This window comes from Pseudophryne corroboree, chromosome 11 (assembly GCF_028390025.1).
Source record: "Pseudophryne corroboree isolate aPseCor3 chromosome 11, aPseCor3.hap2, whole genome shotgun sequence".
In the NCBI taxonomy this organism is placed as follows: domain Eukaryota; kingdom Metazoa; phylum Chordata; class Amphibia; order Anura; family Myobatrachidae; genus Pseudophryne; species Pseudophryne corroboree.
In genome coordinates, this window is record NC_086454.1 from 97,550,989 (window position 1) to 97,623,077 (window position 72,089).

The following is a 72,089-nucleotide window of genomic DNA, read 5'->3' on the forward strand; positions in this document are numbered from 1 at the left end:
TTCCAAAGAGCCCCTAACTTGAAAAGCAAAATAGCCCCAAGTAGAATTGTTGGCCCTGACACACCACAATCTCAAGTTAACTCTCTCATCCCCACCAAGGGCTGTTTCCCATGCTCAAGGTGCATATGTTGTAAACATATGGAACGTAAACCTTTTGAACATAAGTTAGACACAGGAAGAACATATAAATTACAACATTTGGTTAATTGCAACACGGAATTTGTAATATACAGGATCACCTGCAGTTGCAATATGTCATATGTAGGGAAGACTAAAAGAGCAGCCAAGATCAGGGTACAAGAGCATATGAGGAATATAAAAAACAAGATGACCACTCACAGTCTGGCTAGACATTATGGAGAAAAACATAATTCTTGAGTCAACAGGGAGAATTTTTCATTTACTGTTTTGGAGTTTATACCAGTTGATGCAAGAGGTAGTAGCCGAGAACTTACTCTGTCCAAACGCGAAACGTTTTGGATCTATACCCTAAACACCCAGTCCCCCACTGGCCATAATGAGGGCATAGATATTGTTTCTTTCTTATAGTTCTTAGCAGACCATTAATCATCATCAAAGTCTATGCCCATTGTATGCCTCTCTTTTTCTTTCTCTTCTCACTTCTCTTGATATTGAAGGAGTATGTTTTGGTAAAGTATGTTTTGGTAAAGTATTTGGGGTGTACCTTATAAACATGGGACCATTACGAATCCTCAGTAAATTGTTATGATTGGCTAATGCTTGCACTATAAACCTATGTATGTGAAAGGCATGGTATTGTAAATGAAGGACCATGAGATTATGTGCCAGGTACTTTATATGTATTTGATTGTACTATCAATCTATATAAGTGAAATGCATGGTGTTGTAAATGAAGGACCATGAGATTATATGCCAGGTACTCTATATGAATTTGTTTGTGCTCATATGTATACATATACACATAAGTGTTCCAAAATATTAGTGCCTTAGTCCTATGGGTTCTGATAATGATATTTGGATAAAATAGATAAATTTAGGTTGGGTTAAGATGGTCATCACAGGTTTATGATTAATAGTTATGGTAGCACATTATATAGATTAGGGTCAATAATGACCATCACTAATAATTAGATTTACACTTAGGAGTATAACGGATGCAAAATGGATTCAAACACTCATTGGCCACACCTAATTGTTATATAATAATATAGGTGGTTAAGTATAGTGGCATATGAGTCATCACTAACACATTTAACCATGAATTTCACTTATTTCACATTTGAGATAATTAATAAGGATATATTCACCTAATTGACCACACTTAATTATTATCAAATAAGATATAATAATATAAGTGGTTAATATAGTAGCACTTAAACACTTAATATTATGAATTTTGTATATCTACTTTTTGATAATTTGTAAGGATACATTCACATAATGGTTTAATTAACCAATAAAATTAAAATTAAAAAGTAATATTTATTTTATTCTATAAATTATTTAATGAAAGAAATCACACTTAGGATTATCACGGACTCATAATTGATTTTGGCTTAATAAATTAATTTATTATAAACAAAATGCAAATTAAGTACAAAGGTATTTCTATTGCATTTTAACTAAATAATAATCCTATAGTAACTTCAGTTCGCCCCGTTCTAAGTGATAGGGGTTTGCGAATGCAAATAGTGGAACGCTAATACCATTGGCTAGATACCTTATAACACTTGCTCGCCGGATATAGGAAGTCCGCGAGCGTTGAAACGCATGATGTGACGGATGCAGGAAGTCCCTGAGCGTTGAAGCGCATGACGCGCTGGAAGGCGGAAGCGCGTCATGACAATACATGGTTGCTATGGCGCGCCGAGTAATGGAGCTGCGCCATCCGGCGCGGTCTCCTAGGAGATCTTGTAATAACAGGAAGCCCCAATGTGGCGGTGGAATGGAACGCACGCCATAATGGGGCTATGGAACGCAATCTTTCTATTGATTCCCCCACCTCCCTAAACGTCCAGTGTTTCGTAGGTTTAGTCCTGCAGAAACGAGTGCCTAATTGAGCTCAAGACACACATACATTTTTTATAGAAAATATAAGGATAAATAATTATTTCAAATCCAAAATTTAGTTAATTAAATTACAGGAAGTGATGTCACTCACAGTGGGGTTTAAAAACCCAGTGGTTTCAGTTCCCATTTCACACAGCAGCTAGGAGTATTGCTAAATGTGGAGAGGTAAGCATATTGATCTCATGGTCTTTTATGTCTTCTTGGTGTGTAATTACAAATGACGTTAACAACTGAAGTTGATTATTGATGGTAAAAATGTTTGGGGTTTAATTCCAGCTCCAAAAGAATCCTTTTTTATGGGCAATATGGATATATATATAAAAAATCTCAAATCAATTTTTCAGATAATCTAAGTCATAATATTTTCTCATATAACAGATAGTCTTTAAATATCAATATAATAAATATATCTTATTATTCGGGCATAGCTAATGTCCATCAGGATTGCTAGTACTGATATATTTCATGGTCCTTTATATTATTTCGTTATATCACTTACAGTAAAAATGTTTGAGGTCTACCACTAATTTCAGTGAGCCAGGCAGTACAGATACAAAAAATATCTTGTCACAATATACATATGCATGACACTACATCTGTGAAATCAGTCCATGATGCTTAAACAGCTAATGTCCATCAGGATTGTTAGTTTATTTATACTAACATAGTATCCCGGTATATTATTACTTATAGTAAAAGTGTTTGGTTGATATCTCCAGCCGCATTGAGCTAGGCAGTATTGATACGAATAAATTTCTGGTAAACCCTTAGTTCATTTTAGTTACTGATATCATAATGATGGATACCATCTGAAAACAGATAGTTCTCTATATCTGATTATAATTCTGACATAGCTAATGCTGACCAGAATTATCAGTGTACTTGCACTAGCATCTTTTTATATATTTATATATTCTGTTCCATCATAGGTACTATTACGGTTATCTGCCTTGTGCTAATCCACGCTTGGATGTGATTTAGTGAAAAGCTGCTCTATGAGCTAGTTTCAATATAATTGGTATGTATGAAAAATAAAATATGGGCCAGTATTTACAATATGTACTGTACCCATATAGTATTAGGAATCTGTTTTCCATTATAGGTTTGAATACAATTGCTTTTTGAAATCTCCAAACCAAGTTTGGTTCAGTGGAAAAACACAGAATCCAATAAATGTCTAATTGGTATGTATAATTGTATTATACAAATATCATTATAGAATTATACGAAATTACCAAAATGAGTAAAATTATGTCCCCTATACCATCCAGATGATACGTTGTGAATATGGTTTATGTTTTGACGATATGACCATCTTGGTTATATGTTAATAACAATGTTAATGGTAGTATAAATCAAATAGGTCAGTTTTGGTCCATCAAAGAAAACCCCATTGTTCCTCATCCAGCCTTCTATTCCTCCATTCCTCCTCATACATTATATCCTGCCATAATATATGTGTAACACATGTTATAATTTTACAGATATCCCATGTGGTGAAATCTGGTTCGATATCACTTTTAAGTGTTTTTATTTGCCTTTTGAAGACACGCTAAGTTGCTTGTCCATATTGTGATCCTTTGGTATGTATACATTATAGCTGCAATTGACATGAGCACATTGTAGATAGACGAAATAAAATGTTTTCTACATTGTTTAGATTATAATAAACCCCTGATGAAGTCTGTAAGACGAAACGTGTTGGGTTAAGACAGCGATTTTGTCATTCCTTCAAGAAGGATTAATCATCATGTCGATATGTGACTGAAATGAATTGCTACCAACACAAATATCTGTACGAAACATCGTTTATTGTCACTTTGGACACATTGTGATACAGCTTATTTTACTGTATTTTATAAAATAAATAAGTCTATTTCTCATGACTGTTTTATTGTATAATTGAAAACTTTGGACATACCAAAGAATATCACTAGCTCCCTGGGGAAATCTTTTCTTTACTATATATATATATATATATATATATATAAATATCCAGGTAGTGGCCGGCACTCAGAACACCTCCATGGGCTATCTGGCTCAGGTGCCATCCTATGAGGTTGCACCTCCATCCATATTCCAAAAGAAGGCGGCACTCAGAGACTTGTTAAATCACACAAAATTCTTTAGTGAACAAACTGCATGGATTACATCATCAACGTTTCGGGGCGTATAGCCCCTTCATCAGGATAACCCCACACTGCAAATAACACAACATTTATAGGTGCACTCACCCCTCCTCACCGTCCCCACTGGCTGCCGCCGCCGCCGTGTCCCAGGCCCGGCGTCCGTCTCCACGAGCAGAGCACTTCCGCCGGAAGTGACGTCGCGGGTCCCGGTCACGTTGCCGCGGCAACCTAACATCAACATAAACAAAACATACAAGTGAGAACAGCGATCTGTCAGTACCCACGTCAGTCATACAGAGACTGTGCTACATTATATAACCCTTCTCACATAACCCTAAAGTGCAAAGTGCATGTGATGCCTCTTGGTAAAACATACCCCCAACATGGGAGTTAATCCCACCGTCGGCAGGTGTCTAATCATGTGTATTTAAATTCTTTTATGTATAAATGCTCAAATGACCACATCTATCATAGATAAAACCAATGTGCAAAATATCCATAATTGTGCATCAAGCCGATGCACAGACTGTGCTGCAAAGCTTACGCTAAAATGTGCATAAAATTTATAAAAAACTTGAATATAAAAACATATATAGATGTATTGTAAATAACTAGATGGTGTCATAATGCCACCACATCAAACGCAGTCTCAATGAGTCACTGCGTGGATATTAAAACAGATCGTGCCCTCTATTAATTATACAACATAACACCTTTAAAGTGCATCTAGTGTATATATAACACAACATGTGCCAAAGATTGTACAACAAAGCACATGTAAACTCCACACAATTCAGCGTAGCATCTCTTATCGGACCTACCCAACAACGTTCATTATTAATTAACATCACCATAATCATTGACGGGCCAAGTCCCTCTATCACTTCAGGGAACAAAAAGAAAAAAAGAAAAAAACAGAAAATTTTTTTTATATTTATTATTTAAACCTTGACCCGAGTCTCCGACCTATCCAAGAACCAACCATGTATTCTTATATTTATAGAAAATTACTCAATCCCAACGACTCATTTAACCCTCTAGGTCTAATGGTGTCCAGTCTAAAAATCCACCGGGACTCCAACTGGAGCAGTTTCAATGCTCTGTTGCCCCCTCTGATTGATTCTGGTACCTGATCAATGATCCGGTACTTCAGGGTAGCCATACCATGTTTAAATTTAGCAAAGTGACGTGCCACCGGCTGGTCACTATTGCCAGAGGCCAACGCCGCCCTAATCGCCTGTCTATGCTGGGCCATCCTTATTTTGAACAAACATTCCGTTTTGCCCACATAATATAGGCCACAGGGGCACATGATGACATATACTACAAATTTGGAATTGCAAGACAAGGGCCAGTTGATGGTATATTTTTTTGCAGAATGTGGGTGTGAGATATTAGACCCTGCGGACATATAGCTGCAGGTAGTGCACCCAATACATCTGTAACAGCCATTAGGTCTACTTAGAAAATGTGAAGGAGCTGGTTTCTTAAATTTACTGAGATCAGTTTTTACTAGAAGGTCTTTAATATTCCGACCCCTTCTGTAGCTGGGCATGATTTGTGTATTCTTAAATATTATAAGATCAGGGTCTGTGGCGGCAGCCAGTGGGGACGGTGAGGAGGGGTGAGTGCACCTATAAATGTTGTGTTATTTGCAGTGTGGGGTTATCCTGATGAAGGGGCTATACGCCCCGAAACGTTGATGATGTAATCCATGCAGTTTGTTCACTAAAGAATTTTGTGTGATTTAACAAGTCTCTGAGTGCCGCCTTCTTTTGGAATATATATATATATATATATATATATAAAGACCAAAGATGCCGGCACTCCGTCACAATGTTAGATATTGCCTAGGTGCCTTTCTATCCATGCAGGGAAGGCAGGTGAGGTGGAACTCACAGGACTTTCCAAGCAACAAATATATTTAGGCGACTTGCACCAAATGCTTAATCAAACGAAGCGTTTGATGCAAACAAAGACTGAGCATTTGGCGCAAGTCGCCTAAATATATTTGTTACTTGGAAAGCCCTGTGAGTGCCACCTCACCTGACTTCGCTATATACAGTGAGCATTGAACTGCTGAGTATCATTCATTTACTGCCTATGCTTGCACATTGCACTTTTGGAAAAACCATTTTGGATTAAAATTAATTGAATATGCAGCTACTTATGGTGTGCTGGTTTATGTGGAAGTTCCACTAATCTCTCTACTCAGTTGTTTCACCGTGCACCCATCTAAGATTGGAAAGTGTGTGCGATTCACTTCGCTTTGTCTTTGTATGTATGTGTATGTATATGTGTGTGTGTATATATATATATATATATATATATATATATTATAATATAATGGAAACCCCCCTCCAAAAATCCTGCCACCATCCTGTAAGCGTACAGTATATAAACTTACTTTTGCTTTACTGCAGGCAGATGCAGCACAAGAGCTGATGAGAACTGGGACCAGGCACACTGTCTTGTTTGGCTCCGCCCACTCACGATCCCGTGATTTGTGGATATTTGAGGGGCGGGGCCAAAAATGACGCGATTTTTAAAGATTCATTTAATCTCAGCCCTCATCACCGTAGACCCACTACTCACGGCATTATGCCGCAAGGGGCGGGGCTTCGATCGGGACATGCGGGCAGTAAAATCGGCTTGTCAGGGGTGTTTCTGGGTACTCTGAAACCCACCTGCGTGCGCTAGTGCGACCTAATGACCGTGTCGACATACTGCCGACCAATAGTGGTTGACCTAATTACTGTCGACCATATGAGCCACACCCGGTTTTCCCACCCCCAAAGTATGCAATCCTAGTTAAAGGAGGGATTAAAAAGGGCAAGTATGCATTTTGGGTTTGCCTGTGGCTCCTGGAATATTCTCCTGGGCTAGACTTGTTTAAGACCTGCAGTATAGGGAAATTAAGTAATGGATGGTTTTTCAAAACCCCACACTACACACCGCACTCTTGACTTTTCACAAGTAAAGGATCGAGATCACCATATTTATCAAGCTATGGTTTGGCAAACTGCTGGATAAGCCACCAGGAAAAAAAATTAGGTGCTTGCGACTGAAACGAGCTCAACAAGATTGTTCTATGAGCTGTCTGGCCAGTCATTCTGTGTTACCATAAGAAGAACCCTAATTATCTTACATGGGTAGTAGGGAAGCCAATCCCGGGCCATTTTTTCAATCCCGGGGATCGGGTTTGAAAAATGGAATCCCGGGATTGGCTTTTAACTATGTGGGCGCCCCCTCGCCTCAGCCACATAACTGGATACCGCAGGCAGGAAACTCCACAGCCTCTCTCCCCCAGCGGTGGCGCAGCGTGACCTCATGCTGCGCTGGGGAGCCGGAAGAAGGAAGCTGGGCAGCGTTTTAGCGTCCTGTGGATGTTCAACGCTAATCCCTCATTCCCCAGGATTGGGCACCCTAATGGGTAGTATTTAATAAATACCAAATTAATCAACAATAAGATTAGTCTTAAATGTATAAATTCTATCACATTGTCAAAAATGTTTTATGACTGGGCAAATATTATAATTTACAATGGGTGTCCAGCAAATACTGTTTGGCCCATCATAAAGACCTTTGTATAATACTTCTGTTCAATCATTTTAATACTGCATCTTATAGTGGTTGAGCCACCTTATTTAAATGGTGGAATATCTTGTTGGCATAACAATGTCGGCACTAATGAAGTGTCAACAAAACATCTGTGGTGATGTACCAGGTCTGGTGGCTCCAGCAAAGTGTTCAGGATACGGTGGTCAGCTGATGAGGATTTCCCCTTGTGCATAACCTCCTGCAGCCGAACCCTCTGCCGCCAGTCCCTGAGGAAAGTCTACACAGTAAACGGCAAAAATCGCTTGAGAGTAGAATTTTTTTTTCCCCTCTATTTTTGTTATAACTCTGCTCTTACACATGATAGCTGTATTTTCTTACCACTGGAGTTTCTTTTCATGAGGAAGCCAAAAATAAACCGTTTGCTTCAATGTGGGAATTAGGTACTGGATACAACAACGTATGACCTCAATTAGGGTGCAACTTCGCTCGCCACACTTTGGGCAAGGTGCCTTGCTCCACTACCACTCCGCTCGGCACAGGTTACTTCCCAGTCGTAGTCCATGTGGATGGTAAAGGATGAAAAAGTTGGGGGAAAACACAACTTGTAGACCATTTTCATGTCGACCTTTTGAACCTGCTGACCTTAAGCACGGTCTACCTTTTAGCTGTTGACATTCTGACCATGTTGACCTTTTGGATTTTGATCATATAGGGTGGACCTGTTGACTGTCGAATTACTTATGGTCGTGCCACAGTCTGGAACTCTGCATGATGGAGTGGATACGGATATCCCACAATGCCCATGCCATATCAATTGAAATTATTATGGCCAGGTCCTGTTCGATTTAATGCTAGACCTTTAGCCACAAATTCCGACCCTTGATGCACGACCATATTCATGTAACAGGTCGGCATCAGGCTGAGTGCACTTATTCAAGCCAGCGGTGGCACACATCAAACAGCTTGGATTGGAAGTATAATACGCTTTGTGTAGCAATCTATAGTGCATCTCAGCATATAATGAGGACCCCAGTTTATTCAATTTCACACATAAATGAAGAATAGTTTGCAAACCTACCCCAGGAAAAGTGTCTTTGACAACCCCACTTTTCTAAGTAGTGAAGTCTACCATTCATCTAGTATGGAGGTAAAGTAGGGTGGGATCTAAGGAGCTTACACCACTGGTGCCATCTAGTAGACAGGCCAGTGCAGGTGGTGGTAAGTGGGATAGTAGTTACGTTGCATAACTTTGTATCTTAAAATAGGCAAATAAGGGGAAGTTCACGCAGGGGTACTTGTCTTTTAAATTGGGGAGAGCAAAGACTAAGGAACAATCACCATCCATAAACTGGAAAACTAAACACAAGCCCTGGAGATTCCATGCACCATACAGCTAGTATCCCCATCTTGAAAAATCAGGATTGGAGTTGATCGGTAGGAACAGAGGGGTAGATGTATTTGTTAGGATTGGGGGCTAATTCAAACCTGATGATCGCTGCTGTGCGTTTTTGCACAGCACGCGATCAGGTCTGAACTGCACATGCGCCGCAGTGCGCATGTGCATGCTAGAGATGCTATCGGCATCTCAGCCCAGCTATCGACTGTGCCTGATTGACAGGCAGAGGGTTCGCTGGGAGGGCTGGCGGTGCCTGGCTGCCGTTTAGGGGCTGCGGTCCGGGCAACGTAGGCGTGCCCGGACCGTGCGGAGGACGGGCCACGGTGGTTGCGTAACGTCAAATGCTTCCGCTGTGACCCGGGATGCGACAGGTAGCTCCCTGCCAGCACACAAGAGCTACGCAGGTAGGGAGCTACTTGTCAAGTACAAAAGCATCGCCGCTGTGCAATGCTTTTGTACTTGGGGGGGGGGGGGGGGGGGGTCTGACATGCGAGCGGGCTAGCCGCATGCTGGGCGTTTCCCCACATGTTAGAGTAAATGATCGTAGATGTGCTAAATTTAGAACATCTATGATCAAGTCTGAATTAGCCCCATGGTGCGCTCTGTGCTTGTCTCCTTTGTCAAAGTCGAAAAATATAGCGACCTATGATGCCTTGTACTAACCCCAATGCACGTGCCCGCTGCTCGCACACCGACCCCCCCGTGCGTACGCATCCCCTCAGGTCGCGTAGGGGACGCTCTGACGTCGCCTGCGCAGGGAGATGGGTATTTACGGCAGTGTTTGTGTGCGACTAGCGAGCGACTCGATCGCTACATATTTAACCAATATAATGCGTTTTATAGTTATTATTCCCCTTAATAATGTCAGCAAGTATGGTAAGTTTAAAACGGCTCTTGGACCTGAGAAATTCTCCTTTACATGCTGGGAGGGTTCATACAAAGGTTGGAGGGTAGTGTTTGGTGTCCAGCTGTGGGGTATTGAATAGGTGTTGTGCCTATGACAGTTGGGAGGGATTCGCATAGTTCCTGCTCATGGTTATGCACAGAAGTAGAACATAAGATTAATTGCATTCAGAATAAATTATACATAAATGCAGGATGGGTGACTGGAATTCAGTCACCTTTTTTCCCACAGACTGAAAACAAATAGCCTTATTTACACTAAGCTTTGAGATTCTATGAAGAGGGCTTACACCTTTGTTTATGAATAGGTCCAGGTTTCTCTCCAGAATAATGAGTGCTGAAATGTCATTGTCTCAACTGAAAGAGGTGACCAGGGGGTAAACAAAGCACAGAGACAGAGTTTGTTTGGAAGATCCAAACAATAGGTTTCCCCAATACAACCAAGAGAGGAATTTAGAATACTGACAAGTCCTAGCCATCGCCCATTTCTTGAACTAACCAATGATCCCAGGTGCAGTACATGTCCCACCCCCTAACCAATGGAAAGAGGACACATAGTATCTATTGAAGTATGTCTTGAGCTAGTACATAAATATAGTTTGAAATAGGCTTGGGGACACAAGAGTCTTCTCTCCACAACGGTTTTCATCATTGACTAACCCAGAGCTGGTAACCAGGACATGCGCAGCGAATCACTCCCCAGTGTGTAAGTACTCTCTCTGTGACCATTCTTAATCTCTGATTGTAATTGTGCCACGATCTCTCTCTCTCTCTCTCTCTCTCTCTCTCATTGTATGTTATTGTTTGCTATTGTGCTGCTATTGTGTATTTATGTGTAGTTATTTTGTTAGATATTGATGTTAGCTTGTAGTGTATGAATTGTCAACTGTATTTCCCCTTTTAATATAACTTAATCCTGTTAGTAAAGGTTTTGGAGCCTTAGCAAGGTATTGTGTGTTTATTACATTACAGAGGGTATTCAGAGCGACCTAATCGCTCAAACAGCATTTGCACTAGCAAGGTTAAGCAGCGTTATATCGCTGCAGTATTTCAGTTGTAAGGGTTACAATACAAACTCAATCATAGTGTGTTGCATACAAGGTTTACTGAGTGTCATCCCGTGAGCGTCTGCGCCGCTCATGTTCCCCTCGCGGTCACAGCGTCCGCTACGCTAGTAGCGTATCATTACGGTAGTCGGCCGCCTATAGCGTGTTCGACACCAAGCGTAAAGCTGTGAGCGTGTCGCTCGTGCGTCTCGATCACGGCTGAGCGTCTGCTACGCTAAGTGCGTAACCTTACGGTACCCCATACGCCAATTGCGTACTGAGTCTCCTACCTACATATAGTGAGTTATAAGGTAATCAAATCAACATTATCAATTGGGGTCTCGTCCTCCCTCCACATATCCACACTAGTGCAAACAGACTTTATCTGTCAGCAAAGGGCGGGAAAGCAGTGTCCTTTCGTATCCGTATTGGTGGTGAGGGATACAGTGGTGCTGACTAGATAAGCGTCTGTTACGCTACACTGTAGGAGTGCTGGGGTGGAATCCGGAACCGGAAGGTAAGAACAATACGCTATTATCTTTTAAAACTGTTTATTTCTGTTTTGCGTACGCACACACGCACGCACGCACACACGGGTATTTCTTTTCAATTGTGTAGTTTCACGTCTCACTCTCCTGTTTGCCATTTATAATTGATAACGTGCTGAGAAAGAGTGGTTGCTATTGGTAAGTTAAAAGTAAAAATAATACGTTAAGGAGTAAATTGTAAAACACGCACACGGCTTGCCTAAGATACAAGGAAGTTCTGTGTGGTGTTCAGTAGATGATTACAGTTAAAGATCATTTACATTGATATAAACGTGTTAATTGTATTTCTGTGGACATATCTGGCCTGCGAACACGTGTCTCTAACAAGGGACAGGGCGAACGTACGCGATGCAAGGGTCGACGCACGGAGCGTATATTACGCAACAGAATCGTACGGATACGCCCACGTAATACAAATCACACAATAGTATTGTTTTAGTAGGCGATAAGGAGGAAACGCGATAATAGCGCAAATCAGTCTGTGTCCAAAATTTTAAGCTAATAGATCCTTCTCTAGTTGCAACTCCTCTGGACTAAACTGCGATACTGAATGAAAGGGATTTCGCGCAGAAACGAAAGTAAAGAGTACATGAGGTGAAAGTGTGTGTATACATATATAAGTATTTTCTCATTTTTGGGTGGAACCACAGGAAATCATCGAGTTCTCGTGAGGAACATACGTGTCAGTGACGACACGGTGGCTTGGGAGGCATCCCTTGTTAAACATATATAGGAGCATTAGAGTATAGCAGACCAGGAGGTCTACTGTAGCACAGACCAGGAGGTCACGGACCAGGAGGTCCAGGTACAGCAGACTAGGAAGTCCGCTATAGATAGAGTCAAGAAGCACAACACCAGGAAGGGTTGGTGCGGTACCCATATAGGCCATTAAGCTCTGGCTGAAGGAATTCGCAGCCACAATTTTCGATTCCACTGGTCGTTCCGCACATAAGATTAGTTGCTTGTGTGCAGTACGATTAACCGCACGTAATTGTGTGCATTAGTTAGTAACTTGACCCAGTACCGTTTGCGTACGCTAGAGGGGTCATAAACGCTATTTGTACATTCTAACGTGATTTGTGTAATTTTTTTATTTTAAGGGAGGTTCACTGGTCACTCGGGAACTATCCAACAACCAATAGTTACTGGAAAGGGTTAAGTGCTCTTCGGATCACACCCACATGTTCCAGTAAATAGAGGTTCAGGTCGCAGGGGCCCTAGGTTGAGTACGCCAGCGCTAGGGCAGTGTGTGGGCGTATCAGTCAACGTGGGCGAGTGAGTGGAGTACTCGGTAAACTTCCGCCGCCGGCCTGCCCCGGACATCTTGGTTTTTGTAAGGGTTCACTGAAAACCCTGATTAAGGTCAGAGGTAGTGCAACGCCTGCAAAGATGGGGGCCAGTTGTTCAGGTAGGGGGCGATCAACCTCGGTTCGGGTTGACTTAGTAAACCGGCCAACAGGGTCGGCAAGGTATATTATGTGTGAGAAATACGGTTCACACACAGAGGTTTTGTGCGATGAATGGGAAAGAATGACTGTACATGATGGGGAAAAGGTCCCACGGGTAGGCAGTTTTAGCCCAGAGGTGTTACAAAATCTAAGGAGAAGGATATGTCTCATTAAACCTGCAAAGAGACGGATCAAATATTATGATTGTTTACAGTTATGGCAACGGGAAAGTGAAATACAAGGAGGATTAGCTTGCAGAGCTGACTCTCACTGTGGTAAGAAAAATATGGCAATGAGAGAAAAGATGGTTACAGAGAGTGGCACACTGGTGTATGATAAAAATGCACTTAGCAACTGTATTAATAATTATGGTAGTAGTAAATGTAACAATGATAAAAGTAAAACTGTTAAATGTACAACTGTTAACCTGTGCAAGTCGCACCCCATGTTAAACTTCCCTCAGGATTACAAGCAAGAAAGTGAGCCCAGCACGATGTCGGCACCTCTTCCAGCAGCCATCACACAAGACATCCAGGTGGACGCGACAAAATCGGTAAAGGCAGTAATCAAACCCCCTATAACGGAGGGTCAGGTGAGGTCGTGTCCACAGGTACGTACGGTGTTATATATCACGCACAAACAAATGTACCTCATATTGTAGAACCAACACAAGATGATGTAATTGAATTTAGTCCTGTCAGGGTGATCACAGTCCCCAATGGGAAGACTGACGCTCAGGGAATCATTCCCGCCAGGGACAGTGCAATGCGCCGTCCCTGGTCCCGGATGGAATTGAGAGCAATCATGTCTGAATTCCCTGATCCTAGGAAAGATCTAGTTGCATGTCAGAGGTTTATTAAAGAACTAGGAAACTCCACAGAACCCACCAACAAAGGTTGGTGGACAGTGCTGAGGGCATGTTTGCCCTCCAGTGTTGACCCTGCAAAATTTATTACTGATTGTCAATTAAACACAGAAGTACCTCAAACGGAGGAACACATTCAGGAATGTATTAAGCAGATCAACCGACAATTAGGAGTATATTTCCCAGCCGTTGTCGAGTGGAACATCAAAAGACACTTGGAGTCATAGGGCAGTAAGCAAATGACAATCAGTAGACAAGCCCTGACAACGAAGCCACACCAGCTTAAAACCCAAACCCCTGTGAGAAATTCAAATGTGGTAGTTTGTTACCATTGTCACAAAGAGGGACATTTTGCAAGAGATTGTAGATCAAGAAGTAGACAAAAGTCATATCAACCCCCTAGACAACAACATAACCAAGGCATCCAAGCACAAGGAAGCACAGGGAGGTAAGAAGCCTCAGATCCCAGTGGGTAAGTCAAAGGTGATAAGGTGTTATGATGGCCAGAAGGGAAGGGCATTATGCCAGCAACTGTAACAGCCCACATAAAGTCAGACCCCCTAGACAAGAACGTGAGCAGAGTCATGATACACACAAAATTGTAATCAGGGATCATATAGGAAGAAGTTTGGGCCACACCCATAAGATGCAGTCAGGAAAGGGGATCATTAGCACTGATAGTAAATCTGAGGTTACAGTTAATGAAATTGGGAGGTCAGTTCCTTGAAGACACAGGAACGGCCCGGTAAACGTTGTAATTTATCTGTAAATGTTTCTTTTTCCCCATCTCTGACGTTCATCGGCAGAACTCAAACATCACATAGCTACTTGGTCTTTGCAGAAGTCTACCTAACCCCAGTGTGACCTACCGACATCGGTGTGTTCTGGCCAGGCACAAAAGGGTGGAGTGTGGAAATACTGGTGGGGGAGACTGAGCAAAGATACCAATGGATGTGTTGGTGTGACAGCCTGATGGTGAACAGAAGATCTGACAATGTTTTTTGTTTGTTGTTTAATGTAAAATGTGATGAATTGTTCTCTCTCTCGTTTGTTTTTTTTCTCTCTTCTCTCTCATGTTCTCATGTTTTAAAGATGGTATGTCACACATCAGTTAGACAAATGGTAATGCAAGATTTTTGCTCCTTACAGAGAGATCGCTGATTTGGAAGGAATATTGTATCACCGGAGTGTTCGTTCGGAAGACTGAGAGACAGCACCTTTGAGATGACAGCAGAGCAAGAAGAACAACAAGACTAGAGGACATAAGACATCGTAACATTTTTCTTTCCCCTCAAAGTATTTTTTTTGTACCCCCATTTCAAATTTCTCTTTCTCCTCCTGTAAGATGGACTCGCCCCAAGAGACTGCAGTCCGTGTTTTCCTGTTGACCATGATGTTGACCAGAACAGTCTGTTTAGGTGAGAGTACCAGTGAGGTCGAGAAAGGATCCGGAATGGGTTTCCGATGACAGAGACGGAGGCGTAAATTTCCAATAGAAACACAATCACCGAGCAAAGGCGAGTACCGGAAAACGATCTAGCAGCCATGTTATTTATAGACATTGTGAAGGATTGTTAGCTGAAGAGAACTGCATCTGTAGGCATTGCGACAACATAGTTGAGGATGGGTGCATCAAGAAATGTCAGTCCAGTTTTAATATCCACATGGACCGGCATCCATTGGGTGACTATCACTCATTAGTGGGTAAAGTGTTAAATCAGACAGACTGTTGGGTATGCTCTCAAGTACCTCAAGGCCATAGCAAATCAGGGCTAGTACCATTCCCTTTAACTATAGGAGAGGTACTTGAGCTAAGTGGTGGGAGGCCGGTGGACAAGAGGTTCAATATCTCTAGTCCTCCTAGTTTGAAGCTCCACCAATACCATGTGGATAGATCCTTAGTGTGCTTTAACATTTCCAATCCCCGTAAGCCGGGAAATTGGGAAGTGTCATGGAGTAATCAAACATGACCTTTTCACACAGAGCCGACAGAATGCCCATAGACACAGAACATATACGCCAGATAGTCGAGAATGGAAAATATTTCCGGTATAGGTACACTCTAGGAAGTAGGACCATGCGAGTTAGAGAAGTATCACCAGGATACTGTGCACATATCATACAACCAGATATGTGTACTAGACAGATGGGAGAATTAGGGTTAGGAGATTTCACATGGAAAGTTTGTAACATGGTTATGACATACTCCGTCCCATATGTTCTCCCCGATGATGCATATTTCATATGCGGGAGGAAGGCGTATAAGTGGCTTGCCCCAAACTCAGAAGGATTATGTTATATTGGAAAAGTACTGCCTGAAGTAATGACTGTATCCCATACCAAAATGAAAGATATTCACCGCGGTGCCCAAGCTCCTTATACTCACACTCACTACGAGCACGTCGTTAAAAGGCACCTGATAGAGAAGACAGAGCATCATGCCTCTGATCTGACCCATGAATCCACCGGGATTCAATTTCTCCTCGCGATGGATATTACTCGTACCGCCAGGGGAGTGATAAACTTTAGGTATATAAACGCGCTTGCGAACCTGATAGACAATATCACTGAAATGTATGACGACACGTTCAGGTATACTGGGAGAGAGTTACAAGCCTACAAAACAGAACTGGTTCAGCATAGGATGATTCTCAATTATCTCACAGCTGTGACAGGCGGGTATTGTGTCACCCTAGCAACTCAGTATGGAATAAAGTGCTGCACGTACATTACAAACAGCACTGAGGACCCGGTCGAGGTCATAGACCAAAAGATGGATGACATTTTGCAATTGAAGTGAGAGTTCCGAAGGAAACATAATCTCACTCTCGCTGCTGTGGGTAATGAGCTGACCAGTTGGGTGTCATGGTTGAACCCACGAAATTGGTTCTCTGGTTTAGGAGAATGGGCCCAAGGTATTATTATGGATGTAGGGAAATTTCTCTTGTGTATTCTGGGTGCCGTCATATTGATTGGTCTGATATTTAGATGCGTTCGGATTTTAACGAAGTGTAAAGGTAATACCAGAGTGATGAGTTTGAGGAGCGAAGACATTGTAATAACAACAACTAATTTGATTTATGACCCAACGATAGAGACAATGTTGTGATGAAAATGTGATTCCACGGTCCGTTTCTTTCACCCTTTCAGACCATCGATTGACCATACCACAGACCCCCAATATCCCTAGTGACTTTAAATTTTACGATAGCCCCAAATATTTTAGAGACTGTAATTTTCTGGACAATGGAAAAACTTTTGCCGCCATTTATAGCAAAAGCATCAGGAGACTACAGTCAACATGTACATCAAGACAGGACACAAGACAAGACCTCAATCATCAAATGCATACTAAACTCACATAGTTTATGACTGCATTTATAATAACTGCTTCTTATCTTCATTTCTGTAACCTTCAGGTAATGACACACGTAGTCGATAGGGAATATAGACACAGATATCAGCACTCACATATCCCCCCATTCATGTATCATCAACTAAATGTGCTCCCCATTTGTTGCAACCAAAAGCCGAAAAGAGCTCGGTAGAGTTTGACAGCCCATCCACAGACCCTTAATACGGGATAAGAAGGATTCAAATGTATACTTCGCAATACCTCGAAGCTTGATTTAAAACACGTACGGCACGATGATACATGACCCCTCAAACATGGATTCATACACACATGCTTCTACTATCTCACTAGGTCATACCTTTCCCACCTTCTCCTCTCCTCCCTCTACCCAATCATAAAAAGGTATTCCATGATGACATATATTTTTCTGTTTGAATTGTTTTAGGAAGCGGCAGTTATTGATGACTGCCAAAGGGTGGACTGTCAAAGTCGAAAAATATAGCGACCTATGATGCCTTATACTAACCCCAATGCACGTGCCCGCTGCTCGCGCACTGACCCCCCCGTGCGTACGCATCCCCTCAGGTCGCGTAGGGGACGCTCTGATGTCGCCTGCGCAGGGAGATGGGTATTTACGGCGGTGTTTGTGTGCGACTAGCGAGCGACTCGATCGCTACATATTTAACCAATATAATGCGTTTTATAGTTAATATCCCTTTTAATAATGTGGTAAAGTGTGGGATTAAGGATGCCGCACAGGACTAAGTGAGATTGTATAGGTGTGTAATTAATGTGTGTTGCCAAGAAAACCGACGAACCAGAAAAGCTTCTGGAATTAATCACCATCTACCATTGAACAGAAAAAGGTTCTTGTTTAGGCAGAAAAAAAGGGTGATTGTCGATGGTGCTCCCATGGGTCTATTACATGGGTAATAAGGACAGGAGAGAAAGGAAAAAAGTGACCCTTGTTGGGAGCACTCCCTCTTGGAAACAACTGTGATTGGAATTATGTATAATGTATTTTTATTTAAAACGTAACCTTTAATTCTTAATGAGTAATATAGGAGTACACACAAAGTATGTTTAAAAATTGATTAAATAGTTTGAATCGTAAATTCGGGATTGCAACTGTGAACATAAGGATGAAAAAAACATAATATAATATAAAAGGCAAATGTGCGGTACAAGTTACGGCAAAACCAGAAGATTTGCCCGCCTGGTGTTGATTAATGCAATAGGTGCAATAGCCAAGGTATTGCCTTCAAACTTGACCTACAACACCTGGTATTCCTTAGTGGTCAACCACCTAAGTACTGACCAGGCCCAACACCGTATTGCTTCCAAGATCGGACGAGATTGGGCATGTACGGTGTGGTATGGTAGTAGATTGAAGTTGATGAAGCAAAGACCTATAATGGGTATGCAATTGTTAGATCCACCCAAGGCCTGGTAGAATGGGCAAAAAAATCTCTTAAGAAAGAGACTGATGTTTAACCATCATTGCACCAAAGTGTATTCCAAATGTATAGGTATACATAGGTTTTAAATCATATGGTCAACCGGTTTTGCCAAAAATAGCCGCCAATATGTTGCTTTATACTGTGCTATGCAACATTGATCCCAGAGGATTTTTCACATGTAGTAGGGCAATAATGAACCCTAGTTATTCTGATGACATGCCAGCAAAGTTTGAGAGATATCAAAACATAAATGTGTTGCAAGTATAGGTACTACTGAATATGCAAAAGATCCTGAGCAATACACCATACTTCCCCTCCCCCTTCACACAGTGTATAGGGCAGGGAATGGAAATGTGCCAGAAATCATGTATTCCCTTTTAATAATGTCAGCAAGTATGGTAAGTTTAAAACGGCTCTTGGACCTGAGAAATTCTCCTTTACATGCTGGGAGGGTTCATACAAAGGTTGGAGGGTAGTGTTTGGTGTCCAGCTGTGGGGTATTGAATAGGTGTTGTGCCTATGACAGTTGGGAGGGATTCGCATAGTTCCTGCTCATGGTTATGCACAGAAGTAGAACATAAGATTAATTGCATTCAGAATAAATTATACATAAATGCAGGGTGGGTGACTGGAATTCAGTCACCTTTTTTCCCACAGACTGAAAACAAATAGCCTTATTTACACTAAGCTTTGAGATTCTATGAAGAGGGCTTACACCTTTGTTTATGAATAGGTCCAGGTTTCTCTCCAGAATAATGAGTGCTGAAATGTCATTGTCTCAACTGAAAGAGGTGACCAGGGGGTAAACAAAGCACAGAGACAGAGTTTGTTTGGAAGATCCAAACAATAGGTTTCCCCAATACAACCAAGAGAGGAATTTAGAATACTGACAAGTCCTAGCCATCGCCCATTTCTTGAACTAACCAATGATCCCAGGTGCAGTACATGTCCCACCTCCTAACCAATGGAAAGAGGACACATAGTATCTATTGAAGTATGTCTTGAGCTAGTACATAAATATAGTTTGAAATAGGCTTGGGGACACGAGTCTTTTCTCCACAACGGTTTTCATCATTGACTAACCCAGAGCTGGTAACCAGGACATGCGCAGCGAATCACTCCCCAGTGTGTAAGTACTCTCTCTGTGACCATTCTTAATCTCTGATTGTAATTGTGCCACGATCTCTCTCTCTCTCTCTCTCTCTCATTGTATGTTATTGTTTGCTATTGTGCTGCTATTGTGTATTTATGTGTAGTTATTTTGTTAGCTATTGATGTTAGCTTGTAGTGTATGAATTGTCAACTGTATTTCCCCTTTTAATATAACTTAATCCTGTTAGTAAAGGTTTTGGAGCCTTAGCAAGGTATTGTGTGTTTATTACATTGCAGAGGGTATTCAGAGCAACTTAATCGCTCAAACAGCATTTACACTAGCAAGGTTAAGTAGCGTTATATCGCTGCAGTATTTCAGTTTTAAGGTTTACAATACAAACTCAATCATAGTGTGTTGCATACAAGGTTTACTGAGTGTCATCCCGTGAGCGTCTGCGCCGCTCGTGTTCCCCTTGCGGTCACAGCGTCCGCTACGCTAGTAGCGTATCATTACGGTAGTCGGCCGCCTATAGCGTGTTCGACACCAAGCGTAAAGCTGTGAGCGAGCGTGTCGCTTGTGCGTCTCGATCACGGCTGAGCGTCTGCTACGCTAAGTGCGTACCCTTACGGTACCCCATACGCCAATTGCGTACTGAGTCTCCTACCTACATATAGTGAAAGTTATAAGGTAATCAAATCAACATTATCACCTTCTACACAGCAGTTTGTGGGCGCATCTCCTGGTGTTAATTTCCTAGTGCCAAGAGTCACTCGGAGGCGGAGCTATGTGATGTAATTCTTGCATCCATCTTAGAGTGAGATAGTAAGAGAGACTGAGTCCTGGTGTGTGCAAGTGTGCAGAGCTGAGACCGGGAGCGGATCTCAACTACAGAGACTCGCAGCGTTCCATTGCATGTATCGCGGCTCTGGAGCGGACGCTCAGCCGGGCGCCGGATCTTCTCTACAGCAGGAGTCAGACTGCACGTCTATGCAGTCCACCGTCCCTCACCACCGGAGACAACTCCTGATAAGTACCGCTACCACTGCTGTTGGGATGCGGTCAAGATGCCGCCGGTCGGAATCCCGGCGGTCGAAATACCGACGCCGGAATCCCGACATATTCTCCCTCCGTAGGTGTCCACGATACCCATAGAGGGAGAATATAATAGTGTGCCGAGCGTAGCGAGGCACCGTGCCCGCAGCGTGGCGAGCGAAGCGAGCCTGCAAGGGGCTGCGTTCCGCTCGCCACCCCTGTCGGGATTGTGTGGTCGGGATTCCGGCGTCGGTATTTCGACCGCGGGGATTCCGGCCGGCGGCATTTAGTACTGATCCCCTGCTGTTACCTTGTATGATATAAGGGCCCCTAATTTCCTATACCAGTATTACATCAGAGTCACCTGTGTTCACTGAATAAACCTGCATTACTGTTTAAGTCATAAAGTGTGTGACCTGACGTCACTGCACCAGGCAATTCCAATACACTCTGCCAACAGTATTAAGCCTGGAGAAGGGATTACGCACCAGCCAGTCAGCTCCTGTCATTTTTCAAATCTGGAATGATTGGTTGTTGCGTTTATCACTTTATCCCTTCTCCAGGTTCAATACATTTGCCTCAGAGAGTGGGAGGCAGGTAAGTGGAGCCACTTGCGGAGAGTGTGTCAAGCATAGCAGGTAGTGACTAGGATAACCATGACGCAAACATTATTTTAACACTGGGGCTTAACTCCTGCATAATGGCCTGGTTCACATAGGTACCGCTTCCTCCAATCCAAGGCATAACGATAATTATTATGCTACCTAGGGCATAATCCTGGATAGATAGAAGGGTAATTCCTCTGCGGTATAGAAGTTGTAACTGATATATGAGGGCATTTGTTGGCCCAGATGAATTTAGTCGGAGCTGTGCAAATCAAATGTTGGACACTCTGTAGGTACGAAAATAAGATTTTACTTACCGATAAATCTATTTCTCGTAGTCCGTAGTGGATGCTGGGGACTCCGTCAGGACCATGGGGATTAGCGGCTCCGCAGGAGACAGGGCACAAAAATAAAGCTTTAGGATCAGGTGGTGTGCACTGGCTCCTCCCCCTATGACCCTCCTCCAAGCCTCAGTTAGGATACTGTGCCCGGACGAGCGTACACAATAAGGAAGGATTTTGAATCCCGGGTAAGACTCATACCAGCCACACCAATCACACCGTACAACTTGTGATCTGAACCCAGTTAACAGTATGACAAACGTAGGAGCCTCTGAACAGACGGCTCACAACAATAACAACCCGATTTTTTTGTAACAATAACTATGTACAAGTATTGCAGACAATCCGCACTTGGGATGGGCGCCCAGCATCCACTACGGACTACGAGAAATAGATTTATCGGTAAGTAAAATCTTATTTTCTCTGACGTCCTAGTGGATGCTGGGGACTCCGTCAGGACCATGGGGATTATACCAAAGCTCCCAAACGGGCGGGAGAGTGCGGATGACTCTGCAGCACCGAATGAGAGAACTCCAGGTCCTCTTTAGCCAGGGTATCAAATTTGTAGAATTTTACAAACGTGTTCTCCCCCGACCACGTAGCTGCTCGGCAGAGTTGTAATGCCGAGACCCCTCGGGCAGCCGCCCAGGATGAGCCCACCTTCCTTGTGGAATGGGCCTTGACAGATTTAGGCTGTGGCAGGCCTGCCACAGAATGTGCAAGTTGAATTGTGCTACAAATCCAACGAGCAATCGTCTGCTTAGAAGCAGGAGCACCCAGCTTGTTGGGTGCATACAGTATAAACAGCGAGTCAGATTTTCTGACTCCAGCCGTCCTTGAAATATATATTTTCAATGCCCTGACAACGTCCAGCAACTTGGAATCCTCCAAATCGCTAGTAGCCGCAGGCACCACAATAGGCTGGTTCAGGTGAAACGCTGACACCACCTTAGGCAGAAACTGAGGACGCTTCCGCAGTTCTGCCCTGTCCGAATGGAAAATCAGATATGGGCTTTTATACGATAAAGCCGCCAATTCTGACACTCTCCTGGCTGAAGCCAGGGCCAGTAGCATGGTTACTTTCCATGTAAGATATTTCAAATCCACCGATTTGAGTGGCTCAAACCAATGGGATTTGAGAAAATCCAAAACTACATTAAGGTCCCACGGAGCCACTGGGGGCACAACCGGGGCTGTATATGTAGTACTCCTTTTACAAAAGTCTGGACTTCAGGAACTGAAGCCAATTCTTTCTGGAAGAAAATCGACAGGGCCGAAATTTGAACCTTAATGGACCCCAATTTGAGGCCCATAGACAATCCTGTTTGCAGGAAATGTAGGAATCGACCCAATTGAAATTCCTCCGTGGGGGCCTTCCTGGCCTCACACCACGCAACATATTTTCTCCAAATGCGGTGATAATGTTGTGCAGTCACCTCCTTCCTGGCTTTTACCAGTGTAGGAATGACCTCTTCCGGAATGCCTTTTTCCCTTAGAATTCGGCGTTCAACCGCCATGCCGTCAAACGCAGCCGCGGTAAGTCTTGGAATAGACACGGTCCCTGCTGAAGCAGGTCCCGTCTTAGAGGTAGAGGCCACGGATCTTCCGTGAGCATCTCCTGAAGTTCCGGGTACCAAGTTCTTCTTGGCCAATCCGGAGCCACGAGTATCGTTCTTACTCCCCTTTGCCGTATAATTCTCAGTACTTTTGGTATGAGAGGCAGAGGAGGAAACACATACACTGACTGGAACACCCACGGTGTTACCAGAGCGTCCACAGCTATTGCCTGAGGGTCTCTTGACCTGGCGCAATACCTGTCCAGTTTTTTGTTGAGGCGAGACGCCATCATATCCACCTTTGGTTTTTCCCAACGGTTCACAATCATGTGGAAGACTCCTGGATGAAGTCCCCACTCTCCCGGGTGTAGATCGTGTCTGCTGAGGAAGTCTGCTTCCCAGTTGTCCACTCCCGGAATGAACACTGCTGACAGTGCTATCACATGATCTTCCGCCCAGCGAAGAATCCTTGCAGCTTCTGCCATTGCTCTCCTGCTTCTTGTGCCGCCCTGTCTGTTTACGTGGGCGACTGCCGTGATGTTGTCCGACTGGATCAACACCGGCTGACCCTGAAGCAGGGGTTTTGCCAGGCTTAGAGCATTGTAAATCGCTCTTAGCTCCAGTATATTTATGTGAAGAGACATCTCCAGGCTTGACCATACTCCCTGGAAGTTTCTTCCCTGTGTGACCGCTCCCCAGCCTCTCAGACTGGCATCCGTGGTCACCAGGACCCAGTCCTGTATGCCGAATCTGCGGCCCTCTAACAGATGAGCACTCTGCAACCACCACAGAAGAGACACCCTTGTCAGTGGCGATAAGGTTATCCGCTGATGCATCTGCAGATGCGATCCGGACCATTTGTCCAGCAGATCCCACTGAAAAGTTCTTGCGTGAAATCTGCCGAATGGAATCGCTTCGTAAGAAGCCACCATTTTTCCCAGGACCCTTGTGCAATGATGCACTGACACTTTTCCTGGTTTTAGGAGGTTCCTAACTAGCTCGGATAACTCCCTGGCTTTCTTCTCCGGGAGAAACACCTTTTTCTGGACTGTGTCCAGAATCATCCCTAGGAACAGCAGACGTGTCGTCGGAAACAGCTGCGGTTTTGGAATATTTAGAATCCACCCGTGCTGTCGTAGAACTACTTGAGATAGTGCTACTCCGACCTCCAACTGTTCTCTGGACCTTGCCCTTATCAGGAGATCGTCCATTTTCTTTGAAGAAGAATCATCATTTCGGCCATTACCTTGGTAAGGACCCGGGGTGCCGTGGACAATCCAACCGGCAGCGTCTGAAACGGATAGTGACAGTTCTGTACCACGAACCTGAGGTACCCTTGGTGAGAAGGGCAAATTGGGACATGGAGGTAAGCATCTGTCCCGGGACACCATATAGTCCCCTTTTTCCTGGTTCGCTATCACTGCTCTGAGTGACTCCATCTTGATTTGAACCTTTTTATGTAAGTGTTCAAATATTTCAGATTTAGAATAGGTCTCACCTAACCGTCTGGCTTCAGTACCACAATATAGTGTGGAATAATACCCCTTTCCTTGTTGTAGGAGGGGTACTTTGATTATCACCGGCTGGGAATACAGCTTGTGAATTGTTTCCACTACTGCCTCCCTGTCGGAGGGAGACGTTGGTAAAGCAGACTTCAGGAACCTGCGAGGGGGAGACGTCTTGAACTTCCAATCTGTACCCCTGGGATACTACTTGTAGGATCCAGGGGTCCACTTGCGAGTGAGCCCACTGCGTGCTGAAACTCTTGAGACGACCCCCCACCGCACCTGAGTCCGCTTGTACGGCCCCAGCGTCATGCTGAGGACTTGGCAGAAGCGGTGGAGGGCTTCTGTTCCTGGGAATGGGCTGCCGGCTGCAGTCTTCTTCCCTTTCCTCTATCCCATGGCAGATATGACTGGCCTTTTGACCGCTTGCCCTTATGGGGACGAAAGGACTGAGGCTGAAAAGACGTTGTCTTTTTCTCCTTTATACGGCAATACTTCCATGTGCCGTTTGGAATCTGCATCACCTGACCACTGTCGTGTCCATAAACAACTTCTGGCAGATATGGACATCGCACTTACTCTTGATGCCAGAGTGCAAATATCCCTCTGTGTATCTCGCATATATAGAAATGCATCCTTTAAATGCTCTATAGTCAGTAAAATACTGTCCCTGTCAAGGGTATCAATATTTTCAGTCAGGGAATCCGACCAAGCCACCCCAGCGCTGCACATCCAGGCTGAGGCGATCGCTGGTCGCAGTATAACACCAGTATGTGTGTATATACTTTTTAGGATATTTTCCAGCCTCCTATCAGCTGGCTCCTTGAGGGCGACCCTATCTGGAGACGGTACCGCCACTTGTTTTGATAAGCGTGTGAGCGCCTTATCCACCCTAAGGGGTGTTTCCCAACGCGCCCTAACTTCTGGCGGGAAAGGGTATACCGCCAATAATTTTCTATCGGGGGAAACCCACGCATCATCACACACTTCATTTAATTTATCTGATTCAGGAAAAACTACAGGTAGTTTTTTCACACTCCACAAAATACCCTTTTTTGTGGTACTTGTAGTATCAGAAATATGTAACACCTCCTTCATTGCCCTTAACAAGTAACGTGTGGCCCTAAAAGAAAAATACGTTTGTTTCTTCACCGTCGACACTGGAGTCAGTGTCCGTGTCTGTGTCTGTGTCGACCGACTGAGGTAAAAAGACGTTTTAACGCCCCTGACGGTGTTTGAGATGCCTGGACAGGTACTAATTGGTTTGCCGGCCGTCTCATGTCGTCAACCGACCTTGCAGCGTGTTGACATTATCACGTAATTCCTTAAATAAGCCATCCATTCCGGTGTCGACTCCCTAGAGAGTGACATCACCATTACAGGCAATTGCTCCGCCTCCTCACCAACATCGTCCTCATACATGTCGACACACACGTACCGACACACAGCACACACACAGGGAATGCTCTGATAGAGGACAGGACCCCACTAGCCCTTTGGAGAGACAGAGGGAGAGTTTGCCAGCACACACCAAAACGCTATAATTATACAGGGACAACCTTTATATAAGTGTTTTTCCCTTATAGCATCTTAATATATATAATCATATCGCCAAATAAGTGCCCCCCCTCTCTGTTTTAACCCTGTTTCTGTAGTGCAGTGCAGGGGAGAGCCTGGGAGCCTTCCCACCAGCATTTCTGTGAGGGAAAATGGCGCTGTGTGCTGAGGAGAATAGGCCCCGCCCCCTTTTCGGCGGGCTTCTTCTCCCGTTTTTCTGAGACCTGGCAGGGGTTAAATACATCCATATAGCCCCAGGGGCTATATGTGATGTATCTTTTAGCCAGTATAGGTATTTCATTGCTGCCCAGGGCGCCCCCCACAGCGCCCTGCACCCTCAGTGACCGCTGGTGTGAAGTGTGTGACAACAATGGCGCACAGCTGCAGTGCTGTGCGCTACCTCATGAAGACTGAAAAGTCTTCTGCCGCCGGTTTCTGGACCTCTTCACTTTTCGGCATCTGCAAGGGGGTCGGCGGCGCGGCTCCGGGACCGGACTCCATGGCTGGGCCTGTGTTCGATCCCTCTGGAGCTAATGGTGTCCAGTAGCCTAAGAAGCCAATCCATCCTGCACGCAGGTGAGTTCACTTCTTCTCCCCTAAGTCCCTCGTTGCAGTGAGCCTGTTGCCAGCAGGACTCACTGTAAAATAAAAAACCTAAAAACTTTTTCTAAGCAGCTCTTTAGGAGAGCCACCTAGATTGCACCCTGCTCGGACGGGCACAAAAACCTAACTGAGGCTTGGAGGAGGGTCATAGGGGGAGGAGCCAGTGCACACCACCTGATCCTAAAGCTTTATTTTTGTGCCCTGTCTCCTGCGGAGCCGCTAATCCCCATGGTCCTGACGGAGTCCCCAGCATCCACTAGGACGTCAGAGAAAGAGCATCCATGGGGATACAAAAGACAGGGAAAACGTATCATTCTTAATAGGTGACAGCAGCCTAGATTAAAAAAAAACAGGCAAATGTTCCCATTCCTGGAAATCAGACAGCATATGATGGATAAAATTTGGGAAATTAACTGAATATAGCTGGGGTGGGATTCATAGTCCTAAATAAGTGAGTGGTCCTCTCCCCCCATCTAAAGGGAAAGGAATCACCCCAACCCGTCACCAATGTTTTATTTTTTTAATGACATTGATGGCCATGTTTTTATGTTCCATCCCTATGTAAAATAAGGTAATCAGCACATCAGTGCTAAGTGCATTAACTTCCACCTTACACAGTGGGGGTAATTCCAAGTTGATCGCAGCAGGATTTTTGTTAGCAATTGGGCAAAACCATGTGCACTGCAGGGGAGGCAGATATAACATGTGCAGAGAGAGTTAGATTTGGGTGGGGGGTGTTCAATCTGCAATCTAATTTGCAGTGTAAAATAAAGCAGCCAGTATTTACACTGCACAGAAATAAAATAACCCACCCAAATCTAACTCTTTCTGCACATGTTACATCTGCCTCCCCGGCAGTGCACATGGTTTTGCCTAATTGCTATCAAAAATCCTGCTGCGATCAACTTGGAATTACCCCCAGTGTGTCTCTATTACAGATTGCGTTGTACAAGCAGCAGACATTTTTCTGGAGACCAAAACTGCACTCCACCATATCAGCAACTGATGATGAACTGATGTATGCAATTGTTCAAAGGGTAAGTGAAAGCAATGCCAAAATCCTTTGACAGCTTGGGCAACTTTCTGGTGTACCCCTGTGATGTGGCTTGTGTGCCAGACGCTAAAGAAGAAAAAGGAACTTCCATATGGTATAGGGCAGTGGTTTCCAAACTTTTTTGACTCCAAGCGCCCTAGAGTATCAGAAAAAAAAAAATCACGGCACCCCTAGGCCAAAAGTTTCTTATTGAGAAATTTAGGAACAAATATTAAATTAAGAAACCTGTGTTCATATGTCATCCTTAGGCTCAGTTATATGGTAGGGGACAGGATTCAGAGCTGTTTCTACACATATTTTATGACTGACAGCCACCAGCTTGGGTTTTGCCTATTACACTGACCATAAATAATTAGAATTAGTCCTGAACTTCCAATCGAAGGCACCCCTGCAAGTGTCCCGGGGCACCCCATGGTGCCACGGCACACAGTTTGAGAACCTCTGGTATAGGGGACAACAGTGTGATAGTGTCAGTAGTTACTTTTTCTTGACTTTTAGATGTGTATAGTAACAAGCATGAGTCTCTGAACAAATAAATATACCTATACATACTAAGGGGGGAATTCAATTGGCAGCAAGTATCTCGACCGGTGGCCACATTGGCACAACAGATGCTGCAGTAGGATTTCACTCAAAAGTATTCGCTACCCCATAGGGTAACAAGCACTCTTGGGCAAACAGGTGCAAACCCGTTGCCGACGTTTAATGCAATTGACACCCTTCATCGGCAACTAAATTCCCCCCTTAGTGTCCCTTTTGGTTATTTGAAATGTTGGCAGCTTTATGAAAAGGAGTTGCAGCAGTAATGATGGTAGTTCCTTCCTACTTCCCAAAAGAGACCCACATTGGAGGCTCACAGTTCTGATTCCTAGAAACCTAAGCAGCCCATTGACTAGTGAGTGGAAGAGCTCCTCCTGGTGGCTGATTAAGGGATTGTGACATTCACAATGACACAGGTGCTATGTTTAGAGAGCAACTTTTCCATCCATAAAGAATGATGTTCTATTTGCATAGGCTTATCGACGTCATAGCATATGACCGACCATGTTCCACATCCAGCCGTAATACCAGAAATCCGCCATCTTGCTACACCCAGGATTAAAGCACAGGCGCGGTGGGCGCCTAGTTAGACCACGGCATGAGCTGCGCTGATACGGGGAACCGTGTCAGGCCTAAAAGCGCCGAAGCACAACATACTTCCCCAAGGTGTGATAACGGCGCCTAGGCTTGGTGGGAGTACCAAGATGGGTGGCGCCTGACCCTCCGCGGCAGCTGGTGACGTCAGGCGCCGGGATTGGTCCGGCCGGCTAGCGGCTCCGTGCAATGTGTTCCGTCCTACCATTGGTGGGGATGCGGCAGGAGGGTCGCAGCACTGGTTAATGGGAGGGAGGAAACATGGCGGCCGAGCCGACTAAGGCGGAGATCCAAGCCGTGTTCAGGCGGTTGCGGGCCGCTGCCACCAACAAGGTGAGTCCGGGTGGAGAGAGCATGCTGGACTGTCCTGTCTGTCAGTGCCGTTATACCTGTGTGTCTGCTGGTGGACTACAAGTACAAGCATTCCCTGTCAAGTCATTCAAGGCATGCTGGGACTTGTAGTTCCAAATCACCGGGCCAGCAAAATACTAGCCATATCTATTTGGAGGGAGGGCAGCCAGGGGATCTGTGTATGGGCCGTCAGGTGTGTAAGGTAATATACATGGGCAGGGAAGTAAAAGTCACATAAAGAGGTTGTTCCCAGTGCCCTGCTCTGCCCCCATCACCCCACTGCCATTCCTAGCCCCTGCCATTGTGTACACTAGCTGCTCACCCTTGTATCGCTGTAGCACTGACCTGACCTCACTGCTCACCCATTGTAAAACTGACATCCTTACTGGTGGCACTGTATATGTATTAGAGGAGGGTGCTGCCCAGTGCACCTACCTGCATCACCCCACTGCCATTCCCAGCCCCTGCCATCATGTACGCTAGCTGCTCACCCTTATCACACTGCAGCGATGACCTCACCGCTCGCCCATAATAGCACTGGCATCCTGACTGGTGGCACTGTATATGTGCTAGAAGAGGGTGCTGCCCAGTGCCCCTGCCCTGCCCCATCACCCCACTGCCATTCCCAGCCACTGCCATCATGTACGCTAGCTGCTCACCCTTATCACACTGCAGCAATGACCTCACCGCTCGCCCATAATAACACTGGCATCCTGACTGGTGGCACTGTATATATGCTAGAAGAGGATGCTGCCCAGTGCCCCTGCCATTCCCAGCCCCTGCCATCATGTACGCTAGCTGCTCACCCTTATCACCCTGCAGCGATGACCTCACCGCTCGCCCATAATAACACTAGCATCCTGACTGGTGGCACTGTATATGTATTAGAGGAGGGTGCTGCCCAGTGCACCTGCCATTCCCAGCCCCTGCCATCATATATGCTAGCTGCTCACCCTTATCACCCTGCAGCGATGACCTCACCCCTCGCCCATAATAACACTGGCATCCTGACTCATGGCACTGTGTATTAGAGTAGGGCGCTGCCCAGTGTCCCTGTCCTGCCCAATCACCCCACTGCCATTTCCAGCTCCTGCCATCACTTGCACTAGGTGCTCACCCTTATCACACTGCAGCGATGACCTCACTGCTCGCCCATAATAACACTGGCATCCTGACTGGTGGCACTGTGTATTAGAGGAGGGCGCTGCCCAGTGTCTCTGTCCTGCCCGCATCACCCCACTGCCATTCCCAGCTCCTGCTATCATGTACGCTAGCTGCTCACCCTTATCACACTGCAGCGATGACCTCACCGCTCGCCCATAATAACACTGGCATCATCACTGGTGGCACTGTGTATGTATTAGAATTGCATTGCTGTTATAATAAGGAATTCCAGTCTTTAGAGTTCACAATGCCTTCATTACCCCCAATAAGCAATGTAAAAATAGCGGTGGTGAATCTTTTTGGGGGAGATGTATCAAACCTTACAGAGATATAAAGTGAAGTTGCCCTTCCAACCACTCTGGCTATCATTTATCTAGCACAGTATACAAAATGTCATACACTGATTGAGACAACGTCTCCAGTTGATTTGAAGTTTGATACATCTTCCCCTGTGCCTCTGTAGGCTACCTAGTACACGGTCTGTCTGACTCGCTACTTTGTCCTTGTCGCACATATGACCATCTAGATAAAGGGTTAATATATGAAGCTGGAAAAAGAGCAGAGAAGTTCCTTCTAGCAATCAATCAGCTCTGGGGAATAATATGTTCTGTGAACTGGCAGGTGATGCTGATTGGTTACTATAGGCAACGTTCTGTTTTTCTGTTTGTATATAATATAGCCACTTGTTGGTAGGGTAGACGCAAATGGCTGCAGTGCAGATATTTTGTGACTGGTGTAAGTGGTAATACTGTAACTACAGCTAAATTATATCTCTGGGCGTCCACACGTGGGACAGGTACAAAGCCACCATGCAGATAGTGTGTACCACACCTGATGTTGGGTAACCTATAGGGGAAGCGGTCACCTCTGCTACTTCTTTGTCTAATGGGGCCATTGGAAAGGAATCATGAACAACAAAGATCAGCCTGGATGACCTAAAAATAAATTTAGGTAGAAATGATCCCCCCCCCCCACACACACACACACACACACACACACACAAAAAGAAGAAGCTCCACCTGTGCTAATAAATCTGTAGCCCTGTCATATCTTATATCCAACATAGGGTAATGCCGAAATTATGTAGGTGGCTTTATCGTATGTGAATAATACACCTAAATAACTTGTACAATTTCCCAGAAAATAATATAATGTCATATTTTGTTATTCACCTGCTGTGGATGTGTGCCCTAACCGTACAGTGCTTTAATATTACTTTTGTGTTTTATAGTATCTGAGCTTTCAGCTGTACGTTTTGTCTTTGGAGGTGTATTCCCTTCCCCCTTGTAAAAGCACAGAGCCACACTGGATGCTATTGATTGCAGTGGCTGCCAGAAATCTCTGAGAACAAAAAGATCCCAAGAATAGATTGATTTGTCCTCCGTGTCACGGTCTTTGACCATAGTCGTGTAATCTCAGGACAGGTTTCACTGCTGATTGTGCTGTAGAAAACACCAGGCTGCCACGTCATAACAAAAAGAAACGGTTTATGTGCAGAGACGCTCATACTGGCCTTAGATGGGGCAGCTAGGCCTGGAGAAGTGATAAGTAGAAGGTGATAACGCACCAGCCAATCATTAAGGGTTTGAAAAATGACAGGAGCTGATTGGCTGGTGCATTATCACCTCCACTTACCACTGCTTTTATCACTTCTCCAGGCTTAATACATCAGCCCCACTGAGTGATAATCGCTAAGATTGGGCTGATGCTGCTTTTGATCCAGTGTGTGTACATGAGCGATAATTGTTCAGCACATGGAATGGTCGAGAGCTTTTAATCATGAAATATGTTTCATCGTCTCGGCTGTCCTGGCGATTCCATACAGTGACCTGTCATGATGCCCATATGCCATCATGCATGAGATATTGTTACATTGCTTAGCGGTTGGTCGGATCGGGTGCTTAATCTTGTGTCTGACTATTGAGGTTCCAGTGTCTCTGTGGTGTAGTTACACATGCCTAGGTGGTTAGATGTCTTTTGTTTGCATCGCCCTCCAGATCCCCGCCAGGTTCCGCAGTAATCTTGTATAAGTGATACTGACAGCATAAACACAATTCTAACACTGACACTAGATGTGTGTAGATTTAATCACTGTTGTTGGCTATTTGTTCAGTGGGAATACATACTATTTATCGACGGCCGGGATGCAGGCTGTTAAGATACCGAAAGCGGCATCCCGGCTGCCATTATACCGGCAGTGGGGCAAGCGCTAGTAAGCCCCTTGCAGGCTCGTTGCACTTGCCACGCTGCAGGCAAGGTGGCTCGCTGCGCTCGCGACAGGTTATATTCTCTCTATGGGTGTTTGTGGACACCACAAAGGGAGAAAAGCCTGTGGCAGCATTTCACAGTCTGTCGGGATTCCGGCGTCGGCATTGTGACCGCCAGGATCCTGACAAGCGGTCTCGTGATTGCCTCCTGTTCAGTGTGTAGTGAACACTGAATGTGTCACAAATACGAAGTTGCATTGCTTCATAGAACAGGTTTATCATCCTCAGGGTATATAACATGGATAATCTGTTCTCATTAGACCACGATAGGGATATAAAAGTTCTGCACACTCAGCTGCTAGTACATAGCCACGTTCTGGTGTGTAATTGTGCTACCATGCAGGTTCCACATAGCGCTTCACCTATTACCTGTAAATGTTTGTTTCCCATTGACATGTGATGACAGATGCATGGAGTGCAGACTGATGTTCCTTTATACTGTGTGATAGTGTTTTTGCTGCAGGTTATTCCTGTGCTGCTGTTCTTATAGTCACTCTTGTTTCCTCTGTTGTGTCTCAGTCCTGCTTTGACTGTGGTGCTAAGAATCCTAGCTGGGCCACTATCACCTATGGAGTGTTTCTATGCATTGACTGCTCGGGTATACACAGGTCTCTGGGTGTTCACCTCAGCTTCATCAGGTAGGTGGCAGTAAACTCGTCGAGCAGACCGCTGCTTTGTGACCGGAAGCTGGGACCATATGTTATAAGCATATTCTGGATCACCTGATAATGGGATGTTAACTTTGATGTCTCACGTATAGGTCGACTGAGCTGGATTCCAACTGGAGCTGGTTTCAGCTGAGATGTATGCAAGTTGGTGGCAATGCCAATGCGGTAAGTACCTGTTGGTTGGGATGGCTTTTGGCAAGGGCCTTGTGTCTCATTGTGCAGCCAAATGTTCATAAGCTTTTATTTGTTATTGCTACTGATCTGCACTTACAGAGCGTTTTGTTGTGTCCCTGCAGAATGCTTTTTTCCACCAGCATGTCTGCACCACCAACGACACTAATGCCAAGTACAGCAGTCGTAGCGCCCAGATGTACCGGGAGAAGATCCGGCAGCTGGCCACCACCGCCATGTCTAAACATGACACTGAGGTGAGTGCTCTTTAAAGGACATAAATTGATCATTGTAAAAGCAGTAATATGTAATTAGATGTATTTCGTCTAACACATAATTTTATAGATTATTAATGGTGAACAAGTAGGAAATCCGGCGACACCATAACAAATTTAAGTGAGGCCGCTTCAGCCTACTGGGTTCCAAGCTCGACCAATAGCAGTGTAGCCTGTTCCGTCACTGTTGCGAGCATTGTTTTGTATGGCTGAGGTTTAGCCTGTTCCGTCACTGTTGCGAGCATTGTTTTGTATGGCTGAGGTTTAATTAACAAGAGTTCTCTCTGCTTTCACTCTCTGTAATGAATATGTGCAAAACTCTGGGACTGTGCAGAGCAAGCTTTGTTATTTATACCCTTTTCATGCAGAGAATTTGACCCAGTAAATTGCTGTGGCAAGCTGGCTTAACACGGGTCCTATCTTTGTGTGAAAAGGTCCACCTGGGTTAAAAATGCCAGGACTTCAACCCTGAGAAACAGCGAGAGGACCCTGGTTAAGCCGGCTTGCCCTGATAAATTCCTAGGGGGAAATGCTTGTCCCAGGAATTTCACCTCTTGTGAGAAAGGGGGTACTGAGCTGGGACCAGTATCCGACATGTGTTCCAAAAGCTGGTTCTAAGTCCCGGCTTCTGTCTGACAGCTGTAAATAAACTCTGGTTATAACTGTGGGTCTTTTGTTTTCAGTGGAGGCATTACTTAATGTTCTCTGTTCAGATGGCAGCACTGTGTTACTGAGGAAAGCCTGAAACCATCTAATACATTGTGATAGTGAAATTCCAAAATAGAATGATACATTTACCAACAATCAGTGACAGTAGGAGTGCAGTGTGTGACAGCAGGAGTGCAGTGGTTGTGTGTACTGACCGGAGCTGTATCTGTGGTGTCCTCTCTAGCTTTGGATTGACGGCATGAATTGTTCCCTTGCAAACTCACCAGAGAAGAAGGAATCCGACTTCTTCGCTGAGCTATCCCAGGTATGCTCCACAATTCCGATCATTAAATATGCCTGTTAATATTGATGAGCTAAAAATGTAACTGTCACTTATATTATGAAGGTGGACAGTTTGTATTGGCTATATGCAGAGGTTCTCAAACGCAGTCCTAAGGCACCCCAACGGTCCATGTTTTAAGTTTATCTATGCTTGGTCACAGGTTACTTAATTAGCACCTCTAGTCAATTTGATTTAACCATCTTTGCTGAGCCGTGGATATACCTAAAACCTGGACCGTTGAGAACCGCGTTTGAGTACCTCTGCATATAGCCATTCTGAGGCACTTAGTCTTACCCATCAGTGTGTAATGAGTTCTTAGTGAATTTATAGTCCACGTTTTCATGGCGGTTGGTTTGGCTCTGAGTAGGTGATGGATACACTTGAAAAAGGTCTAACTCTATGTGTTAGTCTTCCAGCTCCTGGGAGGCAGCTCCAGCAGTAGACCAGATAGTGGAGACAAGCCCACCAGCTGCAAAACTACCCAGCAGTGCCCCTGCAAGCAGCGAGACACCTTGTAAGCGTTTGTATATGCTCTGCTTTTGTAACAGTGTGTCACTGCTGTCCTGCCTAATATTCATTGTTGTTCTTGCAGGTGGCGCTGAGTCGGGTCCCTGTGTCGATAACCTCAGCACATCACCCAAAGCTACACTGGGTAAGGGAGTCCTGTCTTTCCTTATCCCTTCTCATTGTTACTTGCAGCTGTCATTCTGAGTGTCTCGGAGTTCCTAGGTCGGGTGGTCTTCTGTATGCCGACTGACGGGATCCCGGCGCACAGTATACCGGCGCCGGGATCCCGACCGCCGGCATACCGACACTTATTCTCCCTCGTGGGGGTCCACGACCCCCCTGGAGGGAGAATAAAATAGTGTGGCGCGCATAGCGCGGCGAGCCCGCAAGGGGCTCATTTGCGCTCGCCACACTGTCGGTAAGCCGGCGGTCGGGCTCCCGGCGCCGTTATGCTGGTCGCCGGGAGCCCGACCGCCGGCATATCGTAGTGAACCCCCTAGGTCAGGCTGCTGAGTACAGGAGTGAAGTTTCAGATCGCTATAGCACTATGGAATACTTCTGGTCACAGGTTTTGTGGCACAACAGTGTTATGTGGCCTCTGTAGGATGGTGAAGGTTGCAGGGATATATGAAGTTGACCTTACTGCTTCCTTGGTTCATTATTGAAATCTGTTCACTCTGCACAGACCAGTAAGTGTCTGAATGCCGGTAAAAAGAATATTTTAAACCAATAGTGGCAATATGCTAGTTATCTGACACCAATCCTGTGTTGTTGGTTAGTACATACAGATTGACCTCATACACTGTTGCCGCAGTTACACCAAACATTCCTTCTCTGCGCCTCTGCTTCTAGGTCAGATGCATGTATACTGTAGAACAGTGAGAGCTACAGGGGCAGACATACCAGAGACAATGGAAGCAGTCTTCTGAGAATGCAAATCATTAATGCCATACTGCACCTTCCTCTAGTGCATCTGGGTTCACTGTATTGTTATCAGGGCACTAGTTGAAACCACTGGTTATTCTGACTGGTAACTTACCTGCTTGTGACCAAGCTGTGTGATTATATCCATTTTACATGTAGGCCCCAAAAAGGGGGTATAACAGAGTTTTATTTCTGGTTCTCATATTTTGACATCAGTGCTGCCTGCTGTCCAACACAGTTGTCTATAAACCCTCATGCAATTGGTACGCTTACCATCAGATGTCACCTGGTACATGATGGAGTTAATCACATCGATACACAATAGTTTCTCTATACCATTGTATTATACTCCACCTTATGCCTCTGTGATAGTGCGTCCTGTCCTGGTGTATTGATGCTGAATCCTTATGACTGTCAAACTGTGAGAGTGAATGGACCCACCCATATCTGCAGTATGTACAGGTTGAAACAGTAAGCCAGCTTACATCCTGCCATATGGCACAAGCACCACTATTACATATCCCTCCTCCTGACACACTTCTGCTGCTAAGCCTTGCCAAGATCGATGTGCCGCTGCACACATCACTCAGTTATGGTAGCCCAACACCACAGATTTCCCTGCGCACCCTTGCGGGGTTCTAGCGCTATAGTCTGATGTTGCTAGCAAAATGATCGGGACACCAGAAACTTTAGGCAATTGCCCGGAATTGGAGTGCCTACTTTATGTCAGTATGGTAGGTGTCTTGTATACACTTTAATATTGGGTCAGTTAATGGTAGCTGCGGAGCGGTTTACCTCATTTGAGCACTGACTTTTACATGTTTCTTCGTGGAACTTTGCCTTGGGTGTTCTGTGTAGTATTCTTAATTACTACCCCAACCACATCACAGAGCAGAACAAACTGACATAATTGTCATCCCAGCTCTGTCTCTAGACCAGTAATTCTGAAAATACAGCAGAGAATGCCATTCCAGGGAGTGGTAAAGGTTATATCACCGTAACTTCTGATGATCTAGTTCATGGAAAACTTTTCTGCAACTCTGCTCATCTCCAGGTCCACTGTAAAGTTTGATTGTTTTTGACTTTTTCTCCTTCATCCACTAGGGGACTCTGGAGCATACAGACAATGGGGTATAGACCAGTGTATCATGCAATGGTTATTAAATGCATCCAATATGCCCTTCGCCTAAATAATTGGGAAACCATTCAAATAAATCAGACACGGGCTAGGTGTTTCCGCTGGTAGACTGCTGTTGTGTCCCCTACCTCTACTGAGCATACATACGTGTTCCCTTTCTTCCTTAGACCTGGCCATGTGCCTATCTGACCAGAAGCTGACCCCCAGCACAGGTGACCAGATGGTGACTGGCTCGCTCTGGCTGCGTGTGCTTGGCATGTCTGTGCAGTTTGTTAGCCTAGAGAAGCCTGAGTCTATATTGTCATATCATCTGTAAGACAGGCTACACAATGGCGACTTTGCTGCTGCAATATGGATCATTGATTCCTATGGCGTAATGTACACTATGGGGAAGATTGATGTAGATGGCTGTAATTGGATCTGCACATGGATAATGCAGAGGAGACCCTGTTGCTGGTGCAAAGTAACCCATGTGTACCCATCCTATGGTGTCTTTCTGCACAGCAGGGCGTACTTTCTGTCCTGGATGCTGCAATACTAACCTTGTTTCTTGCACGGGGTATACTGCTGTGCTGGCACTCTGCCCTTTATATTCTAACACCAAATGCATGCATGCTACAGTCCTTTCCTACTTGTGCCACTTTCTTCTAGAAGTGAAACCATCTCTCATTGGGAAGAAGAAACCCACAGCTACTAAGAAAGGAGTGAGTACCGTTATCTAGATGGAGAGCCTGGGTGCATGCGCCTGTGGCATGGGAGGGCAGCTCTCTCATTGTCCTGTCTTTCAGCTGGGTGCTAAGAAAGGTCTTGGTGCCCAGAAAGTGAGCAGCCAGAGTTTCAGTGAGATTGAGCGACGGGCACAGGTGACGGAGAAGCTAAGGGAGCAGCAGGCCACGGAGCTACGGAAAGAAGCAGAGGAGTCTCTGTAAGTATTCCACTTTCACTGTCCTGTGTGTGCGTGCGTGCAATGCCACGGTCTCACTCATATACTCTCCGTCTAGCGTCTCCTCCATGAGGCTGGCCTACCATGAGCTACAGATAGACCGGAAGAAGGAAGAGAAGAAGCTGCAGAACCTGGAAGGGAAGAAGAGAGAGCAGGCTGAGCGGCTGGGTATGGGCCTGGCGCCCCGCAGGTATGTAATGTGCTTTTCAATGTCTTTACTTATTAGTTGTATTACTTCGTTATTTCTCTTATCCTTCCTTTGAATGGACACGGTTAAAATTTATTTAAAGTTAAGGTGATGGACCTGTGTCTCTCTATTGCCATGCAAGAGGGTTGGGGCTGGTAGACCGGCGCACGGAATCCCAGAGTTCGGCACACCGGTCCCAGGATCCCGGCAGCAGAATGGAGGGGGGGGGGGGGGGGGGGGGGGGTCTATGGGTGTTGTTCTATTACAAGTGGGAATAGTCCCTGTGGCATTCTGTCTGCCGGTATTTTGTTTGCTCTGGATTCCTGCGCCGGTCACATGACAGCTTCCCTTGCAAGATAGTGCTTTCTTCACTCTGTATTTAGCACAGCTTATTGTGGAATGTACCAAAATTTCTGAGACTGCATTCAATTGATAACTCATTAGGAGCCAGTGACCTCATTCAGTGAGTGGTGGATCAGCCCGCAGAACGGCTGCCTCCCCTCACTAAAGGTGTAAAGGTGGCAGTACAATTTAATATGTACTGGGTGGTTGTTGTTGTTGTTGTTGTTGTTGTTGGTTTGTTTTTTTTTTTGCTTTCTCTCTTGTATAAACTTTATTTACACTTCTCATACAGTAATTTCTTTGTTTATACAGTTCAATCTCTCACTCTGTTCTGACGGAAATGCACATGATCGAGCAGGAGACGCCTGTCGCTACGAAATCCTCCCGCTCCCAGCTCGACCTCCTGGAAGATGCCAGCTTTACCGCTGGTCCTCCTAAGTATGTGTATAGCATGTTGACCTAAAATTCTGTATAGACATGGGCAGTAGATTTTCTCATTCATTGTGGTCTATGCAATGGTTTTACTGCTATTGTGGATTTCCTGGAGCCTGACCTGGTTTTGTTACACATCAGGTATAAGGACAACCCATTCTCAATAGGAGAAGGCTTTAGCTCACAGTGGGAAACGGAGACCTCAACTTGGGGGTCTGTGGATAAAGGCGAGGATGAGCGTGAGGTGACCATCTCCAGTATTCAGCCAGCACGAGACCGGTGAGTGTTTGCTTTCTGGTGATGTAGGGCTGATTCATTAGTTACCTGTTAAGCGGTTGCAGTATGCCCTAGGAAACAAACTCGGATCTTCGCCTCCATTCAGGGTCGGCTGCATTGCCCCAATACCCCTGCATGTGACTGCAACTGTGATCAGTGTCAGCGCACATTGCACCAATCGATCTGTGTGACGTCCGCCAGACCTCTGTGTATGCTTAGTTCTAAATAGCCGTCAATTCAATCTCCACGGCACACATAGGTTATCTATGTGCCGCCCAGTTAGCCACAATTGTAGATATGTCTGACTTGCCTGGGATTCTGAATAGTCCACAGATCCACGGAAAGGGTGTAGCCTCGGGCACCATTGGACCCATGGGGTCACAGCTGCCCCTGCTGGTGATTTCCTTACACATACACAATGTCATTTTAGTTAAGCATATAGTGGCTTTATATATGTGCTGCAAACCGGGACCTCTTATAATGGGCTCTCCTAGATTGTCTGTGGTGCTGTTAATGACAATGAAGCGAATGCAAACTCAGATTATTATTTTTTAATGCCACTCTATATAAACAATATCTGTCTGTAGTTTGCAGGCATCGAGCCAGTTATAGCAGTTGTTTTGCATGGCAGAGAACACGGGTCCTGATTCAGATTTGAGTAAGCTCGATGGTTTTAGGGCCTGCGTGTCCACAGTACCCATTCTGCTCATGTACAGGGCGGGTCCTGCGAGATCACTTGTAGCCCAGGCACCACATTTGCAGAGCGGGGAGCAGCGACTGATACTTTTCTACAAAACAGGGGCGTATGGCCTTTGTTTTGTAGGTGCCGAGGCCAGGGTGACGACGCAGACTTTCTGGACCCAGCAGAGGTGTACTGACAGCCAGTCTGAGTAAGCGATCCGGGTGCGGCATTGCTTCCCTGCGGCTCTGCAATACCATACAAGTCTGAATTAGGCGCACTGTTCTGTGTTTATGGAGGGGAGAGAAGGGCGAATTATAACATTGAATAATATTGGGGGTGTTTCCTTAGCAGAAATTATATACTACTGACCAGGTAACAATGTGTCCATCCACCACAGACCCGCAAACAGGAGAAAACCAGAGAGCACTCCATCCCCAGAGTCCAATGAAGCACGCACAAAATTTGCCAGTGCCAAAGCCATTTCCTCAGACATGTTCTTTGGGAGAGAGCAGGATGCTGAGGTGAGCCCACTATCCACGCCTTTTATCTTCTCAGAGGAAGGGATGGAAACGGAGAGTTTTGTTTTTCCATTGCAAAAGTTGCCATATAGTTATTGGATTTGCTAAAGAGCTTCTGTAAAATATTGGGCCAGATATAATGAAGTCCGAGTTGACCGGAGGTGTGACATTTTTTTAAGCGCAGATCAACAAGCCATGGTTCAAAATGGGTGGTAAAGGAAATATTATTGCTCTCTGAACATTGTAAGGACACAGAGAATGTATGTACATAAGACTTGGGAACTGCACAGGGTATCACCTCTTGGTGCTGCACAATGGGCCTAATTCAGAGTTGATCGAAGCAGCAAATTTGTTAGCAGTTGGGCAAAACCATGTGCACTGCAGGTGGGGCAGATATAACATGTGCAGAGAGAGTTAGATTTGGGTGGGGTGTGTTCAAACTGAAATCTAAATTGCAGTGTAAAAATAAAGCAGCCAGTATTTACCCTGCACAGAAACAATATAACCCACCCAAATTGAACTCTCCCTGCAGATGTTATATCTGCCCCCCCCCCCCTCTCCTGCAGTGCACATGGTTTTGCCCTACTGCTAACAAATTTGCTGCTGCGATCAACTCTGAATTACCCCCAATGTCCATAAGAGACGTTAGCCTGTATCTAAACTATGGACCATTGCCATGTAGATTGCTTCAGTCATTCACCAGGCTTATACTGGGGCGGGATGTTCTGTTCCTGAACATATGAGGGTACGTGCCACAGATCAGTGAGAGCCTCATGGGGCAGTGTGGTATGATTTATTGGCTGAATAACTGTGCTACCCTTACCAGTTCACTACTTTAGCCTCCACAGAAGCAAGTTTTGGCTTTAAGGACGGTTTTGGGACCTCCTTGGGTTAGATTTCCACCATGGTTGGTTGAGAAAATGTTTTTGTTTTTTACCTGCGTTAAATCACTTCCTCTAAATCTAGTGGGCTACACCTGGCGCCCTCCCTTTACACTCTTTTGCTCAATGCTGTGTTCTCTCTCTCTTAGGATAATTCTATTCATCAGAGAACGTGTTCTCTCCTCTTTCTTTCTTTTTTTTTTTTTGTCTTATTCTGGGGGTCTATTTATGAAGCAGTGCAAAGGGTGGAGAGGCAGGAGAGATCGTTTGCAAGGCTAGTAGATGACAGACATCTGGGCAGAGCATTCATTCTGAGTATGGGTATTCCCCTGTGTAACAGAATAGGGAATCAGGGCCGTGAGCCCAGCGTTACCGCTCCTCACAGAGCACACCTAATGACTGTCTGACACTGCATTGTATAACACACAGGAGATCCTTTCTTTAGCGGGTGTGGGGAAGAGAACTGCAGCTCGTCTGCACCCAAGAAATGTATCTGTTATTTTCAGAAACTGGGATTGGCAATGGCTGGCTCATACATAGGTTTAGCTGTAGTCCCATCCCATTAGCATCATACCGCCAGTGCTGCTGTCACGGTGACACTGGGGCAGATGTACTAATTCTTGGAGAGAGAGAAAGTGCCAGCCAATCAGCTGCTATTTGTCATTTTTCAAACATGGCCTGTAACATGCAGTTAGGAGCTGATTAGCTGGTACTTTATCTCTCCTTTTTAATCACGTTCCAAGACTTAGCAAATCTGCCTCTGTCACTAACCTAGAATGTGAGGGCAGATGAGAACCATGCAGTCCGTCCATGTAAAGACACACACTTACACACTAAGGTTACATTTTTAGTTGGGAGCCAATTAACCTGCCAGTGTATTTTTGGGGTGTGGGAGTAAATCGGAGCACCTGGAGGAAACCCATGCAAGCACAGGGAGAATATACAAACTCCACACAGGGCTATGGTGGGAATCAAACCCATGACCATCCGCAGTATGCTGTGACACAGGATGGTGGCGTCTCGCTCAGCTCAGAGGTCTCACCTTCTAGCCAGGAGGAGTCATGTATAGGCAGTCAGGCTTTGCAGGTGGTTCTTTGTAACATCAACCTGCTTTATACACATTCGACATTAAGAATGACTACATTTATTGTGGATTATTTTTATGAAAGTGGAGCTTTGCTTTATGCTAGTCTGATGTGACTGTGTGCTCTCTTGTCTGTTGTGCTTTGCACAAAGCCCACGTTCTCCCCCTAGAACCCTGTGTGATTCACTGGTGTGGAAACCACCAGCCAATGTCCTTGCATGCACTGCTCCTGCTCGGTGTCTCCTAATATATGAGCATTTGCTATGCATGACCAGTCCCTGTGTGCTGTCAGCCGTAAACTCCTGTAAGCTTCAGCTGCTACTAGGCAGCGCTTCTCTATAAGGCAGTGACAGATTTATGTCCCTCTCTCCCACCATCCCTTCTGTAGAATGGCGCTATGGCGTTTGTTGCCAGGTTACACACTGTGCACTTTCAGGACATGTACAAGCAATATTCAGAAATGAGAGGGGGATATGGATTATGCTGTTATTTTTTAGGCAAACATGGGAACCATTGTCTGCATTTCACAGGAGAGTAATTACATGAATCTCAGAATATCATTACGCGTTTCCTCACTCCTCAAGTGCGCTGTCGTCTGTGGCAAAGAAACCACACGCAAGCTGTGATCACAATAATCACTAACTTCTGATTATGTATTACGTTTCACCCTATGGAGAACGCTGTCCGCTTAAGATATTCATGAGTCTCCTGCCTCAGACACCGTGTAACGCCTCCTGGTACATTATTACTCTTGCTGTCTGACATGACATTAAATATTACTGTTCTGTTCCTAGTATGGTCAATGGGACTTTATCCTCTGGAAGTTTATACATACAATGCAAATAATAATTGTGTGCTGACTTCAGAGCCGTAACGAGACATTTTGCTCCCCAAACCCCACCCACCCCTTTTGTTTTCCCCAATGGGGACATAAGGCGCATTCCTCGTGTAGGAGCATGACAAAATTTGGACACAAATCTTCTTTAGACCACATTCATGCACTTAACTTGAGAGCTCGCTGTTATTCAGTTACAATACCCTTGATTAAATAACGCATTTCAATATACTGCCATACCAAGGATTCAAACTCGTAACCTGTTGCATACCAGTCAAACATCCTACTCATTGAGTTATTTGATCCTGCATAAAAACTGAGAACTATATGAGCTATATTTCTAAAATGGCTTTAAAGGGAGAAGTTATAATCATGGGAGACTTTAATTTACCTGATGTAAATTGGGAGGGGTCCTTTGCAAGTTCAGCTACAAGTGGCACATTTCTAAATTCCTTACAGGGAGCATCTCAAGCAATTGGTGAGGGAGCCCACTCGCAAAGACTCAATATTAGATTTGATTCTTACAAATGGTGACAGGATATCAGACATATATGTGGGTGAGCACCTGGGAACCAGTGATCATCAAGCAGTATGGTTTAGTATAAAGACAGGATCCAACTCCTGTCACACAAAAACAAAGGTGTTGGATTTTAGGAATGCTGACTTTGCAAAAATGGGGAGATGTTTAAGTGATTCATTGGCGGACTGGAGGGACTTGGAAGGAGTGCAGGAGAGGTGGGAAAACCTGAAAAGTGCAATACTAAGGATAACAGACCTTTGTATCAAAAGGGTTAGGAAAAGCACCAGGAAAAGGAAGCCAGTGTGGTTCACAAAAGAAGTAGCAACTAGTGTGAAAGCAAAAAAGATGGCTTTTAGGAAATACAAACAGACTCAAAATAATAATGACAAAGAGGTGTATCTTGACAGACGGAAGGATGCTAAGAAAGTGATCAGACGTGCAAAGGCAGAAGCTGAGGAGACAATGGCCCAGTCGGTAGAAAAAGGGGGCAAAACTTTTTTTAAGTATATAAATGAAAGGAGAAAATCAAATGGAGGAATAATAAGACTTAAGACAGAGAGTGAGAATTTGGTGGAGGGAGACAAGGCAATAGCAGATCACCTAAATCATTATTTTTGCTCAGTATTTACTACAGAAGGAGAAGGGAATGGGCCCCAGCTATGTTGCAAGGACATTCATAAAAATAAGGTAGATGAAAGTACATTTACAGAGGAGAAGGTCCTAACTGAACTTTCAAAACTAAAAGTGGATAAATCAATGGGGCCAGATGGGATACACCCAAGGATACTAAAAGAGCTAAAAGATGTGCTGGTGGCACCATTAACAGAAGTATTTAACCAGTCACTAAATACAGGTGCCATTCCAGAGGACTGGAAAAGAGCAAATGTAGTTCCATTGTACAAAAGTGGAAGCAAGGAAGAAGCAAGTAACTACAGACCAGTAAGCCTTACATCAGTAGTAGGGAAAGTAATGGAAAAACTACTAAAAGAAAGAGTTGTGGAATATCTTAAATCAAACAACTTACAGGATCCAAAACAGCATGGATTTACTGGTGGGAGATCATGCCAAACAAATCTTATTGACTTTTTTGACTCTGTGATGAAAATAATAGATCAATGGGGAGCTGTAGATGTAGCATATCTAGACTTTAGTAAGGCATTTGACACTGTCCCACATCGCAGACTGCTAAATAAACTTGAAATTGTGGGGGTGGATTATAGAATAGTTAAATGGATAAGAACCTGGTTGCAGGATAGGAAACAGACAGTTGTAGTAAATAGAGTGCAATCTATGGAGAGAAATGTTACCAGTGGAGTGCCCCAGGGATCTGTACTCGGACCAGTTCTCTTTAGTATCTTTATTGGTGACATTGCAAATGGTATTGAAGGGAAAGTATGCCTTTTTGCAGATGATACAAAGATATGCAACAGGGTAGACACACCAGGAGGGGTAAAACAAATGATTGATGACCTAGCTAGGCTTGAAAAATGGTCAAGAACATGGCAACTACAGTTTAATGCTAAAAAATGCAAAATCATGCACTTGGGTCTCAAAAACCCAAAGGCTAAATATAGTATCAAGGGTACTATAATGGAAACTACTGAGGAGGAAAGAGATTTAGGAGTCACTATTTCAAGTGACTTGAAGGCAGGAAAGCAATGCAACAAAGCAATGAGAAAGGCAAGTCAGATGCTTTGTTGCATAGGGAGAGGAATCCGTAGCAGGAAAAGAGAAGTAATAATGCCACTGTATAGGTCATTGGTGCGGCCTCATCTGGAATACTGTGTCCAGTTCTGGAGACCGTATCTCCAGAAGGATATAAATACATTAGAGAGTGTACAAAGAAGGGCGACTAAAATGGTGCATGGCCTACATCACAAAACTTACCCGGAAAGGCTAAAAGATCTTAACATGTATTGTATGGAGGAGAGAAGGGAAAGGGGAGACATGATAGAAACTTTCAAATATACCAAAGGTTTTAACAAAGTTCAGGAGGGAAACATTTTTCAAAGGAAGAGAAGTATCAAAACTCGAGGACATACACTGAAACTGGAGGGAGGAAGGTTCAGGGGAAATTTAAGGAAAAATTATTTCACAGAAAGGGTAGTGGATAAGTGGAATAGCCTCCCATCAGAGGTGGTAGAGGCTAAGACTGGCGAGCAATTTAAACATGCTTGGGATAGGCATATGAATATCCTTACAAAGAATTAAGGTTCAAAAAGGGTTGCGATTACCTAAAGGATAAAAAAAATGGGCAGACTAGATGGGCCAAGTGGTTCTGATCTGCCGTCAAATTCTGTTTCTATATAATCCGCATTGCAATTGAGCAGATCTATGTGGTGTGCAGCCACACATCCAATCCCTTGCAGCCACACAATACATAGATCTGCTCAGCTGCAATGCTGATCATTTTTTCATAAAGTACAAGGTAAGCTTCAAATTGTTTATAGTTCTCTAGCTTAGAATTCTCTAGATTTCTATGTAAGGGCAGATAACTCAATGAACAGAGTGTCTTACTGCAATGCCACAGGCAATGGGTTAGAATCCCGGGCATGTCGGCTTCTTGAAATGTAATAAAGGACAGTGTGACTGAATAACAAAGAGGTCTCAAATTAAGTTCATGAAAGTTGTATAGGTATTAGCGACGGAAGGGGTGGGGGAAGGAGACAGGGGCGGTCAGGAGACGCTGGGTCTCAAAATGGGAGGGAAGCTTCAAGTGAAAGTAATTAAAACAGATAATGGACAATTGCCGCCAACAGCGCCCCCTACCCTGCAGCGCTATGTGCAGTGGCACACTCCGCACACACGTAGCTACGGCCCTGATTGACTTTGCCATTGACTGTATTGTGACCGAATTAGCAACATGTAAGTAAGTATTGTAGCTTGGAGCGGCTTTAAACATTTACTGTGCACCGTCTCTCTTGACTTTGGATTCCTGTTACTGGTTCTCTGTCTTCTGGGACACTTATGTTAATAAACCAGTTTTCTCTTACGTCCTAGAAGATGCTGGGGACTCCGTAAGGACCATGGGAAATAGACTGGCTCCACAGGAGACATGGGCACTAAAAAAGAACTTTAGGTATGGGTGTGCACTGGCTCCTCCCTCTATGCCCCTCCTCCAGACCTCAGTTTAATACTGTGCCCACTGTTGGGTGCAGGGCGCGGGGGGGGGCGCCCTGGGCAGCAATGTAGACCTCTAAGACTGGCTATACATATATATACACTTTTTTGTGGTATTTACAGTGAACCCCCGCCAGTTGTTTTAAAAGAGCGGGGCCGAAGCCCGCTCCCTCAGCACTCACCAGCGCCATTTTCTCCACAGCACACGCTGAGAAGCTGGCTCCCCGGACTCTCCCCTGCTGATCACCAGTGACGGAGGGTTTTAAAGAAGGGGGGGCACATAATTTGACGCAGTACATATATAAAGAAGCGCTGTATCTGGGTAATTTTTTCCAGTGTATTAGCGCTGGGTGTGTGCTGGCATACTCTCTCTCTGTCTCTCCAAAGGGCCTTGTGGGGGAACTGTCTCCAGATAGAGCTGTCCCTGAGTGTGTGGTGTGTCGGTACGTGCGTGTCGGCATGTATGAAGCGGAAGGCTCTCTTAGGGATGAGGTGGAGCGCATGAGTGTGGTGTCTCCGTCGGCAACGCCGACACATGACTGGATGGATATGTGGAATATTTTAAATGCAAATGTGAATTTATTGCACAAACGTTTGGACAAAGCAGAGTCCAGGGATGGTACAGGGGGTCATGCCCTGCCTTTTACCTATGTCACAGGGGCCTTCTGGGTCTCAAAAACGCCCACTTTCTCCGGTAGTTGACACAGATACCGACACAGATTCTGAATCCAGTGTCGATTATGATGATGCGAGGTTGCAGCCAAAATTGGCAAAGAGTATTCATTATATGATTATTGCTATAAAGGATGTGCTGCATATTATAGATGACCCCCGCTGTACCTAATCCAAAGATCCACATGTTTAAAGAAAAGAAGCCTGAGGTTACTTTTCCACCTTCTTTTGAATTACCGTATATACTCGAGTATAAGTCGACCCGAATATAAGCCGAGGCACCTAATTCTACCACAAAAACCTGGGAAAACGTATTGACTTGAGTATAAGCCTAGGGTGGGAAATGCAGCTCTAGCCGTACACAGCCCTCAGTGCCAGATATGCCCTCATACTGCCAGATATGCCCCCACAGTGCCAGATATGCCCCACAGTGCCTGATGTGCCAGATATGCCCTCATGCTGCCAGATGTGCCAGATATGCCCCACAGTGCCTGATGTGCCAGATATGCCCTCATGCTGCCAGATGTGCCAGATATGCCTCACAGTGCCAGATGTGCCAGATATGCCCTCATGCTGCCACATATGCCCCTCATGCTGCCACATATGCCCCTCATGCTGCCACATATGCCCCTCATGCTGCCACATATGCCCCCTCCCCCAGTGCCTGTTACTTACCCCTCCGTCGATCCCGCGCTGTCTTCTGAAGGAGGGACACGGAGCACACAGCGCGCGCCTCTCCTGTGTCCCTCCTGCATCTCCGGCGACCGTGGCGGGTCTATTAAAGGAAGTGCCGGTTCGTGATCAGAGGTCACGAACGGGTACTTCCTTTAATAGACCCGCCGCTGCCGCCGGAGATGCAGGAGGGACACAGGAGAGGCGCGCGCTGTGCGCTCCGTGTCCCTCCTTCACACTGCTCTGCCTGTCACACTGCACTGACTCGAGTATAAGCCGAGGTGGCTTTTTCAGCACAAAAAAAATTGCTGAAAACGTCGGCTTATACTCGAGTATATACGGTAAATGAGTTATTTGAAAGTGCTTGGGAAACTCCAGACAAGAAACTGCAGATTCCCAAAAGGATTCTTATGGCGTATCCTTACCCGATCAAGGACAGGATACGGTGGGAATCCTCCCCAAGGGTGGACAAAGCGTTGACGCGCCTTTCCAAAAAGGTGGCGCTGCCGTCTCAGGATACCGCTGCCCTCAGGGATCCTGCTTGATCGCAAGTAGGAAACTACCTTGAAATCAATTTACACACATACCGGTACATTACTCAGGCCAGCAATAGCGTCGGCTTGGGTTTGTAGCGCTGTAATAGCGTGGACCGATACCTTATCTGCTGATATGGATACGATGGATAAGGAAACTATTTTATTGACCCTGGGCCATATTAAGGATGCGGTCCTTTATATGAGAGAGGCTCAGAGGGATGTGGGCAAACTGGGGTCCAGAGCGAACGCTATGGCGATTTCTGCCAGGTGAGCACTGTGGACCCGACAGTGGTCGGTTGATGCCGACTCGAAACGGCATATGGAAGTTTTGCCTTACAAGGGTGAGGAATTGTTTGGGGAAAGGCCTCGCGGACATAGTTTCCACGGCTACTGCAGGTAAATCAACCTTTTTACCTTATGTTTCCTCACAGCCTAAGAAAGCGCCACATTATCAGATGCAGTCCTTTCGGTCGCATAAATCCAAGAGCGCTCGGGGATCTTCCTTTCTTGCCAGGGGTAAGGGCAAAGGGAAAAAGCTGCCAGCTACAGCCAGTTCCCAGGAACAAAAGTCCTCCCCGGCTTCTACTAAATCCACCGCATGACGCTGGGGCTCCGCGGGGGGAGTCCGCTCCTGTGGGGGCACGTCTTCGTCTTTTCAGCCAAGTCTGGGTTCACTCTCAGGTGGATCCCTGGGCAATAGACATTGTTTCCCAGGGGTACAAGCTTGAATTCGAAGAGGTGCCTCCTCGCCGGTTTTTCAAATCTGCACTGCCGACTTCTTCCCCAGAGAGGGAGGTAGTTTTGGCAGCAATTCAAAAGTTGTGCCTTCAACAAGTGGTGGTCAAAGTTCCCCTGCTGCAGCAGGGGATGGGCTATTACTCAACCCTGTTTGTGGTCCCGAAACCGGACGGTTCGGTCAGACCCATTCTGAATTTAAAATCCTTAAACCTATACTTAAAGAGGTTCAAGATGGAGTCGCTCAGAGCGGTCATCGCAAGTCTGGAAGGGGGAGATTATATGGTGTCCCTAGACATAAAGGATGCATACCTTCATGTCCCCATATATCAACCTCATCAGGCGTTCCTAAGATTTGTGGTACAGGATTGACATTACCAATTTCAGACGTTGCCGTTTAGGCTTTCCACAGCCCCGAGGATTTTTACCAAATTAATGGCAGAGATGATGGTGCTCCTGCGCAAGCAGGGTGTCACAATTATCCCATACTTGGACGATCTCCTGATAAAAGCGAGATCGAGAGAACAGTTACTGGACAGTGTATCTCTCTTCCTGAGGGTGTTGCAACAACATGGTTGGATTCTCAATTTACCGAAGTCGCAGTTAGTTCCAACGACCCGATTGCCTTTCTTAGGCATGATTCTGGACACGGAACAAAAGAGGGTCTTTCTCCCGATGGAAAAGGCCCAGGAACTTCAGAGCTTGGTCAGGGACCTGTTAAAGCCAGACAGGGTGTCGGTACATCACTGCACTCGAGTTCTGGGAAAGATGGTGGCGTCTTACAAGGCCATTCCATTCGGCAGGTTCCATGCCAGGACTTTTCAGTGGGACCTTCTGGACAAGTGGTCCGGGTCACATCTACAGATTCATCAGATGATCAGCCTGTCCCCCAGGGCCAGGGTATCTCTCATGTGGTGGCTGCAGAGTGCTCACCTTCTGGAGGGTCGCAGGTTCGGCATTCAGGACTGGGTTCTGGTGACCACGGACGCGAGCCTCCGAGGATGGGGAGCAGTCACACAGGGAAGAATCTTCCAAGGTCTGTGGTCAAGCCAGGAGACTTGTCTACACATCAACGTACTGGAATTAAGGGCCATATACAACGGCCTTCGTCAAGCGGAGACCTTACTTCAAGGTCTACCGGTTCTGATTCAGTCAGACAACATCACAGCAGTGGCTCATGTAAACCGCCAAGGCGGCACAAGGAGCAGAGTGGCAATGGCAGAAGCCTCAAAGATTCTTCGATGGGCGGAGAGTCATGTAAGCGCTCTGTCAGCAGTCTTCATTCCGGGAGTGGACAACTAAGCAGACACGATCTGCATCCAGGAGAGTGGGGACTTCATCAGGAAGTCTTCGCAGAGATTGCAAGTCAGTGGGGACTGTCTCAAATAGACATGATGGCTTCACGCCTCAACAAGAAACTTCCGAGATATTGCGCCAGGTCAAGGGACCCTCAGGCGGTAGCAGTGGACGTCCTGGTGACACCGTGGGTGTTCCAGTCGGTCTATGTGTTTCCTCCTCTTCCTCTCATCTCAAAGATACTGAGAATCATAAGTCGAAGAGGGATTCAGACAATTCTCATTGTTCCAGATTGGCCTTGAAGGGCCTGGTATCCGGATCTGCAGGAAATGCTCACAGAAGATCCGTGGCCTCTTCTGCTCAGGGAAGACCTGTTACAACAAGGGCCCTGTCTGTTCCAGGACTTACCACGACTGCTTTTGACGGCATGGCGGTTGAAAGCAGGATCCTGGCGAAAAAGGGCATTCCGGATGAGGTCATTCCTACTCTGATAAAGGCTAGGAAGGAGGTGACATGGAAACATTATCACCGTATATGGAGGAAATATGTATCTTGGTGCGAGGCCAGGACTGCTCCTCTGGAAGAATTCCATCTGGGCCGTTTTCTCCACTTCCTGCAAACTGGAGTGAATTTGGGCCTAAAGTTAGGCTCCATTAAGGTTCAGATTTCGGCCCTATCCATTTTCTTTCAAAAGGAATTGGCTTCTCTTCCAGAAGTCCAGACTTTCGTGAAAGGGGTGCTGCATATCCAGCCTCCTTTTGTGCCTCCGGTGGCACCATGGGACCTTAACGTGGTGTTACGGTTTCTTAAGTCTCACTGGTTTGAACCTCTTCAAACTGTTGAATTGAAGTATCTCACTTGGAAATTGGTCATGTTATTGGCTTCGGCGCGGCGAGTGTCTGAGTTTGCGGCTTTGTCTCACAAAAGCCCTTATCTGATTTTTCATGTGGATAGAGCTGAGTTGCGGACTCGTCCTCCGTTTTTGCCAAAGGTGGTTTCTTCTTTTCATATGAACCAACCTATTGTGGTACCGCTGGCTACTAGGGACATGGAGGATTCCGAGTCCCTGGATGTGGTCAGGGCATTGAAAATTTATGTGGCCAGAACGGCTCGGGTTAGGAAAACAGAGACCCTGTTTATCCTGTATGCAGCCAACATAGTTGGCGCTCCTGCGGCTAAGCAGACTATTGCTCGCTGGATCTGTAACACGATTCAGCAGGCTCATTCTACGGCTGGATTGCCGTTACCGAATTCGGTAAAGGCCCATTCCACTAGGAAGGTGGGCTCTTCTTGGGTGGCTGCCCGAGGCGTCTCGGCTTTACAACTTTGCCGAGCGGCGACTTGGTCGGGTTCAAACACTTTTGCAAAATTCTACAAGTTTGATACCCTGGCTGATGAGGACCTAATGTTTGCTCATTCGGTGCTGCAGAGTCATCCGCACTCTCCCGCCCGGTCTGGAGCTTTGGTATAATCGCCATGGTCCTTACGGAGTCCCCAGCATCCTCTAGGACGTAAGAGAAAATAAGATTTTAAACCTACCGGTAAATCTTTTTCTCCTAGTCCGTAGAGCAGGCATTCCCAACCACGGTCCTCAAGGCACACCAACAGTGCAGGTTTTAGTGATATCCAGGCTGCAGCACAGATGGTTAAATCAAAATAACTGAGCTACTAATTAAGTCACCTGTGCTGAAGCCTGGATATTACTAAAACATGCACTGTTGGTGTGCCTTGAGGACCGCGGTTGGGAATGCCTGCCGTAGAGGATGCTGGGCGCCCGTCCCAGTGCGGACAACATCCTCCAAGACTTGTATATAGTTGTTGCTTACATAAGGGTTATGGTTTCAAGTTGGATCAGTTTTGGACTGATACTGGTTTTGTTTCATACTGTTGACTGGTTCGTGTATCCCATGTTATACGGTGTGAATGGTGTGGCTGGTATGAATCTTGCCCTTGGATTTCCAAAATCCTTTCCTCGTACTGTCCGTCTCCTCTGGGCATAGTTTCTCTAACTGAGGTCTGGTGGAGGGGCATAGAGGGAGGAGCCAGTGCACACCCATACCTAAAGTTCTTTCTTAGTGCCCATGTCTCCTGCGGAGCCCGTCTATTCCCCATGGTCCTTACGAAGTCCCCAGCATCCTCTACGGACTAAAAGAAAAAGATTTTCCGGTAGGTTTAAAATCTTATTTTTATAGATTGCTACACTTGTATTTAATGTTAACTGTGTTTGGCATGTTTATATTTGTGTTTCAGAATATGACGCGAGAATTCTAGCAAATTCTTTTTTTCAGATTTTTTTTTTTTCTTGGCCAGCACCTCATTCCTCCAGGTGTGACCCTATTACTGATGACTGTAATTTTCTCACCTGCTCTGTTTAGCAGAGTGCTCACCTATAGTTGGGGGATCTGCTGATCATCTTCATTGCTGCTCAGTCTTCTCCGCAGCAGAGGAGGTCTGATACAGAAGCTCAAAGACTTCCAATTCGGAACGCTGCATTAGATATTCCATATTATAGAGGAAACCTGTATGGAGATCCCAGATCCCAACATTCAAATATGTGACACTGGGTCAAAATAAGCCCCAACCCATAATAGACATATTGCTCTTATACACCCAATCTGGTGTAATTATTAGTCCATGTCAGAGGGCTGCAGTTGGGGACAGTTAGGGATGGGACTCTTCTGCCTGACCGGACTACATGCAGAGTTTCTGAAGTTTTTCCCTTGTAATGATGACGTGGTTTCTCCCCCACCCCCCGCAGTATGAAGCGAGATCCCGTCTGCAGCAGCTGTCTTCTAGCACCTCTATAAGCTCAGCCGACCTCTTTGGAGATGCAGACTCTGTAAACGCAGCAGGTAAGTGTTTTTACACAACATGTTGGAGCTGCAGATTGCATGGGTTGCTTTGATGGCCTGCGTATACTGTATTGCACTGGGGAGTGACATCTGTGACATTATCTGTCATCTAATGTTCTTGCAATCAGGAAATTCAGGGTGTGGGATCAGAGCACTTGTATAAGGTCCTCATATCCTTTTAATTATACTCTTCGGAGTGGGAAGACACTAAATTGAGCCTCTACTCAGGGACCACAAAATATTATATGAGTTACCTATTATCATTTCCACTCTCACGAATCCCTGCCCAGGAAACACGGAAGCCTCCAGATAACCAACAGTGTTGACCACACGGTGCCCAGGAAGCAGTTGGCATGCTGGCACCTCCCAGCCATTGCCGCTAATTGGACTTCCTCCTAACTGCTTTTCCAATTTAACATTTATTAATGCATTGTCCTGAGTGGGCCTCATATATAATCTAATGTATTGAGTAGGCCTGGATTACTCACGGCTGCGGTCTCCCTAGGTAACGTGCTGCCGTCTGCTGACATCACCAACTTTAAGCAAGGCGTGAAATCTGTGGCAGGGAAGATGGCGGTCCTGGCAAATGGCGTGATGAATTCCCTACAGGTAACACAAGCGTTCCCTCACCCGCACTCTCTTGCCAGCTAGGTGTAAAGGGTGGTATTCAGTATGCCGCCAGCTGTGATCCCGACTGCCGCCATGCTGACACATATTCACCCTCTTGGGGGTCCACGACCCCCTGGAGGAAGAATAAATAGAGTGGCGCACATACATAGCGCAGCGAGCCCGCAAAGGGCTCTTTAGCGCTCGCCCAGCTGTCGGTATGCCGGCGGTCGGGATCCCGGTGCCGGTATGCTGGGCGCCGGCCACTCATACTACACCCAGTGTAACTGCTGCAAAAATACTGACTATCTGCTTTTCTCCTCCCATAGGACCGATACAGCTCCTATTAACTCCTTGCAGAAGAGGAACTACTTCTATAGCATTTTCCCCATGTAGCCAACAGATACAGGTTGGGGAGATGGAGGGGCCAGAACAGGAGCGCGTAACTTGAGTCTATCAAGTCGGTGGCAAATGCTTTTTTTTTTTTTTTTTTTTTTTAATGTAGAAAATGGCCGCTTCACCTCAGACTTCCTCTATCTCTAACACAGTGTCTGCTACAGGAGCACTTCTCTCCTCACATCCAGTGTCTGTCTGTGCCCATTGGCTGCTCCTGGTCGCCATGGCAGCTCCTGCTGCTCTTCCTCACCGCTAGGGACAACTGCAGACACTGCTTATAACTTGTGTGTTAGTGCGAGTTGACTATATGGGGTCTGTATTGCAGAACCTGGAACTTACATGAAGGCAGAGTGTATGCATAGCATGTCCTGAGTGCTGGATGTGGAATTGATGAGAATGAATGTGAGAGAGAAGACGTTGGGCTCCTCACTCTAAAGACTTAATGACTGTTACTGTCAGGATGAGGCTGCGCTTATGACTGAGATATCTTATCTGCTTTATTAACTTCTCTGTATGAGTTCTGTGACTTGAATTATTTGCGTCTGGACATGAGTGGACCTGGCTGGGAATTTTAGTAGTTGTGCCCTGGAATGGCGGGAGAGAATCCGTAGAGACTGGTTGCATGAGTATTTATTTTGTTGTCTCTTGCTGCACTGGCGACTGCCTTCCAGAGGTGTGACGTTGGCTATGGAAATTACTCTGAACAGTCGTGCCCCTTGGACATCACATACAGTGTTTACCAGATAAAAATGAATAAAGATACTGAGGCACAAAGGTTCCTTGTCTGCTTTTCTTCTTCCAGTGTGAGGTCTGCCATAAGGAATGATCCTGCTGCAAATTCAGTTTTGGGTGGAATATCTTTAATAAAAACCCTTCCGGTAAAAAGACCACATACTTGGGGTCTGGCATTCACACAGTTTGGTGGGTCTTCTAATATCTTGTTGTCCACCACAGGAATTTGGGGTCTATGTACTCAGCCATGGGGAGAGAGAAAGCACCAGCCAATCAGCTCCTAACAGCCATGTTACAGGCTTGGTTTGAAAAATGACAGTTAGGAGCTGATTGGCTGATATTTTCTCTCCATCCGCTTTATCTCTCTCCAAGGCTTAGTACATAGACCCCTTTGTCTTTTAATCCCCTTAAGAAAGTACAATACATTTCTATGAAATATTCTAATCCTTCTATCACAGTGCATTAGGCCACAGTTTCCCAAACTCCATTGTTACAGTCCAGGTTTTAAGGATATCCATGCTTGAGCACAGATGGTTAAATTAAAATAACCGAGGTACTAATTAGGCCACCTGTGCCCAAGCATGGATATCCTTAAAACCTGGAAACTATGCATTTAACCCATTGTTTCTAGGGTGGCCAATCCCGGGCCATTTTTTCAATCCCGGGTATCTGGATTGAAAAACGGTCCGTCCCGGGATTAGCTTTTTTAATGTGTCCGGCTATCACCCCCCGCCCCACCTCTCCCCAACCGCCCCGCACACAAAGCTCACCAAACTAGCGGGGCAGGTGGGTGGGTTGGCAGGCAATCTTCCTCCACAGTCGGCAGTGGGTGATGGCTGCCTTCCCATCAGGCGGCGGGGCGGCTGACAGGCTGGTGACCTCAGAGTCATAGGTCACACTGCGCATGGGGAGCCGGTGGAGGGAGCCAACACTGCCCGGCATTAAAGGGCCGCCTGATCCCTTAATCCCCGGAATTGAATTCCCATCCCGGGATTGAATCCCGGACGATTTTTGGCCTAAATACTGGGATCGGCCACCCTAATTGTTTCCCAACCTCGGTCCTCAAGGTACACGACAGTAAAGGTTTTAAGGATAGCCATACTTGGGCACAGGTGAGTTAATTAATACCTCATCTCAGTAATTTTGATTTAATCATCTGTTCTTAGGCACGGATATCCTTAAAACCTGGACTGTTATTGTGCCTTGGGGACCCAGGTTGGGAATCACAGTATTAGGCCAGATCTAAAATTTTAAGAGTAAAGTTTCTTGTGTAAAACCTGTTCCTCCTATAAGCTGCCCTAGGGAAAAAAAGCAAGAATAAGAGAGATGAAAAATATTCTATTGTCGTTCACCGTTTCTTGCGCATTTGGTTAACATGGAATTCGCTCGGGTGTTTGTCTTCTAATCTTGTAACTCCACCCTCTTCCCCTTTCTCTACAGGCACAGGTAAGTGACTCTGTATAGAAGTATCTGCCTATTTAACTCCATGCATTCAGCTGCACAATTTACAATAAACCAAAGGAATGTTGGCTATCAATGTGTAATTTTCTGTAAACAGATTAAAGATTGTTTCTGATTGGTTGCTGAGACTTAGTGCAAATATTGCACCTAGATTGTGGTATATGTGTTTATGGTCTTTGTGCTGAAGGCCAGCAACACCTGTGATAATAGTGTGTAACATTATAAAAACTGCCTTTACAGCTAGTTGCTCAGGCGCTACCATGTATCACATACATATAATGTGATGGGAGCATTTTATATACATGCCTCACCATAGTATAAGCAGGGCTTAGTGTCGTCCTCCCTTTAAGACTCATACTCCAGCTACTATACAGTGAGATGTAAGTCCTTTCCCTGTGACGTCACTGTTTGCACAATTCTGCAGGGTCCTCACACTGACAAGCCCCAGTATTCCTGTGATCTGTGCTATATATAGGGAACTGGCAGCCCTGTGGCCATCCACTGAGATGCTTGCTGTCATTTCTAGCGCAGTGTTACTCAGAAATGGTTATACTAGGTGGCCAGCAGAGGGCGACAGTTGTGTCTAATAACAGAACCCTTTCTACAAGTCCTTCCCTAAGGGGGGGTACTCACGGGAGAGATGTGTGCTGAGCGATCTTAACACAGACCGCTCAGCACACATCTCTCACCCCGCTCAGCACAGCGCGATGTGCTGAGCGAGGGGGAAAGCCGACGGGCCGCTCACTTCACACAACGGTGAAGTGAGCGACTCGCTAGATTGAGCCTGCATGCAGGCTCAATCTAGCATCGGCGATAGCGATGCGCGGGGCCGCGCATCGCTATCGCTGGAGGGCATACACACGGCAGATCCGTGCTTAAAATCTAAGCAATCTAGCAAGATTGCTTAGATTTATAAGCATTGATCTCTCCGTGTGTACCCCCCTTAAGATCTCCATTCATCAAACAACCTGGCATTCAGCGGATACAAAACTTATTACATCTCGAAGAATACAAAATGTGATCTTGGCTGAAGTTGCCCACACGGGTAGGTCCATGCATCGGCGGCATGTATTACTATCTCTTGCCTGAGAGTGTTAACAAACCTCTTTCTTGAAGTGTCCTCTTGGCTGCTGACCAGTGCTTGCATAGATTGTGTGCATGCGCTGGTCAGAATTCCCCGCAGCAGGTGGTGGTTACACAATCTCTGGTTGTCTGAGCTGACTGCCAGGGACAGCGCTGTAACCACATCTGCAGCTGTCGGAAACGGTCAGTGCCACTTTGGCAGATACCAGTATACCCCATAATGGCTGCCCATACATCTACCCCACTGACTGGTAATTGTTCAGCTCAACTGTTCTGAGCGATTATCATTCACTGTATTGATAACGTGCAGTGATTATTCACACCCTGAAGGTGGTTACAAAACAGTCCGGATCATTTGGTTATGCGGCATTTTTGATCCTCCCAGCTGTCGTTGCTTCCGATTGCAGTTGGGAGGATTCCACGCTGTTGAGATCGCCTCTATGGGTATAGCAGACGATCCGATTATTGAGCCCTTGTGCCTCCTATCAGCCCTTTGGGTCATTTGCATTAATAGTGCAGTTTAGATTTGTGTAATAAGCCCCCAGAAAAGCAGCTTTTAATCTATTGTATTCCACTTTTACATGTAATAAGTTTTATTTTACGTCAGCCACTCATCTATTTTTTTTTTCCAAGTTTTTTTTTTTTATTAGTTGAGAACAGACCAGAGATTGGTGGAACAGTCATCTGAAGTTTGGATTATTGATCTATGGATGGGAACCCCACTAAGTGCTCGCTCACAATTGCACAGAAAATGCAGATATAGTATAAATAAGTGCTATAACAATGTGTGAAGTATGGGTGCTTGTGTAAGTTATTACAGGTGCACCTAAAATCTAGCATGGCAGTGTTTACCAGGTACATATTTACATAGTGGGTGTTTAATACCCAAAGCAAACTAATCCCTAACAATAGTTTCGTTAACATCATTATAGCACCTGGGACCTATTGTTCTCGTACCTGGCTAATTAACCCTGTTCTCTGCAACTAAAAGGTCTCCTATAAGTACAGTGCTCCTTCACCAATAGCTAATATAATAAAAGTTATTTATTTATATATATATATATATATATATATATATATATATAGTTGTGCTCATAAGTTTACATACCCTAGCGGAATTTGTGATTTTCTGACCATTTGTCAGGGAATATGAATGATAACTCACAAACTTTTCTTTCACTCATAGTGGTTAGGTGAAGCCATTTATTGTCAAACAACTGTGTTTACTCTTTTTAAATCATAATGACAACAGAAACTACCCAAATGACCCTGATCAAAAGTTTACATACCCTGGAGATTTTGGCCTGATAACATGCACACAAGTTGACACAAACGGGTTTGAATGGCTACTAAAGGTAACCATCCTCACCTGCGATCTGTTTGCTTGTAATCTATGTGTGTGTATAAAAGGTCAGTGAGTTTCTGGACTCCTGAAAGACCCTTGCATCTTTCATCCAGTGCTGCAGTGACGTGTCTGGATTCTGAGTCATGGGGAAAGCAAAAGAATTGTCAAAGGATCTGCTGGAAAAGGTAATTGAACTGCATAAAACAGGAAAGGGATATAAAAAGATATCCAAGCAATTGAGAATGCCAATCAGCAGTGTTCAAACTCTTAATTAAGAAGTGGAAAATTAGGAATTCTGTGGAAACCAAATCACGGTCAGGTAGACCAACAAAAATGTCAGCCACAACTGCCAGGAAAATTGTTCGGGATGCAAAGAAAAATCCACAAATAACTTCAGCTGAAATACCAGACTCTCTGAAAAAAAGTGGGTGGTGTGGTTGTTTCAAGATGCACAATAAGGAGGCATTTGAAGAAAAATGGTCTGCATGGTCGAGTCGCCAGAAGAAAGCCATTACTACGCAAATGCCACAAAGCATCCCGCTTACAATACTCCAAACAGCACAGAGACAAGTCTCAAAACTTCTGGAACAAAGTCATTTGGAGTGATGAGACCAAAATTAAACTTTTTGGCCACAACCATAAACGTTACATTTGGAGAGGAGTCAACAAGGCTTATGATGAAAGGTACACCATTCCTACTGTGAAACATGGAGGTGGATCGCTGATGTTTTGGGGATGTGTGCGCTACAAAGGCACTGGAAACTTGGTCAAAATTGATGGCAAGATGAATGCAGCATGTCATCAGAAAATACTGGAGGAAAATTTGCACTCATCAGCCCAGAAGCTGCGCATGGGACATACTTGGACGTTCCAACATGACAATGATCCAAAACACAAGGCCATGTTGACCTGTCATTGGCTACAGCAGAATAAAGTGAAGGTTCTGGAGTGGCCACCTCAGTCTCCTGACCTCAATATCATTGAGCCACTCTGGGGAGATCTCAAATGTGCAGTTCATGCAAGACAGCCCAAGAATTTACAGGAACTGGAGGCTTTTTGCCAAGAAGAATGGGCAGCTTTACCATCTGAGAAAAATAAAGAGCCTCATCCACAACTACCACAAAAGACTTCAAGTTGTCATTATTGTTAAAGGGGGCAATACACGGTATTAAGAACTGGGGTATGTAAACTTTTGATCAGGGTCATTTGGGAAGTTTCTGTTGTCATTATGATTTAAAAAGCGTAAACACAGTTGTTTGACAATAAATGGCTTCACCCAACCACTAACCATGAGTGAAAGAAAAGTTTGTGAGTTATTATTCATATTCTCTGACAATGGCTAGAAAATCACAAATTCTGCTAGGATATGTAAACTTATGAGCACAACTGTGTGTGTGTGTGTGTGTGTGTGTGTGTGTGTGTGTGTGTGTGTGTATATATAGTATTGATGATCTGGAACTCGCTGCACAGTATGTTAGCTTCCCCATTGCCCTCAGCATGTGGGAACTGGTGCCCAATAATAAGACTGGTACAAGCGACGGCAACACCTGCTTCAATTTCCTCTATTGCATAGTGGAATTACGGTTCTCCTTTCACTAATTGAAAATACAAGGCTTTGGCCTATGCGTGCGCAATTTTTATCTATATGTATCCTGGTGATTTTTATTATTATTTTAACATAACCCCTCCTATATATGAAAAATGTATGCAGCGACAAATCACAGCCCAGCATAACTGATGAGTCTTTTGCATTTTTGAAAGACTCCTCCTCAAAGTCTGACATTGCACAAGCACCCAGTGCCATTTTGTGAAAAAATAAAGCTGGTGGATAGAGGCTGCGCTAGAGGGAAAGCGAGATAGAACGCCTCCGTAGGCACATAGCAGATAACACTATGCTTTGTGTAGCTTGGTACATAGGGGCAGACCGCAGTCCCAATGAGAATAATGGGGACTGCTGGCTGAATCAATAGATATCCTTTCTGCAGGAGATATTTGTTCTATTTGCTATAGGTTGTAAGCTGGCGAGCAGGGCCCTCTCGCCTCTGTCTGTTATTACCCAGTCTTGTTTGTTCCCAATTGTAAAGCGCAACAGAATTTTCTGCAGCACGCTATTGCTACTTACCTGAGAGAGATAACATTTTACATTAACTGCAGTTTCCACGTCATATTAATAGAAAGGAGCTTAATACATACTGCCCTAAGTGGTCTATTTTCTCAGAGGAAAAATCCTTAAATCCAAATCCTGCAAAGCTCATTCCTTCTTCAGACCATGGAGGACACAGGCTTCATACGGGGGTATAGGCAGAGCCATTCTGTGACTGCATTTGCATGGAGTGCCCACAGGAAACAAATATATAAATATAAAGCATTTTTGTTTTAATTACGTAATAAACATTGTTCAATTTTTTGTTTTGTTTTGCACATGGGAGTTGGGAAGCCGCTCTTTGAAAAGTACCTGACCTGGTTTCTATATAAATGATTTGTATAAATTGTGAAAGAGCTTTTCTATGTCTGCACTCTGCTGTGATAGAAAGTCTTAAATTCAGAAATATGTTAATACACTATATGGACAAAAGTATTTTGATGTCCCGTCCCCCTCCTTTTGCACCTACAACAGCTTCCACTCTTCTTGGAAGGCTTACCACGAGATTTTGGAGTGTTTCTGTGGAAATTTGTGCCCATTCATTCTGTAGAGCATTTATGAGGACAGGCACTGATGATGAATGAGTAGGCCTTTCTTGCAATCTCCTCAATGCTGAAGCATTAAAATTGCCCGAGCCCCGGCTCCCTCCCTCCCTCTCTCACTGATAATACTAAGTTGTAGCCGGGCAGCACAGCAGCTGCATGCCCGCATGCTCCGCCCCCTCCCTCTGTCCGGACTTCTGAGACCCTCAGTGACCTGCGAGGAGCCTCATCCATGACGTTCCAGCGGGAGGTAGATCTCGGAAGCAGGTGCCTTGCCCCCCCCCCCCCCCCCCCCCTATGAAAGGTGTGGGCAAATGGTTACCCTGCTCGGTCAGTACTTTGTGCACACTGCAAGTACAGCTATGAGGTATGTCCCACTTCACATTGCTCTTTTAAAGGACTCTGCCTGCCTAATGTGTAAAAAAGGGGGAGTCTGCCTGCGTAATGTGTAAAAAGGGGGATCCTGCCTGCCGTAATGTGTAAAAAGGGGGACTCTGCCTGCCGTAATGTGTTAAAAGGGGGACTCTGCCTGCCGTAATATGTAAAAGGGGGACTCTACCTACCTAATGTGTAAAAGGGGACTCTACCTGCTGTACTTTGTAAGAGGGAGCTCTGCCTGCCTTAATGTGTAAAAGGGAGGTCTATAGCTACGCCCCTTCCCCTTGAAGCCACGACCCTATATTTTTGGCACGCACCTATGGCGCGCACTGCCCTGTTTTGCATATGGAAGGGGGGTGCCGATGCTGTTTCTTGCACACAGCGCTAAAATGTCTTACGGACTTGAGGCAGGTAACGTTTTCCCAGCTTCCGCCAAACCCAGACTCGCCCATCTGACTGCCAGACAGAGAAGCATGATTTGTCACCTCACAGAACACGTTTCCACTGCTCCACAGTCCAGTTTTGGTGTGCTTACACCACACCATCCGATGCTTGGCATTGGACTTGGTGATGTTTTGTATCACAAATGTTTGCAAATAGAGACTGCATGGCTAGGTGCTTGATTTCATACACCTGTGGCAACGGGTCTGATTAAAACACATGAATTCAATCATTTACAGGTGTGGCCAAATACTTTTGTCTATATCGTGTAGATCAGGCCTGGCCAACCTGTGGCTCTCCAGATTTTGTGAAACTACACATCCCAGCATGCCCTGCCACAGTTTTAGCATTCCCTAATAGCAAAACTGTGGCAAAGCATGATGGGATTTGTAGTTTTACAACAGCTGGAGAGCCACAGGTTGGCCAGGCCTGGTGTAGATAGACCCCTAAACTCCAGAAGTATTTCTGACAAATGGTAAATAACCGTATAACCCCACTATGTGATTCACTATTAAAATGTTATGGTCAGGATGTGTCCCTCTCCAAACCATAGATCTCTCAGTAATCAGCCTGTCTCAGGCTATAAGTTGTGGGCTTCCAGCTGATGACAACATCTCAGTTGATCCAAGCATACTGGAACATATTATTCTTCTCCCACAGCATACACTGGGCAGAATGATAGTTCTTCTCCACGGTGAGTGATGTAGAGAGTAGCGCTGTCCCATTAGGATACTCCGGCCACTCAGACGGCATGGATCCTGTATAGAAAAACAAAGCCTTTTAGATACTGTAGCTGCCTGCACCCTGTCAATTGTCTGACTTGGTCTATCCTCCTACCTTCTTTTGCAAAGTGAATGAAGTATTTTCTCACTAGCGCCTGGAAAGCACTGTCCTCTTCTGTGGTCTCTTCGAGGGAGTATTTCAGTGTTTCAAAAAATGCCAGAATATCAAGCATGTGAAAAGAGAACCAACTATGGTAGGAGAAGAGGTTATTGAGTTTTGCTGGATGGGACGGGGTGTAGATGACCTCATAGCGATAGACCGGGCTTGACAGTGCAGCTAAAATTAAAAAGAAAAAAATTGCACAATTAAAAGTCAATCGGTCACTGGTATTGTTTCACTACAAACACTTTCTTGTAGCCTACGCATGGTGATGAGGGTGTTCTGCAAATTCTTCCTACTTCCTTGTCTCCTACATATGGTGGTGGTGGGACTGATGAGTCTAATATCCTTTAACATGTATTAATAAACCATAATCATATCATGTATTAATAAAGTTTGTCTGACAGACATAAGATAAAATACTTTTCTTTTCCCAAGGGAAGATATCATTGAATTGATCCTGGAAAATTGGACTTTTGTACAAACGTTAAATCTTTCTCTGAATTCAGTGAGCATCACTCGAACTATCACTGGGTATAGTTTGGGTTTAAGAGCTTGGGCACCTTCATGTTTACTTCCAGTAGTTCCTGTTCCTCGATAGTATCGGTTTCCAAACTTTTTTGAATCACGGCGCCCTAGAATATCAGAATTTTTTTCACGGCACCCCTAGGCCAAAACTTTCTTAATGTAATATTTCTTTCTAAATTTCTCAATAAGTAGATCGCGTTTATATGTCATCCTTAGGGTCAGTTGTGTGGTGAGGGACAAGATATGCTTCTGTTTGGCCACATATTTTATGACTGGTAGCCACCAGCACTGGTTTTGCCTATTATATTGACCATAAATAATTTGAATTGGTCCTGGTCCACCAACCCAGGGCACCCCTGCAAGTGTCCCAAGGCACCCCAGGGAGCCACGGCACACAGTTTGGGAACCTCTGCTCTATACTTTGGAAAAACCAGTGGAACTGTAGTATTTTTATAACAAAGCCACGTGTACTGAACCAGGAGTACAGACCCACAGGTAAAGTAGAGAACAAAGTTCTCCAACAAGAACAGCAGCAAAGATAAATCAGAGCAGAATCCAGTGTCCCACATCAGATTAAGGAGTAAGAATGTAACATAAGTACAGTAAAATCCAATTTTCTCTTTCATCCTATGTGAGACAATGGAACTACCATGGAGACAACCTAAAATAGTCCCTAAGGAAGGGGCCACTTAAAGGTCTTTTAAGACATGGGCCAAATGGCAGCATAGACCAATAAGTGATCCAGTATGTCCTGACAACAGTCAGAAGAGTGAAGAACTTCATCTTCCCATGGATCATGGAGAATGAAGACCACTGTGCACTAAAATTAAGAATTTACCCTAAGAGCGTCCCTGTCAACAAATATGATGGAAAAAGAATGCTTGTCGACCAGAGCTCCCAGGTCTGAACTCATATGACAACGAGATAAACTGAAAAAAATACTTGCAGGAAGAAACTCCCAACTCCCCAAAGAGGTTGCTAAAACGTTGTCAGCACTAGGTTACAATCCCACAGTGTGATATTTCCCAGGAACTATTGGTGGAATGCATGAAGGCTGCACATGCATAACACCCAGATGAAGGTATGCACAACAAGAAAGGAGCCAGACTATTCACAACAAAAACCAAAGAGCTTAGACTTGCATGTAAAGGCTTTAGGAACTAAAATCTACTTTCCAGCGCTGGATAGTATGAATTACTCTGCTTAAAGACCTATAACAAGAAGCAGGGCCACATAGCTATACATTAACAGCCAACCAAGGAAACCTCAGATGAAAGAGGGATCCAAACCCATACTGAGGCTGAAATCCAGCCCGGTATTTTCAGGCATGTTCCAAACCTAGAAGCCTCATGGATGTGCTCAGCAACACCAAACAGGGTGTACTTGCTATCTTATCTGTGTTGTCCTGCAGACACTCAGACTTGGAATGATGATCTGAAATAGGCATCAACTCAAGTAGGCAATTGCCATAGATCCCTATCCACCCAAAGGGAGAAGATAAAGGATTTGACACCTACATGAGACCCTGGAGCCTTCTATCAGATATTGTCTATGCTCTGCAAAACAATCATCCATTGAGAGGGAGGAAACTTGCTACCTCTTCTTCCTCCTAAGTCTAAATAATTTAGCATGTGCTCCTTGCTGCCTGTAGGAATCCAAGGATAAGAAAACCTCCAGGTCTCACCTATATCTTCTGAGAATTCCTAAGTGTCCAACCTACAGTACCAAGACAGGGGTCCAGCGCTTCCACAGTGGATTGTGTAGACAGATTCCATCATTCTAACTAGAGCACATGAAATCTGAAAGGGACCATACACTGAATTCAACAGGTCTAGTGCAAACTGGCTCATCTGGTGGTGCAGCAATCTGGCCCACATGCCCCAACCATAAACTACAGGTAGGAATAAGGCTCCAGCAGAGGGGCAGAGAAGGGTAGGATCCAGGGAAGGGTGGACAGCTGTATTTTATTGGAGTATTTTATGTCATTTATATATTGTTTGGTTTCAGATGGAATAAAAAACAAAAACGGATAGTTATTGTTTGTCTTACGTCCTAGAGGATACTGGGGATCCAGTTAGTACCATGGGTATAGACGGGTCCACTCGGAGACTTGGGCAGTTTAAGAATTTGATAGTGTGCGCTGGCTCCTCCCTCTGTGCCCCTCCTACCAGACTCAGTTTATAAAATGTGCCCCGGAGGAGCCGGTCACGCTTATGGAAGCTCCTGAAGAGTTTTCTGCATTTATTTTATATGTATGTTATTTCCAGGCAGGACTGGATGGCACCAGCCTTCCTGCTTCGTGGGACATAGGGGGGGAACGGCCCAACCTCTTGAAGGGTTAGTTACTGTTTTATTAGGTTTGTAATTTGGGTTACTAAAAATATCTTCGGTGATTTTAACATCCAACTGGTGGCCCACATTCACCTACTCTTTCTAAATTTCTGTTCCGATCATCTCTGAGCCTCTACCATTGATTGGGCTCTTACACTCACCACGACGGACACTGACCTGTAACTTTGATTTCTAAACATTGTTTAGATTCTGATTTTGTAAAATTTCTCTAACGTCCTAGTGGATGCTGGGAACTCCGTAAGGACCATGGGGAATAGCGGGCTCCGAAGGAGGCTGGGCACTCTAGAAAGATCTTAGACTACCTGGTGTGCACTGGCTCCTCCCACTATGACCCTCCTCCAAGCCTCAGTTAGATTTCGTGCCCGGCCGAGGGTGGATGCACACTAGGGGCTCTCCTGAGCTCTTAGAAAGTTATAGTCTTAGAATTTGTTTTTTTTCAGTGAGACCTGCTGGCAACAGGCTCACTGCAGCGAGGGACTAAGGGGAGAAGAAGCGAACTCGCCTGCTTGCAGCCGGATTGGGCTTCTTAGGCTACTGGACACCATTAGCTCCAGAGGGATCGACCGCAGGCCCAGCCTTGATGTTCGGTCCCGGAGCCGCGCCGCCGTCCCCCTTACAGAGCCAGAAGCAGGAAGATGGTCCGGAAAATCGGCGGCATGAAGACATCCTGTCTTCACCAAGGTAGCGCACAGCACTGCAGCTGTGCGCCATTGCTCCTCATACACACTTCACACTCCGGTCACTGAGGGTGCAGGGCGCTGGGGGGGGGCGCCCTGAGGCAGCAATAAAAACACCTTGGCTGGCTAAAATACCTCAATATATAGCCCCTGGGGCTATATATGAGGTAAATACCCCTGCCAGAATCCCCCAAAAAAGCGGGAGAATAGGCCGCGAAAAAGGGGCGGAGCCTATCTCCTCAGCACACTGGCGCCATTTTTCCCTCACAGCTCGGCTGGAAGGAAGCTCCCTGGCTCTTCCCTGCATTTCTACAGTACAGTAAGAGGGAAAAGAGAGGGGGGCACTAAATTGGCACTGTATACAGTATAAGCAGCTATTAGGGACATAACTCAGTTAGTCCCTGTATATATATAGCGCTCTGGTGTGTGCTGGCATACTCTTACTCTGTCCCCCCAAAGGGCTTTTGTGGGTCCTGTCCTCTATTTGAGCATTCCCTGTGTGTGTGGAGTGTGTCGGTACGGCTGTGTCGACATGTTTGAGGAGGATAATGATGTGGAGGGGGAGCAGATGCCTTTAGCAGAGATGTCACCCCCTGCGGGGCAGACACCTGAGTGGATGGTATTATGGCAAGAAATGAGTGCACGTATAGACTCCTTACATAAAAAATTTGACGACATGCCGACTGTGGGACAGCCGAGTCTTCAGCTCGTGCCTGTCCAAGGGTCTCAAAAGTCATCAGGGGCTCTAAAACGCCCGTTATCTCAAGTGGCACAAGTAGATGTCGACACGGATACTGACGCCAGTGTCGACGACGATGAGTCAAATTTAATGCCCGTTAAGGCCATTCGCTGCATGATTGAGGCAATGAAAGAGGTGTTAAATATTTCTGATTTACATCCAGGTACCACAAAAAAGGGTATTATGTTTGGGGAGAAAAAAGTACCTGTAGTTTTTCCCCCGTCAGATGAATTAAATGAAGTATGTGAAGAAGCGTGGGCTTCCCCTGATAAGAAATTGGTGATTCCTAAGAAATTACTAATGGCGTTCCCTTTCCCGCCAGAGGATAGGTTACGTTGGGAAACACCCCCGAGGGTGGATAAAGCGCTCACACGTTTGTCAAAAAAGGTGGCACTACCGTCCCAGGATACGGCCGCCCTTAAGGAACCTGCTGATAGAAGGCAGGAGGCGATCCTGAAGTCTGTATATACACACTCAGGCATTATACTCAGACCAGCAATTGCGTCAGCTTGGATGTGCAGTGCTGCCGCTGCATGGTCAGATAACCTGTCAGAAAATATTGACACACTAGACAGAGACACGATCCTGTTAACAATTGACCATATAAAAGACTCAGTCTTATACATGAGAGATGCACAGAGGGAAATCTGCCGGCTGGCATCTAAAGTAAGTGCACTATCTATCTCTGCTAGGAGATGCTTATGGACTCGCCAGTGGACTGGAGATGCAGATTCCAAAAGGCACATGGAAGTTTTGCCTTATAAAGGGGAGGAATTATTTGGGGATGGTCTCTCCGACCTAGTTTCCACAGCAACGTCTGGGAAGTCAGCATTTTTACCCCATGTCCCCTCGCAGCCTAAGAAGGCGCCATTTTATCAGGTTCAGTCCTTTCGATCCCAGAAAAATAAGCGGGGAAAAGGAGGGTCTTTTCTGTCAAGAGGCAGAGGCAGGGGAAAAAGGCTGCAGCAAACAGCAGGTTCCCAGGAACAAAAGTCCTCCCCCGCTTCCTCTTCCAAGTCCGCCGCATGACGGTGGGGCTTCACAAGCGGAGCCGGGTACGGTGGGGGCCCGCCTCAGGAATTTCAGCGATCAGTGGGTTCGCTCACAGGTGGATCCCTGGATCCTTCAAATAGTATCTCAAGGATACAGGCTGGAATTCGAGGCGATTCCACCCCGCCGTTTCCTAAAATCCGCCTTGCCGATTGCTCCCTCAGATATGGAGGCAGTGCTAGCGGCAATTCACAAGCTGTATTCCCAGCAGGTGATAATCAAGGTACCCCTACTTCAACAAGGCCGGGGTTACTATTCCACACTATTTGTGGTACCGAAACCGGACGGTTCGGTGAGACCCATTCTAAATTTGAAGTCCTTGAACACATACATAAAAAAATTCAAGTTCAAGATGGAATCGCTCAGGGCGGTTATTGCAAGCCTGGACGAGGGGGATTACATGGTATCCCTGGACATCAAGGATGCTTACCTACATGTCCCCATTTACAATTCTCACCAGGAGTACCTCAGATTTGTGGTACAGGATTGCCATTACCAATTCCAGACGCTGCCGTTTGGACTCTCCACGGCACCGAGGGTATTTACCAAGGTTATGGCGGAAATGATGATACTCCTTCGAAAAAAGGGAGTTTTAATTATCCCATACTTGGACGATCTCCTAATAAAGGCACGATCCAAGGAACAGTTGTTAGTGGGAGTAGCACTATCTCAGGAAGTGCTGAGCCAGCACGGTTGGATTCTGAATATCCCAAAGTCACAGCTGGTCCCCACGACACGTCTAATGTTCCTGGGAATGATTCTGGACACGGCCCAGAAAAAAGTGTTTCTCCCGGAGGAGAAAGCCAGGGAGTTGTCTTCTCTAGTCAGAGACCTCCTAAAACCAAAACAGGTATCGGTGCATCACTGCACGCGAGTCCTGGGAAAGATGGTAGCTTCTTACGAAGCAATTCCATTCGGCAGGTTCCATGCCAGAATCTTTCAGTGGAACCTGTTGGACAAGTGGTCCGGATCACATCTTCAGATGCATCGTTTAATAACCCTGTCTCCACGAACCAGGGTGTCTCTTTTGTGGTGGCTGAACAGTGCTCATCTTCTGGAGGGCCGCAGATTCGGCATACAGGACTGGGTCCTGGTGACCACGGATGCCAGCCTACGAGGCTGGGGGGCAGTCACAAAGGGAAGAAATTTCCAGGGACTATGGTCAAGTCAGGAGACTGCCCTTCACATAAATATTCTGGAACTAAGGGCCATTTACAATGCCCTAAGTCAAGCAAAATCCCTGCTCCTACACCAGCCGGTGCTGATCCAGTCAGACAACATCACGGCAGTCGCCCATGTGAATCGACAGGGCGGCACAAGAAGCAGGACGGCGATGGCAGAAGCCACAAAAATTCTCTGAAGGGCGGAGAATCATGTACTAGCACTGTCAGCAGTGTTCATCCCGGGAGTGGACAACTGGGAAGCAGACTTTCTCAGCAGGCACGACCTCCACCCGGGAGAGTGGGGACTTCATCCAGAAGTCTTCCAAATGATTGTAAATCAATGGGGTCGTCCACAGGTGGACATGATGGCGTCCCGCATAAACAAAAAACTAGAGAAGTATTGCGCCAGGTCAAGAGACCCTCAGGCGATAGCGGTGGACGCCCTAGTGACACCGTGGGTGTACCGGTCAGTGTATGTGTTCCCTCCTCTACCTCTCATACCAAAGGTACTGAGAATAATAAGAAAGCGAGGAGTAAACACAATTCTCGTGGTTCCGGATTGGCCAAGAAGAGCGTGGTACCCGGAACTTCAAGAGATGATCTCAGAGGACCCTTGGTCCCTGCCGCTCAGACAGGACCTGCTACAGCAGGGCCCCTGTCTGTTCCAAGACTTACCGCGGCTGCGTTTGACGGCATGGCGGTTGAACGCCGGATCCTGAAGGAAAAGGGCATTCCGGAGGAAGTCATTCCTACGCTTATTAAAGCCAGGAAAGATGTTACGGCAAAACATTATCACCGCATATGGCGGAAATATGTTGCATGGTGCGAGGCCAAAAAGGCCCCAACAGAGGAATTTCAACTGGGTCGATTTCTGCATTTCCTGCAAGCAGGAGTGAATATGGGCCTAAAACTAGGCTCCATTAAAGTACAGATCTCGGCTCTGTCGATTTTCTTTCAAAAGGAACTAGCTTCAGTACCTGAAGTTCAGACATTTGTGAAAGGAGTGCTGCATATTCAGCCCCCATTTGTGCCTCCTGTGGCACCGTGGGATCTCAACGTGATGTTGAATTTCTTAAAATCACATTGGTTTGAGCCACTAAAAACCGTGGATCTGAAATATCTCACGTGGAAAGTGGTCATGTTATTGGCCCTGGCATCAGCCAGGCGAGTGTCAAAATTGGCGGCTTTATCCTGTAAAAGCCCTTATCTGATTTTTCATATGGATAGGGCAGAATTGAGGACTCGTCCCCAGTTTCTCCCTAAGGTGGTGTCAGCGTTTCACCTGAACC

At 45.5% G+C, this 72,089-nt stretch overlaps 2 protein-coding genes and 1 pseudogene across 5 annotated transcripts in view; 1 reads left to right on the forward strand and 2 right to left on the reverse strand.

The window, feature by feature from the left end:
• Window positions 1-18,572: 18,572 nt before the first annotated feature.
• Window positions 18,573-18,691, reverse strand: LOC134970731 (5S ribosomal RNA; annotated as a pseudogene).
• A 10,713-nt stretch (window positions 18,692-29,404) lies between these two features.
• Window positions 29,405-56,059, forward strand: ARFGAP2 (ADP ribosylation factor GTPase activating protein 2). Of its 2 annotated transcripts, XM_063944649.1 has the most exons (17): window positions 29,405-29,576; window positions 33,545-33,663; window positions 33,786-33,858; window positions 33,990-34,121; window positions 35,032-35,112; window positions 35,539-35,644; window positions 35,723-35,782; window positions 37,867-37,911; window positions 38,351-38,403; window positions 38,488-38,624; window positions 38,701-38,832; window positions 39,484-39,609; window positions 39,745-39,882; window positions 40,959-41,082; window positions 54,189-54,282; window positions 54,788-54,891; window positions 55,218-56,059. In XM_063944649.1, the coding sequence occupies exons 1-17, from the start codon at window positions 29,505-29,507 to the stop codon at window positions 55,236-55,238; spliced, it is 1,617 nt and encodes a 538-aa protein (XP_063800719.1). In that variant the 5' UTR covers window positions 29,405-29,504; the 3' UTR covers window positions 55,239-56,059. The 2 variants fall into 2 exon arrangements, with proteins under 2 accessions (XP_063800719.1, XP_063800720.1); XM_063944650.1 differs by lacking the exon at window positions 37,867-37,911 and having other exon boundaries at window positions 29,406-29,576.
• A 6,201-nt stretch (window positions 56,060-62,260) lies between these two features.
• LOC134968972 (para-nitrobenzyl esterase-like) overlaps window positions 62,261-72,089 on the reverse strand; it is a 143,253-nt gene continuing 133,424 nt past the window's right edge. For all 3 annotated transcript variants that reach the window (XM_063944651.1, XM_063944652.1, XM_063944653.1), the window contains exons 8-9: window positions 64,247-64,468; window positions 62,261-64,167 (exon numbers count right to left, since the gene is read on the reverse strand). In XM_063944651.1, coding sequence (XP_063800721.1) covers window positions 64,025-64,167; window positions 64,247-64,468 — 365 coding nt within the window. In that variant the 3' untranslated portion in view covers window positions 62,261-64,024. The remainder of the gene's footprint in view (window positions 64,168-64,246; window positions 64,469-72,089) is intronic.

What these genes read in the sequence shown, in the direction of transcription:
- ARFGAP2 (XM_063944649.1), top strand. Translation starts at nt 29,505, where the DNA reads ATGGCGGCCGAGCCGACTAAGGCGGAGATCCAAGCCGTGTTCAGGCGG. An exon ending in GTTCACCTCAGCTTCATCAG is followed by an intron (nt 33,664 to 33,785) that starts GTAGGTGGCAGT and finishes TCTCACGTATAG; the next exon opens with GTCGACTGAGCTGGATTCCA. An exon ending in AAAGAAGCAGAGGAGTCTCT is followed by an intron (nt 38,625 to 38,700) that starts GTAAGTATTCCA and finishes CTCTCCGTCTAG; the next exon opens with CGTCTCCTCCATGAGGCTGG.